Consider the following 71,245-nt stretch of genomic DNA (forward strand, 5'->3'; position numbering starts at 1 on the left):
ACTTCATGCCCATTTAAAACCCGGACCCAACTGGCCACCTATACGATCTCGCTCTGCCGTGTCGCCGGGCATGGACGGCATTGCTCCTGCCTCCGCCCCCGCCCCCGCCCCCGCTCCGGCTGGCCCCCCGTGGCAGCACGTCGGCAGGAGCCTCTCCGGCGCCGGCGCGACGGGCCTGACGGCCGCCGGCACGGTGCTCCTCTTCCTCTACCTCGCGGGGCGCTTCGTCTGGGTGTACAACAAGGAGGTGGCCGCCGCGAACGCGCCCAGCGCACGGGTCGACGCGGCCACCCCGGTCCGCGTCGTCGTCGTGGTCCCGCGGCCCCTCCGCGGCGCTGCGCCGCCGGTGTCGCAGCTCCCGGCGTTCGTGCGCGGCGAGGAGGGCCACCGGGGCGCGCCGGAGGAGTGCGCGGTGTGCCTCTCGGAGTTCGGGGAGCGGGAGGCCGGGCGGCGGCTGCCGGGGTGCGGCCACGGGTTCCACGAGGCGTGCATCGCGGCGTGGCTCCGGCTCAGCTCGACGTGTCCCCTCTGCCGCGCCGCCGTGGCCTCGCCCGGGTGAGTACAGACAAGGCGAGGAGGGGCGACGGCCGTGGTCCGCGTGGTCGATAACGTACGTGTGCATGTAGAAGAATTGTAGATGTAGGTAGACGTCGTCGAAGCCAGCTCGGGCGTTTGTCTCTGCTCGGCATATTCGCATATCCGGCCGCAGCGCTTTGCTCTGTCCTACTCACCCAAGGCACATATATTTCTCTTGCGTGACATGTGTATAGTTTTTTTTTTTTTTTTTTTGGCGGGGGGTGACATCTGTATAGTTGATCCATCAGTTGGTAGTCCTTACAGCACAGCACAGATATGACATGTACATTTGGTCGTTTTAGAAAAATGCAAGTGTATGGTTAGTTTGTGTTCCATTGTACTCACTACGATTGCAATGCTTTTTTTTTTGGACAAAGGGTATCATTAACATTAAGAGCAATGTGCATGAGTAATTTTACAATCGTTCATCTGCAGATTACCTAGCTTTAAAAGCGTTGGACATAGATCCTCTGAATGGAGACTATTGCTACAAGTCATACCTGGATGCAGACTTGTGAGAGCAAGATCTGCTGTAGACAAAGTTCATGTTGATGTGATAAACCTGAACTTGAAAGTTGTTGGTGACTTGAAAGAATTTAGCCAGATCGGGCTCGGCTAAGACGACAGGGGCCAAGTGCAAGGTGAACTAGGAAATGGTGTGTCATTCACTCATTCTCGTTGATACTGCGGCATCGGGGTGCTCAACATTGAAAAATTTGCATGTGCCTTGCGGTTAAGATGGCTGTGGTATGATTTGGAGGAGCCAAACAAACTATGGATGGGGCTTGGTAAAAACCCATGCACTGAGGACGACCTTAATTTCTTCTATGCCTCCCCCACGATCACTGCGGGGAATGGCACCAAACGCCAATTTGGGACTCACCTTGGTTGCTTGGGCGCAAACCTAAGGACATTGCCCCACTAATATTTGATGCCTCGAGGAGAAAGAACTGAAAAGTGCATGAGGCCCTAAAAGAGAATGCTTGGTTTCTAAAGTGCATGAGCCTATGCCAACTTTGCAAAAGAGAGCAAGAAATGAGCGCTCACCTTTTCTTCAAGTGTCGTTACACTATTAGGCTCTGGAGATTGATCATCGAGAAACAGGGTCTTGCACACACACTTAGAGGAGCCCGTCAAGGACTGGTGGGACAAGAGAACCGGCATGCAAAATCCTGATAAACGAGCTATGGCCTCCCGCACCATGCTCGTTTCTTGGACCGTTTGAAAAGAGAGAAACATTCGTTCTCCCGCACCATGGTCGTTTCTTGGACTGTTTGAAACAAGAGAAACGCTCGGGTCTTCCGCCACAAGTGTGCCTTTTTAGAGAAAAGGTGCCGGCCGAGCCCGAGAAGAGCTCGAACCTAGCCCAACTTTGAATTAACAAAGCCATCAACCGGCCAGGATTACAAAGGCACCATGATACAGATGAAATGCAAAGGAAAGCGGAAAGAAAGATACAAGGCACTAGGTGGAACAACACAATGGCAACAGCAGAAACACTGATGCCGACGCCCAGCACTACGCCTACACCAACTAGCCAACTAAGAACACGGAAGGAGGGCCACATTGAAGAAGCATCGAGCGCCGGCTGCATCCACAGGCCAAACATGGGCTACACTTGAGCTGTCTCCACCGTCGCAAAAGGCCACAACCCTTTCACCCAGGCTCGATGAGTGCCGCACCGGCGAACAGCAGAATAGCTATCACAAAGCCCAACTCAAGGTGTTCAGCTGCCGTAGGAGAAGCAGACGGAGCTGACCAGCGGACCACAGAGGACCAACCAGACGAGCACCAAGCCAGCAGTGGCAGCACGGAGCACGGGGCACGAGCAGGCGCACACCGATGGAGAAGACCGAAGAAGGCATCACTATGCACCGGGCAAAGCCGAGCAGGAAGTCGCAGGAAGACCAGGCCGTTCGCTGCTAATCCTTCTAAAAATGGTCCTTGATGTAATTAGCTTTGGGTCATTTCGGGTGCTAAGAAACTACGAAACATGGTATCGCGAGAGTAATTAGCATGTCGTGTATTTGAATGAGGCAAATCTTTTGCCTCTGTTTTAAAAAATGAATTCTTCCTGCAAGCTTTAGCCAGACTTGATTGCCAACATGGAATGTGATTTCCTAGTTATCTGAGCGGTTGTTTGTAGAGCAAGAGCTTCTGTTTGTAACGGTGATTTTCACTACTATTCCTGCTGCTGATACGTGAAGTGTTTGGAGAAGACCATGTATCTTGTGGGTTCAGCTGATCCTGCACTGTGTTGTTGTTCATCCACTTCACTCTGGTTTTGTTGTGAAGCGGAACCTGTTTTTGAAATCTCTTCTTGGTTTTGAGTAAGATCTTTGGTTTTAATGATGCCAGTTCTTGGCTTTGAGCAAGCAAGTGAAAAACAAATGCACGTCGTCTTCCTCCTGGTTAGCTACTCCCTCCGTTCCAAAATAACCCAACTTTGTAGTACAAAGTTGGGTCATCTATTTTGAAACGGATGGAGTATATGAGGAGTATTTACCTGCACGATGTTTGCTGATATGAGGAGTATTTACCTGCCCTCATGCCTGTTGGAAGAAGAATTCTCCAGGCCAACGTTTGAACTCTGGAAGCGATACCGTCTTCTTTCCAAATTTTGGTTCAGAAGAGTGCCCTCATGCCTGTTGGGAGTGCTTTTCTAAGAATTCTCCAGGCCAACGTTTGAACTCTGGAAGCTATACCGTCTTCTTTCCAAATTTTGGTTCAGAAGAGTGAAGGCAGCAAACTACTCTGAAGGCTGAAGCTGACCTTAGGTCGATGGGTTTTACATAGGTTAGTTTTGTACCACCATGGTGCGAAGTAGCAGAAAGCAAGGCGCAGCTGTGAACTAGTCGAGATAGGCGATGAGCCATGACCCGGAATGTACACACTTGCAGTTGCAAAAAGAAATTAACATCAAGCCAGCATATTTACATTCTCTGGCAAACTTTATTCAGTGGTACTGCTTCTATTTTACACGATTGTAGCGACCTATATTCTACACTCCACTCCTATCCTTACAGGAGCGTCAGTGCCGCGCGCGCGCGCCACGGTCACGCGAGCCAGACACGAACCAGCTTAGCTTCCCCAGGGCGCGGCGCCGCCGGCGCCATCGGCCCCCTCTCCGCCTTGCCGGGCCAGCATGGCGGCGAGCGCGCGGGAGTGCGGCCACGCGGGGTTGCCGCGCGAAGCCGCCTCGCGGAACATGGCCTCGGCCCGGGCCAGCGACGCGTCCGCGGTGTCCTCCACCATGGTCCCCGGCACGTCCTGCTCGAGCCGGTCCTCGGCGCCGCCGTCCGTGGCGCGCGTCACCGGCTTCCTCGTATCCGCGAACTCCACCTCGGCCAGCGGCGACGGCTTGTGCATCCGGTAGTACTCCCGGTCCTCCTCCCGCACCTTCCTCGCCGCCGCCTCCTCGTCCCCGGGCGTCGCGTCGCCGAGCGGGTCGCTGCCGGCGGGCTTGGAGGACCACCGGCGCCTCTGCGTGAACGTGGACCCTGCCGCCGGGTCCGCCAGCTCCTGCGACCCGAGCTTCCCCGAGGGGGTGAACGGCGGGACCCGCTCCTTCGCGGACGCCTCCGTCGGACGCGTCGCCTTCGCCGATGACGGGTGCTTGTCGTGGCCGCCCGAGGTGGCTTCCTCCGCGCCGGAGAACTTCGGGGGCCCCTCGGCGTAGTCGTCGCTCGGCGGGTCGCCAGAGTGCACGGCGGGATCGCCCGCGCCGCTGGCTTGAGACGACGCGGACAGCGCGCGGCCGTGCGCGCCTAGCAGGCTGCGCCGGGTCGCTGGCGAGCTCGAGGCGAAGAGACGGAGCGCTCGTGCTGTGGCCATCGTGCTCGTGTACTGTTTTTCTTCCCCCGTTTCGTTCCGTTGGTCATGGCGGCTCTGCGGCGGTGGTTCTTATAGCAGGATGCTCGCGCTGGGAGCGTCGAGAGAGTTGCCGGAGCAGGAGGACGAGGTGGGTGGGTGACAGTTCGACACGTGGCGAGTTCGTGAGGATCGAGAATGAGGTGGAAGACACGAGTCGGCTAGAGACCGACCGAGGAACTCTCCTGCTGGTCTAGAATGCACTGAACGGTTTGGACTTTGGGTCAGTTGGGCCCGTAAAGTGAGACCCTTTCGATTTTGGGCTCCTGGGCTTATATGGAGCCCTAAATTTTGCAAAATAAAAACGAACCTTTTAAGTTTGAAAATTACGAAAAAAATTGAAAACTGAAAAAACATACATATGTACAGAGGGATGTGTAGCACATTATAGGCTCAAATCCACGATAGGACTCCATGATTTTTGTTGTGTAAATTTGACCAGAGGCTATATATTTCATTTATGTAAATTTCCATAATGAAATGCGTTCGAGATACACAACAAAAATCATGGACTCCTATCGTGGATTTGAGCCTATAATGTGCAAGAAATTCATGATCTTTTTATAGATCATATCAAAATATATTTTAACATGAAACTTTATTAGCATGCAGTATACGTCCCTATCCCAGAAAAAAAGTGGCATACATCCGTATCTACATGTGTAAATTTTTTAAGCTTTTTTGAAACAAACTTGTTTTTATATTTTTAGTCATGATTTTTTTACATGCACTATAAATTCAGGAGGAAAATGTAGTATACATACATGTGAATCGTGCATGTGCTAGATTTCTACGATTTTTGTATGTGGCTCACATCAAAACTATTTAACTGTAGAACTTACTAAAATGTAGTATATATCCCTCTGTACATATGTATTTTTTTTTCAGTTTTTCTGGAACTAATTTTTTAAAATAAATATTTCACAACTATATAAAAGTCAAATGCAATAAATCATATACATTTTTAGCCTCATTTTCATATTATAATTCAAAATGTTCCTTACAATCACATTGAACTATATTGAACCAATTCCTGCTGCAACCACTGATGAATCATCTCGTGTAATTAAATTGGTGATCCCATTTTTAGCACATACTCCCTCCTTTCCGGTCTATAGGGCTCAATTCAAAAATCTCACCAACCAAGGTGGATGGTTAGTGGTGGAATATTTTTTGTAATTTGCAAAAGCACCCAATTAATGCTCTTGTTTCCTCAAAAAATTATGTTTATCAATGTATTAATTGCAATGCATGAATGCATAATGTACATGCATTGGTCAATTTTCTCTTAATACTTGCATGCAATTATTTAATGTACTTTGGAATCTGAACTTGTGATGGTGAACAACCAAACTGAGCCTTATAAAATGGAAAAACTAAGATTTTGAAAGAAGCCCTATAAACCGGAAAGGAGGGAGTACAAGGTTGCCACATAACTATCTTCATCACCATTTATTACTATTTCATCAATAAATAGCTTCACTGTAGCCAGAATGTCAATAGGCACTATAATAAGGACGCGGAATTTTGGGACATGCGGCCACGCGATGCCGCTATCCCAAGCGTCCGTGCGCGCATCGTGATTCCTAGTTAATATAGCCGCATTGCCAATACACGTCGCGTTAATAGTTTGTCCTTCGAATACATCGTGATATACATCATAGGAGCAGGCCGTACCGCATTTATGATTCATAGAAATACATGCAAGTCTGCGAACACTGCGCGTCACGGTTCTAGAGATGCCTTAATTCCTGTTGACGTGGGGCAGTCATCATTTAGCACCACCCTCTCTAGTCCCAGCCCTTTAGATCTTCTTCAAGCCGCGCCCTGTAGTAAAACAGAAGGAGGAAACGTAACAGAGCTACAAGAGAGGACATGGCTTCTGCACAAACGGTGCTCAACAGGTTGGTCAATACAAAAAATCCTTGATTCCGTCATTTTTTGTTTATTTCGGTACAAGCGTGCGAGCTGGGTGTCATGATGGGCTGCAGACTACACGAGAGCTGGGAATATTGATGGGCGCAGAGGAGCTGGGTCTCATTAAACGCTTGTCCACTTGTGATTTATGGACTGCCAGTGGCTGTGGTGCACACGTAAATGGCAATATTAATAACGTCCCTACTGTTTGGTGTATTTGGATCTGTTTTGCAGTGTGTCTCGATGGAGAGCCGGCTTGGGACCGGCGTTAAAATTCAAGTTGTATTTTTCATGAAGAATGAAGCCAACTGATTTTTTCGGTTACAAAATGATACATATAAGGATTTTCAGTTGTTAATCAGGAGTCCAAAACATGTGACGAAATTAAAATACCAAACTTTTCAAGTGAACAATGCTGGGTGGATAAAGTTGGTGTGATTATGCCAGAGTGCAAGCTTCCGGTGTAATTAACGGTTCACGACCTGCTCCTAATATCCGCTGGATAAATTAAAGCCATTAATCATTCGTGGGTGCCTTGATTGCTGGCAGGCATTTACAGTGTGAGTAATACTAAAACAGGCAGCCAATACGTACATTGATATGCATTGAGTAGCTTGGTCCAAACTTAAATTACTAGCTATTACTACATCAACGACCTTGGTGGAAAAAAAACATTACTGGCTGATGCATGGCTGGCTTGGATCCAGAAAAGGTTGAAATTGAAAGGTAAAAGAAGTAGACACTTGGTGAGCAGATCGGCAAGGCCTAACATGGTTATCTTCTTCAGCAAAGCTTGATTATCTTCGAGAATCTGAAAGGTAAACAAAGTAGACAGTTGACTGCGATATGAGAAGAACTGTATGTAGTTCCCACTTCCAGAACCTGCACCCCATTTTTTCAGCCTCGTCAGTGCACGAAATGGATTAAAAGATCGAATATGAACTCACAACATGGCGATCACACTTGTAGAAATTCCTCCCGGGATTGAGGACAGTGCCCGAAACGAACCAGAGCACTGAGAGTGATGAGAGGGAGGTGCAAACTATTGGACATGACGACTGACGTGAGATGAAGGTGGTGGAGAGCTAGCCTGGGACATGGATGAACACATGGTTGTGGAAGGGGTTGATTCGATGCTAGAGTGTGTGTGTGTGTGTGAGAGAGAGAGAGAGAGAGAGCATAGAGTAGAAGAAAATTGGGCAGGGGAAGAAGAAGGCCAGAGTGATTTAAAGAGGAGAAAAACGTGGTGCAAATAAGGAGAGGAGCATGCTGCAGATAACTGTTGTAATGAGTGAGTGGTTAATTGCATGTGTCAGATGCAACTGACGTGCTGCATGTGTCAGATGCAAATACACGCTATACTGAATGCTATATGGTGAGATGGAAATCATTATACAGCCCCCGGGTATTCAGTTTGCACGAATCACGCGGCAACATGCGGTGTGGATACCGACCTCGCGTGGCCGCATGTCCACTCGTGATTATTCGCTATAACAAGTATTCTATCAAACGTCTTATATTTGTTTACAGAGAGTAGTCACCATTCGTTTGCTGATAGGTCTAATACCGTTCATGTATGGCAAAAATGTTATCATAAATTCTAATTTTATTATAGGTAAATTTATTTTTATATAAATTCATATGAGATATTAGCTACTTCCCCCGATTCAAAATAAGTGTCGTAGTTTTGAACTAAGTTTATTTCAATCATAATTTAAAACCGCGCCACTTTTTGGGATCGGATGGAGTAAGAGGCACAAGAGCGAAGTATGATAAACATCTTATATCATGGGACAGAGGGAGTATAATATTACAATAACAATACAATTTTTATTTAATAAAAAACGAACGAATACTCACACGCACGCACGCACGCAAAAGAATCAATTTAGCAGCTGAACTGCTACAAGAGCACTTGTGTTTCACGATCAGAAGCCGGCGAATTTCGATTTCATGGCGCTGACTTCGTCTTCGCCCATGAGGAAGGTCTTGGTGAGCACCTCCATGGACATGGCCGGCTTGGCGGCGAAGAGCCCGAGGGTGGGCGTGACCAGGCCGGGCGACTGGGCGTCGAACATGGCCATGAACACGGCGTCCCCCTTGCCGACGTTGAGCTGGAAATGCTGCAGGCCGCGTGGCACCACGTAGAGCTCGTTCTTCTTCACCACCTTGGAGTAGAGCCGGTTGGCCGCGGACGTGAACCCGACCATGACCTCGCCCTCGAGCACCAGCACGAGCTCGGAGCCGCGCGGGTGCGAGTGCGGCGGGTTGAGCCCGCCCGGGGCGAGGTCGGTGCGCGTGATGGACAGCCCCAGCGTGTTGAGGCCCGGGAAGGCCGACACGGTGGCGCGCGTGGAGTTGACGCCGAAGGGGTTGGTGTCGGTGCGGGGCGCGGCGACCATGGCGTCGGAGAAGAAGTCGTCGTCCGCCACCGTCGACGGCGCCTTGCAGGGGAACCCGTCGACCGCCGTGGCGGCCTTCAGGTCGGCCACGCAGAAGTCCTGCAGCGGCGGCGGGTCCGAGAGCACGCGCGGCGCCGCCGCGACGAGGGCCGCCGCGATCAACAGCGCCTGGAGCATCATGGAGCGCGCCGATGCCATCGGTCAGTAGCTTACACGAGCTGCAACTGCTCTTCCCTGGTGTTTGGCTCCGTGGAATCGCAGTGTGCTGATCTTGGTGGTGCCATTGTCCGGCGGTTCGTTCGCTATAAATAGAGACCATATTGCGTTGCACGGGTGGAGTTGACGAGGATGACTGATTGTTGCCGGCGGTTTACTGGGTCCTAAAGTGCGTGCATGACAGACAGTGAGGAACCGATGATGACGCGCAGAAGGGGTTGTCGCTGTCGAGATCAGGGCACCATTTGGCCTCGGGTTGGGAGTCAGATTTCCGGCAGCGACGGGTTCTGGCGTTTGTGCGCCAAATAGCTGGACGCGCGCGCACCTCACTCACCTAGCTGCCAAAATGCCCATCCGCATCCATTTGCGGTGCTCTTCGGTTCAAGCTGCGGCGACCTCTGCTGCTTCCATTTGTGATGCGCTAGCTACAGGAACTGCGCTGTTCGGTAGTACAGCCCAACCAATTCCGACTTTGAGCTCGGCTATTCTTTTTAACACAGTACACACACGCAGAAGCTCATACATACGCACCTACACTCACCTCTATGAACACGCACGTACAACCTACACCTATGAGCATCTCTGAAAGACTTAGCCGATACATCATCTTGAGATTGACATCTTCCCACTGAACGCATTGTCAAAATAAGTTAATAGTGAACTATTCTGAATTGCCGCAATATCTCAGATACAACCCTGGATGCTGACTAGACAATTTGACTAGTCAAAATAAGTTAAAAAGACGGTTGAAATCGGTTCAGGATTGATTCTTGTCCAGTTCTGGAAGTTTGAGGTTGTGAAGTATGACAATTTTGACTTGTTTTGACTAGTCAAATGCCAGGGATGCTGACTAGGCATTTGACTACTAAAAAACAAGGTTAAATATGGTTCAGGGTTGATTCTTGTCTGGTTTTTTGAAAGTTCGAGTTTGTAAAGTAGACGGTTCTGAAGTTTTTTGTTGGATGTTGACTAAGCATTTGACTAGTAAAAGTATGCATGTGGTTGCAAAATAGTGCTAGTGAATGCTGACATGACACACTTGGTGAGGTGGAAGGCCGCATGTTGAGAGAATTAAATTTGGTGAGAATGAACTATTTAAGAATAGTAGATTCATGGTTGCAATATGAACTATTCTCTTCTTTTTTAGCTCGATAGTGTTATGTGTTTTTTTGTCAACTAGAGCCTGCGTGGTCCGAAGCTCCTCGCTCCGACTTCCCTGTAAATCGGTTTTCTCTTCTCTTGAGTGTTTTTTTATACTGATATAAGAAAAAAAATCTAATGCAAGATTAAAATAATGTTCATAATTTTATAAATTATACTGGATTTTGAAAAAAAACACATCGTTAAAAACATTGAAAATTTCCAAAATGTTCAAAAAATAAATGAAAACTTTTTGTATTTATAAATATTCAAAAGTGTAAACATTCAAGGTTGTAAAATAGAATATTTTAATTTGTTTTGACAAGTCAAATGCCAGGGATGGTGACTAGTTATTTGACTACTCAAAACAAGTCAATACAGGGTTGAAACCAGTTTGGGGTTGATTCTTGTCCGGTTTTGAAAGTTTGAGGTTGTGAAGTAGACAGTTTTAGAGTTTGGGTTGAATGTTGACTAGGCATTTGACTACTCAAAACAAGTCAAAAATGGTTGAAACAGCTAAGGATTGATCTTTGTCCGGTATTGGTAGTTTGAGGTTGTGAATTAGATGGTTTCAAAGTCAGTGTTGTATCTTAGAGTTGGGTGGTAATTCAGGGTTGTAATGTGAACTCTTCTTTCTTTCTTTACCTCGATGGTGTCATGTGTCTTGTGTTGTCAATTAGAACCTGTGTGGGCGGAGCTCCTTCCTCCGACTTCCCTATAAATCGGTTTTCTCTTCTCTCTGTATTATTGTAAAAAGACATTTATTCATTATTTTGACACAAGTCTTGCACAAACCGATGATATAGGGATGTAGCTAGTTAGGTCATCCCCACTGCGCTAGTGTCTAGATGGCAATCCTCCGGAGCAAAGAAGAGGCGGTTGTGTTGGAGGTCAAACGTGAAGCGTGTGTCCAACATCTGCCCCGCGCCGATCACTGACCTCTCAGCGTACGGCACGACGGTGAAACACGCATAGTGGGTATGCTGATGCGTCACTGCCAGGAACAGCAGCTCCGGCTTGATAAAGAGCACGGCCGATTCCGGGTCGAAGTGGAGCGTCACGCTCGGGAAGTGCGCGCGGATACTGTCCCACGCCCCGCGGAAGCACAGCTTGAGATTCTGCACCGGCCCGGGCGCGCGGTGCACCCCGCGGCTCTGCAGGTGCGCCACGACCTCGGCCGCCAGGATATGGTACGCGTCCGGGGCCAGCAAGGTGTGCGACGTCCCAACGTCGACGGTGCACCCGCCGCGGAGGGTGCGCGGGTCGCGTTCGAACATCGCCGGCGTGATCGCCGTGAGCCTTCGCCCGCCCAGGCTGATGCCGACGAGGTGGACGTAGTACATGCCCCCTCCTTGGGCGAGTTCCCCGTGCAGCAGCGCCGTGCTCCGTGCGTGCGGTTGGTCCGGGATGTCGGCGCCGAACCGGAGGAAGCCACGCCGGTGGAGGTGCTCGTGCTCCTTGCCGACGAGGCAGTAGGAGAAGCGCGAGGCGGCGAGGCCGCGGTCCGAGAGCTGCCGGATCAAGGAGGTCGGGTGCCTGTTGAGGCTCATGACGCCGGCCCAGACGCCGTGGTTGTCAAACTGGTGCGTGGAGTGCGCGCAGCCGAAGACAAGGCCGTCCACACCGCTGATGTGGCTCCCGGGGCCGCTACCGTCGAAGGCGAAGTTGTCGGTGCTCAGGAAGCCCTGCGCGCTTGAGCCGTGGTACTGGTACTTGACGTCGAAGATGCACCGGCCCCGGCTGCCGCGCTTGTATGGGGCCGTGCAGCGACGGTCTGTGGACGCAATGGCGTGGTAATGAGGGGAGACGGCGGTGTTGAAGATAGAGCCCTCCTGCTTCTTCTCCAGTATGCATGGTCGGCACCGTATCCACGTCAGGGGGCGGACGAGGTCCAGCGCGAGCTTGTAGAAGTGCTGGGTTTCGCCGCTGCCGACGCCGACGCGGACGCTGTAGACAGGCCCCGTCAATGGGATCATCTTGGGGCGTATGGACGTGATGTTCACGCCGCCCTCGGCATCACCTTCCGGCAGGAGCTCCTCGAGTACGCCGGCTTCAGTGCGGTAGTGGGGCACGAGGGGCAGGCTGAATCCAGCCGCACCGCTGCTGTTGGTGGCGCCGGCGGCGAGGCTCACCGGATTTAGCACGACAAAGAATAAGAACAACATGCAAGCGTATACGCTCGACATGGCTGAAATGTCTGGTTGGATTAGCACAATGATCCTTCGCTTGGATGCCGCATCTTATAGATAGACGTACATCAGAACATGTATCCTTCGTACTACATCAATACATGTATTAGATACACATCATCTAATGTCTCTGATTGAGCAAAACAATGATCTTTGGATTGGAGTAGTAGATAGATACACATCATTTAATGTCTATGATTTATCAGAACAATGATCCATGGCTTGGAGTAGATAGATATGCATCATTTTAATGTCTCTGGTTTATCAGAACAATGATCCTTGGCTTGGAGTAGTAGATAGATACGCATCATATATTGTATCTTGTTTATGAAAACAATGATCCTCCACTTGGAGTAGTGGATAGATACGCATCATTATCTCAGTAGGGATTTCTCCTTACTATTTTAATAGATTTATTAATAAAAAAGAGAAGTTTTTTTTGTGCCGGTAAAAGAGTTTTATTCCATTTGCATAGGTTACAATGAAGAGGCAAGAGTTCCTCAACACACGGTGGACCTCGTCCAAGCCATACAGTAGTAGTGCTCTCTGTACGACTATACAGAATAAAACAAAAAAAAAGGTCTAAGAAGATTACAATCAGCGAAAGACATTGGCCCAAGATCATATCCATCATATCCTTTGCGGTTGGCTGTGTGAATCAGAAGCAAAATATCTTGTTTGAACTTGGCTCCGCAAGAATAAAGGTTTGGCTGGATGCCCTTGAAGCACTGCTGTAAGGGGATCTCCAACGACAACAAATAAATTTCCTCCCGCGTCCGTTCGCGAATAAGGGGGATCGGTCCACGGACATGGATGTCGGAGGGCGCCATCCAATCGTACGAAATTCATTCAAACCGGCCGATATTCATCAGAGTTCAGATAAAAAAGAGCACAAACCATCCATACATACCATGCAAATTAAGTCTAGTACAACAATGCCTCTAATTTGACTAGATACCAGTTGTCGAGCAAGTTTCTCATGAACGGATCATGTCGTTCCGCACATACTCCTACTTCAGCTTCACCCAACAGCGTGTGCATGTAAATGGTTGTCCCTCTGTCCTGTGGTACATCACGGCAGCGCGTGCGGGCTACATACAATTTGTTGATCAATATTGAGTGAATGAATCAATCAATAAGTTGAGCAAGAGCATGTAAAATTTATGATCTCCAGGGTGGTGTCCGCCATGGAGGCCGTCGATAGGGAGCGGAGTGTACCTGGGTACAAACGGCTCCAGGATGAACAACTCAGTCGAGCGGGCACATCGTTGCTGGCTGCGGACGTCCGACAATGCCTTTGTGGCGGCATGAGACGTACAGAAGTGGCGGCGGAGGTGGAGGGGTGCGGATGCAAAGCAAGGGGGTGAAGGCCCGGAGTGGAAGAAAATGGAACCGAGAGGGGGGATTGGGAGGGCTGGGGGCGTCGGAGTCCTACGTATCGGGTGTCTGAACTCCCGCAAACCTCCCCCGACTTTGTCTCGGATTTGCTGAAGAAAACGCGTCTGGACCGCCCCGCAAACTAATACAGGACCGCTTTGGATGGCTTCCTCACCCGAACGGATACGGGCTGTTTGCGAGTCCACCTTGAAGATGCTCTGAGTACCCAACTCAATGATAACACTTGCTAAAATAGCAGGAAGCACTGCTGTATTGGAAGCAATACTCCAAACACTACTGCTTGCAAGCACTGCTCCGAGAAAACAAGGACACTACTGGTGTATTGGAAGAAAACTAGCACTACTACTGCAAGAAAACAACTTGCAAGAAACCTATAGATGCAAACACTACTCCAATCACTACAAGCAAGCAAGCTACTCCAGGAATTACACAAAAATTGCTCCAAAACAAACACTGCTAGTTGGTTGCAAGCAAGCAACCAGACACTGCAAGAAAACAAGAGCAGATACTGAACAATTTACTGCTACACAAACTCCAGGAACTACACGGAAAATTGCAGGGAGTACCAGGCGCAGTGCAAATTTAGGAGCAGAAGCTACTAGATCGACAGAAAAAGTACTCCAGCTGCTGGATCAAATTTAGGAGTAGGAGTACAAGCAAAATTACTACAGCTAGAGAAGCAAAGAGAGGACGGCGACGGAGCACATTTTTTTTTAGAAAAGGAGGTTAAACCTCCGGCCTCTGCATCAATCGATGCATGCAGCCATCTTTATTAATTATTTCACAAAGGTCTGACAAAAACATACATCAATCCACCCGAAGCCACCACTCACACCTACAAACTTGATAATGTGGAGTGCTCTCACTCCCATATCTAAAACCGGAGTCATCGCCGATCCATCCACATAACATATCGGGACCAACAGCCAGTGCAGCCTACCTAAAGCGCACACCACATGCATATGTTTTAGAAGCCGCCATCATCATCAGACCACTGATCCATCTTCAGGAGAGAGATCCGCATCATCCTTGCCAATCCGGACATCCGTCGACGCCACCACGGCGCCACCGCCCTGCGCTCGTCCATCCAGATGTGAAAACTCTGGAAGATCCGTCGTGCGTAGCACCTGCCAACCATGCATGACTCAACATGGCACCTGTCAGCTAGGCATGACTTGACAGCTCCACCGACGTGCAAGACGCTCCTCCTCCTGCCTCTGTCTTAGCGCTGCTCCATAAACGATGCTTCCAAGAGAGAAACGGCACTGTAGTACCGTCATCGTCCGATCTAGAAGACCAGATCCCAGGGTTTCCCCCGAAGCAACACGAGTGGGTCGACAACAGTTACACGACGATGCCTTCATCAAGGTAACGGTGCAAAACGCCGCCATCGCCCGCCAACGGCTCGGTTTTCACCGACAACTATGTCCCCCCGACTCGTAGCCGGGACTAGATGACGAATGTTGAGATCCGACCACCCAGCCGCAGACCGGCCACCTCTGACGGAAGAGATGACCACCATCGTTGGCTGCACTGGTCAGAACAGATCTAACCGGAGGTGCCGCCGACGCGACCACAAGGCCCTGCACGCCACCGCCGCTGATCCAAAGGCAGATGGGGCACCGCCGCTGCTGACCACAACGCCGCCGCCGCCCGAACAGGCCAGACTGCCGCGCCCACAACCCGCGCCGCCTCCAACGCCACCGTGCCACAGCCGTCACCGTCGCCAACACTGCCACCAGAACCGCCATTATGACGCCGGACGGCCGCCACACCGCCGTAGTCTAGATCTGGGCCGTCATGAACCAGATCGGCGCCGCCGCAGTCCAGATCGAGGTCACACCCTCGAGCCAGGGCGCCCCACGTCGCCCTATGACCCGCGAGAGGGAGGAGTGCCTCCGCCGCCGCCGTCGCACGCATAGGCTATGCCCGGCGCCGACCACCGGAGGGGAGGGAAGGAAGGAGCGGTGACCCGGCGGCTAGGGTTGGAGCCCCTCGGTCACCCGCGCGGCGGGCGACGAATGGGAGGGGAGGGGAGGCGACGGAGAGATCTCACGCCCCTGTTCCAGGTAACGGAGACAATAGCACTACTACATCTAATGAAGCAAAATTACCAGGCGCACGGAGCCATGGCACCGTGGCGTGTTGGGGTAGGGCCCGTGCTACCACGGTGGGTGCACCGTGAGGAAGACGAGGCCGTCTTCACTCTTCACGCTTCTCCGGCGCTCCGCTGCTACGGCGCCGTTCCACATCCAGTGCCGCTCTGTCGCCCAGATCGAGCGTCACGCAGATCCAGCGCTTGCGCACGCTATCAGCAAAGAAGTTAATGAAGTGTAGTTCTTAAGACATGGGCAGTAAAAACATTTAAAACTAGTGCCACACTATCACCAAAGTTGATGGCAGTTGGGTGAGTACCTAAAAAACCAGGCCAAGCTTTGTTAAGGCCGGCCCAAAACCTAGCCGCACTACCAGAATAACTGCTTGCGCCGACGGCCTCATCTATGCCGGCAGCCCCCGTCGGCATAGATGGACCTATGCCGACGGCCAAGGACAGGCCGTAGGCGTAGAAAAGCCATCGGCATACATCCATCTATGCCGACCCCAAAGTATGATCAAGTCTTCTAAAAACCACAGAACTGGCTCTTTGCGATGCACACTGATCTACCACAGAAGGAATTTGTACTGCTAGTAGTCACTCTCTGGGTTGTTTGGCGAGCAAGGAGGAAGGCCATTTACGAGGATATCTTCCAGAGTCCGATATCAACAAATCAGTTCATCCAATCTTATCTAGCAGTTGACCCAAAAGGATGCTCTGAGAACATTATTCTCGCTCGCGCCGCTCCCGCGAGCGGCCGGGCGAAACCCCAGCCCGTCGCCGCCGCCTCCCACACCTTCGCCTCCCCCTCCCTCGCCGCCGCCAGGGGACGGCGCCGGGCAAAGCCCATGCGTGCGTCGGCGGCGGCGGGGTCCTCCCCTCCCCACGAGGCGCGGGCGGCGCGGGACGTCCGGCTCCCGTGGTGGCGCGCATGGCCAGGTACGGCGTGCAGGCGAGTGGATCTGGCGTGGGGGCGGCCAGGTGAGGGCGGATCTGGCGCCGGAGAGGGCGTGGCGCGGCCTGCCGCGGAGGCGGCCAGGCGAGCGGATCTGGCGCCGGCGACGGCGCGTCCAGGGGCGAGCGGGCGTGGTGCACGGCCTGGCCCGGTGGCGGCCAGGCGAGGGCGCGCGCGGGCGTGGCCTGGCGCGGTGGCGGCCAGGCGAGGGCGCGTGGAGGTGCCTCAGATTCGGCGCGGGCTGGCGGGGCGGCGCCCCTCCGGCGTGTGACAGCCGGATCTGGTCAAACCTGGCCAGATCCGTGGTGGGTTTGACGCGCGCCGGCCCTGCGCGCTGGTCCTATGATGCTGGAGCAGGCGGCTCCGGCCGTGATAGATGCGGGATGCAGGGACTGATCTGGTCACTGTAGGCTCGCCGTGGGCGGGGTGGACCACGACTCCATGGCTTCTACGACTAGGTTCTGCGGCGGTGGCGGTGCGAGACTGCATGAACGAGCTTCTGTGGGCACGAGCGAAGGTGTGCGGCGATATGGACGAAAGTCCTGCACGACCAGAGGCCGGTGGCGATGGCGCCTGTGGGTGTCATTTTCCTCCTTGGAGGTGTCACCTGAGGTGTGTCGGCATCTTCCTCGTGCTCGGATGGTGGTTTGTCTCCGGGCGAAATCCTAGGTCCGGTGTTGGATCGGCGTGATGGCGGTGTGTTTGACGTCGTTCCTCTGTTGGGAGCATCATGTTTGGAGACACTTCCTGGAAGCTCTTTGTGGCGCTCCTCCGGTGCTCGCCGCTGTTCAAGGTGAAGCTCCAGGCGCAATGTACGACATCTTCGATGAGTCCAAGACCAAGACGAAGCTCTTCCTGGGATCGACCAAGTCCCGCCATCTACCCCCTGCTTCCTGGGTGGATGGTGCATTGGCGAGGGAAGTTGTAGTGGGAGCTGCTGCTGTCTTCGGAGGTGATCGGCGTTGTTCGAGACGCGGTGATGATGCTTAGCTTAGGACAGGTGCTTCGGTTGTGTAGTCATGTTGTTTGTGGTGGGTGTAGCTCTCTGCGGCTATTAGGGCCGCAGTTTTTTCTTTCTCTTTTTGATCTTCGGATCTTCACCATGTTGTTCTTCCGCTGCTTTCTGCTAAATCTGAATCAAGCCAGCAATTTGCTGGATCTTTCAAAAAAAAAAAAATCTTATCTAGCAGATCTTTATGCCCTTAACAAGCCAAGCAACAACACAGTAGGACAACCAATGGCCCGACCTACACATTGGATTCAGCCGCTTGACATGTTTCTTAATATCAATGTTGATGCCGCCGTCACACGTAACAGGGGCCGAGGAGTTGCAGCAGCTATTTGCCGCAATCAAGGAGTCTTCCAAGGGGCATCGGCCATTGTTTTCAAGGGTATAGCTGACCCTCCGACAGTTGAAGCCTTGGCGATCCGGGAGGCACTAGCACTCGTCGAAGACCTCAATCTTCAAAGCATTCATGTTGCTTCTGACTGCAAGGTTGTGGTGGATAATATCAAGCAGCGGCACTTGACTAGTTATGGAGCAATATTACATGAAATCACAGATCATAGTCACTCTTTCTTGAGATGTAATTTTGTTCACGAGTATAGGAGTTCGAATTTCGAGGCTTATAATTTAACGAAGCATGTTTTAAGTTTGGTGGTGTGCCGCCGTGTTTGATTAGGACACCCTGGTGATCTTTTTTTCGTGCCTGTAAACTTTGGTTCGAGTTAAATAAAGCTTTACGGGATTGTCTAAAAAGAAGTCTTCTAAAAAAATTAAGACTTTTGATTTTTATTTGTCTCCCTATTTGAGGCTATGTGTGTCAAATTACCGGACAACCGTACAGAGCGTCAGCGACGGGGCGTACCCATTTTCACGCTCACTGGAGCAATTTTCTTGCAGCACAGCTTTTGTTTTGTTAGCCTTTTTTCTCCGAGAAAACAATCACAAAATTTCATTACGGATATAAGAAAACAATGTAATGCAATATTAAAATAATGTTCATAAATTTATAAATTGTACTGGGTTCCTGAAAAAAACACATCATTTAGAAACATTTAAATTTTTCCAAAAAATAAACAAAAAGTTTTTGCATTTAGAAATATTCAAAGTTGTAAAGTAGAAGGTTTTAATTTGTTTTGGCTAGTCAAATGCTGGGGGTGCTGAATAGGTATTTGACTACTCAAAACAAGTCGAAACAGCTTTGAAATCGATTTGGGGTTGATTCTTGCCCGGTTTTGAAAGTTCGAGGTTGTAAAGTATTTAGTAAACGATTTTAGAGCTCGGGGCTGGATGTTGACTAGGCATTTGACTAGTCAAAACCAGTCAAAACAGGTTTAAACCGGTTTAGAGTTGATTCTTGTCCGGTTTTGGAAGTTCGAGGTTGTAACGTATATGGTTTTGACGTCGAGGTTGTATCTTAAACTTTGGTAGTAATTTAAGTTTGTAATACGAACCCTTCTCTTTTTTTTAGCCTGATGGTGTTATGTATTTGGGGGATTTGATATTTTGCCACCACTTACTTTGTAATTGATTTTTTGCCACCACTTACTTTGCACTTTGATCTTTTGCCACTTTATAACACAAAAACAATCTTTGTAAATGATGGATGAAATACATGCACAAATCAGAGGACAATTGTACCCTTATGCCTGTTTGACTGAAACAGGTCAGCCTGAACACAAATGGGCACGAGCAGCAGCAGCCACGGCCAAACACGGGCACGAGCAGCAGCAGAGGCCACGCACGGCCACGAGCAGCAGCAGCTGCTCTGCTGCCCCTCCACCCCTGCTGCTCCCCGGCGGCCCTAATGCCACGCACCGCATGAGCGGCGGCGGCGGCATCCACGCACGGCCACGAGCAGCAGCGGTGGCGGCGCCGCACGGCCACGCGGTGGCCGGCGGCAGAGCACAAGTGGGTGGAGCGGCGGCCATGCATGGCATGAGCAGCAGCGGCGGCGGCCTCGCACGACAACGAGCAGCAGATGCGGCGGCGGCGCACAGGCACGCGGTGGCCGGCGGCGGAGCACAAGTGCGTGGAGCGGTGGCCACGCACTGCACGAGCAGCGGCGGCGGCGGCCTCGCACGGCTACGAGCAGCAGATACGGCTGCGGCGCACGGGCACGCGGTGGCCGGTGGCGGAGCAAGAGCGTGAGGAGCGGCGGCGGCGACTCGTAACCCTAACCCTAGGCTGCCGGGGGCCGGGGCGGGAGAGAGACGACTCACCTTGGACCACCGGGAGCTCCGGGGAGTTGGCCGCCGCCCCGCCGTCTCTCTGTGAAAGCTGCGGACGAGAGAGGATGTGTCGCGAACGAGCTCCTCTCCTCCAGTTTCTGGTTTATCTCGTCGGCAGGGGTATTTTTTTCATTTTACGTGGGACCCATCTGACAGAGGGCAAAAGATCAAAGTGTAAAATAAGTGGTGGCAAAAAATCAATTACAAAGTAAGTAGTGGCAAAATATCAAAGTGCAAAGTAAATGGTGGAAAAAAATCAAATTTCCCGCTATGTATCTTGTGTTGTCAATTTAGAGCCTGTGCGGGCCGGAGCTCCTTGCTCCGACTTCCCCGATAAATCAGTTTTCTCTTCTTTCAAGTGTCTGCATCTGTACTATTGCAAAAAAACATTTATTCATTATTTCCACACAAGTGTTGCGCGAACCGATTATATAATGATGTAGCTAGCTAGCTAACTGCGCTAGTGTCTACTCCCTCCGTTCCTAAATACAAGTCTTTGTAGGATTTCACTAAGTGGACTACATACAGAGCAAAATGAATGAATCTACATTTAAAATGCATCTATATACGTCCGTACGTGGTTTATAGTGGAATCTCTATAAAGACTTATATTTAGGAACGGAGGGAGTAGATGGCAATCGTCTGGAGCAAAGAAGAGCCGGTTATATTGGAGGTCAAACGTGAACCGTGTGTCCAACATCTGCCCCGCGCCTATGACCGTCCTCTCTGCGTAAGGCATGACGATGAAGCAAGCGTAGTGCATACTAGCTTACCCCCGCATAGCGGCACGCCGCGCCCGTCGATACGGTGCGGTTGTATGGATTATGTTTCTTCTTTGTAATAAGTGTTGTCATTTTAGGATGCGAGATGATCACATGAAAAACTATGAATGTAGGGAAAAAAAGATGGGGGATGATGCATGTGAACAAACAGGGAAATACACGATGACACATCTCTAGTAAGGATGATTTATTTTGCTGAACATGGTGCGAGTCATTGCCAGATTAGATCATCTAGTGTAGCCTCCCATTGGATTAGCTCCTATGATGAAGTAGTAAAGAGAAGCAAATAGTCGGAATTATATATACACCGTATGTAGTTAATAATTTTTTCCTTTTTTCATACATTTTTTTACTATCACCGAGAAGTGATCGAGCCAAGCAGGTGGCCAATCTCGTGCACCGCCGCCGACTACTCCAGGGAAGCGATCGCGTCCAGCGACGCCAGGGACACGTCGCCGGCGGTCACCCATGCCTTTGAGGCGCCCAAGTGGAACCAGCTCGGCGGCGTGCCCGTCGGCCGTCAAACACCTCGCTGTCCCGTGGTGGACGTCGACAACCTCCACATGGTAGCGACAATGATGCAGTTTCACGCTCGGCGGAGTAGCAGCGACGGAGGCTGGACGCAGCTCCTCCCCGGCAAGCCCGGAGGTGCAGCGTGGGGAGATACCGCGGGAAGCCACACTCTGAACCTTGGAGCGTGGCTCCACAACTCGCGATGGTCGAGCTTGCTCCGTACTGCACGTCGAAGAAAGGAGGAGCCTAGGAGGGAGGGGCATGCCCAGCGAGGTGGTAAACGAAGCTCCTTTCCATCCCACACAAGAGAAGCGGAGAGAGGCTCGATGTTTTGCGCCGACACTATATCTCGGTGGTGCTTCGGTGGAGATGCGAAAGCGAGTGATGATCACGGAGAAGAGGAAGGAGAGATTTATAGATGCTTATGGCGATGGACGATTGAACCGGAATCTTCCGGAAAACACCTCGATCATCAAGGGCGGTAAGCCGCAGAGGCATCCAGAAGAAGAAGAGATAAGGAAGTAGAAGTAAGCGGTGAGGCAGATAAGAAAGCAACGAAAGCAGTGGATTGGACGGGATGCATGCAACGCACATGCAAGGAAGACAGAAGGAATGTCCCGTATCTGGCCTAGAATCGCGCCCGAGCGGTGCGGTGGCTGTCTTGGCCATATCCCTCTGTCGTTTTGTAATTGGATGTAGTTGCCCGTCCTTCTGCCTGCACATGTGCCTTGTAACTGGACTAGTTGCCCATCCCCCGATCACTGCTTCATCAGACTGTTATTGTTCCGATTGGTCTGCATGCATGTGGTGACTGATTTGCCCACGTTCCTTTGCTGAGCATCGATTTGCTTGTTTCTTGTCTATTCCCGACGACGAAAATAAAACTGGAAACCAACACACCGCATGGCCGACTTAATTACAACATAAACGGCTAGAAGCACACGGCGGTGAAGCAAGCACGTTCAAAAAAATTAGCCGATGCATATACGCCCACACATGCATTTGTACCACAGTACATCCCAAAAAAATGCACGCGTCAACAGCCCAAACCCCCGTAGGTTGCTTTCAAGATCAAACAATTATCTGAATCAAAATCGCTAAAGACACCCAAAGTGCACACGGAAAAATGCGAATCAGTTAACAAATTTTCATCGAAGGCCTACGGCCACCGCGCGATTCTACACGGTAATCTACCAAAATAATGCACGTCGCCATCCAACTGATCAAGAAGTCACTTTCACACAAATGGGTAAACCTGGAAGCAGAAACTTTTCGAGATACAGTGTTTTTGGTATGTTCGTGCGTCACCGCCACGAACAGCAGCTCCGGCTTGATATAGAGCACGGCTGATTCCGGGTTGAAGTGGAGCGTCATGCTCGGTAAGTGCGCGCGGATACTCTGCCACGTCCCGTGGAAGCAGAGTTTCAGCTTCTGCACCCCCGGCACAGTCGCGCGGTGCACCCCGCGGCTGTGCATGTGCGCCACGACCTCGGCCACCAGGACACGGTACGCGTCTGGAGTCAACAAGGTGTCCGCCGTCCCAATGTCGAGGATGCACCCGCCGTGGAGGCTGTGCGGGTTGCGTTCGAACATCGCCGGCGTGATCGCCGTGAGCCTTCGCCCGCCCAGGCTGATGCCGTCGAGGCGGACGTAGTACATGCCTCCTCCTTGGGCGAGTTCTCCGTGCAGCAGCTTTGTGCTCCGTGTGTGCGACTGGTCCGGGATGTCGGCGCCGAACCGGAGGAAGCCACGCTGGTTGTCGTGCTCCCTGCCAACGAGGCAATACGAGAAGCACGAGGCGGCGAGGCCGCGGTCCGAGAGCTGCCGGATGAAGGAGGTCGGGTGCCTGTTGAGGCTCATGACGCCGGCCCAGATGTCGTGGTTAATGAAGTTGTGCGTGGTGTGCGCGCAGCCGAAGACAAGGCCGCCCACACCGCTGATGGGGCTGCCGGGGCCGCTGCCGTCGAAGACAAAGTCGTCGGTGCTAAGGAGGCCGTGCGCTCTTGAGCGCTCGTACTGGAACTTGATTTCGAAGGTGCACCGGCCCTGCCCCTGGCCGGCGCGCTTGTGCGGAGCCGTGCAACGAGGATCTGTGGACGCAATGAAGTGGTAATGAGGGGAGACGGCAGTGTTGAAGACGGAGCCATCCTGCTTCTTCTCCGGTATGCATGGTTGGCACCTCATCCACGTTAGGGGGTGGACGAGATCGAGCGCGAGCTTGTAGAAGTGCTGGGTTTCGCCGCTGCCAATGCCGACACGGACACTGTATATGGCCCCCGAATATGGGATCATCTTGGGGCGTATGGACGTGATGTTCATGCCGCCCTCGGCATCACCTTCCAGCAGGAGCTCGTCAAGTACGCCTGCTGCAGTGCGGTAATGGGGCACGAGGGGCAGGCTGAATCCGGCCTCACCGCTGCTTCCGGCGGCACCAAGGGCGAGGATCACCGGATTTAGCACGGCAAGGAAGAAGGACAACGTGCAAGCGTATACACTGGACATGGCTAATGTCTGGTTGGATTAGCACAATGATCCTTGGCTTGGATGTCATGTCTTAAATAGATAGACTCCTCCCACTCATACTGTATCAGTACATGTAGGATATGCATCATTTAATCTCCTTCATCACAACAATGAGATCCTTCTCTTCGAGTTGGAGTAGTGGATATGCATCATTTATCTCAATCTCAGATGATGTGGATGTGAACTAAATGTATAATCATGAATTTGTGCAGCGAAGATACACATGGTTTCTTGTAGGGAACCAGGAAGGATTTCTCATTTTTTTTATAGATTTTCTTTTTTTGATAAACTCTTTTTTTATAGATTTTCAATAGAAGGATAATTTGATCATACAGGTAAAATAAAAGAAAGAATAAAACAAGGTCTAAAGAAAGTACAATCAATGAAAGGCATTGGTCCAAGATTCATATCCTTTGTGGTTAGCATAATGATCCTTGTTCGCTGCTTGGATATCATGATACATGTATCAGATACGCATCATTGGATGCCCTGTCTTAAATATATGGACTCCTGCTCGTACTACATCAATACATGTACCCGATACACATCATTTAATGTCCATGGTTTCATCACAACAATTAGATCATTCACTTGGAGTTGGAGTAGAGGATATGCATTATTTATCTCAAATGATGCGGATGTGAACTAGTGTTTCTCCCAGAATGTATAATCATGATTTTATGCGGCGAAGATATACTAAGTTTCTCCCAAAAAGCATATCATTGAAAACATTCAAATTTTCCAAAGTGTTCAAAAAATAAATGAAAAGTTTTTGTATTTAGAAATATTCAAAAGTGTAAACATTCAAGGTTGTAAAGTAGATGATTTTAATTTGTTTTGACAAGTCGAATGCCAGGGATGGTGATTAGTATTTGACTCAAAACAAGTCAATACATGGTTGAAACCAGTTTGGAGTTGATTCTTGTCCGGTTTTGCAAGTTTGAGGTTGTAAAGTAGACGGTTTTAGAGTTTGGGTTGGATGTTGACTAGGCATTTGAGTAGAGAAAACCAATCAAAAATGGTTGAAACCGGCTCAGGGTTGATTCTTGTCTGGTTTTAGAAGTTTGAGGTTGTAAAGTAGATGTTTTTGAAGTCGAAGTTGTATCTTAGACTTTGGTGGTAATTCATGGTTGTAATATGAAATCTTTTCCTCTTTTTTAGCTTGATGGTGCTTGTGTTTCGTGTTGTCAATTAGAGCCTATGTGGGCAGGAGCTCCTTGTTCCGACTTCCCTGTAAATCGGTTTTCTCTTCTCTTGAGAGTCTGCGTATGTACTATTGCAAAGAACATTTATTCATTACTTCCACACAAGTCTTGCACAAACTGATGATATAGGGACGCAGCTAGCTAGCTAGCTAACTGTATCTAGATGGCACTGCTCCGGAGCAAAGAAGAGACAGTTCTGTTGGAGGTCAAACGTGAAGCGTGTGTCCAGCATCTGCCTCGCGCCTATAACCATCCTCTCTGCGTACGGCACTACGGTAAAACACGCGTAGTGGGAATGCTTGTGCATCGATTCCACAAACATCAGCTCCAGAACCGACGAACATTTTCTTCGAAATTGTTTGGTGGAATAATTTTTCAAATTCATGAACATTTTTTTGATTTAACAAACATTTTTTAAAATGCATGATCATTTTTTGAATCAATAAACTATTTTATAAGTCATGAAAAGGTTTTGAAATTTTAGGATATTTTTCACTTCATGAACAATTTTTGAATTGGCGTTTTTTCAATTTCATTAACATTTTTAATACACGGACTTTTAAAAAAATCATGCAAAGTTTTAAATTTCCTAAACATTTGTTTTTAAAATTGAGAATATTTTTGAATATGCGAATATTTTCTGAATCCATAAACATTTATTAATTATTATACATTTTATTTCAAAATTTTCATCTTTGAAATTTCCGGAACTTTTTTGAAGTCCCAAATTATTTAAAGTAGAAAAACAAAGACGGAAAAGGAAAACAAAAATTAAAAAAAATGAAATTGAAGAAACAGGCCGCCCGGACATGGGCTGGTCCAAACAGACGCATTATGTCTTCTCCCAGCGCGCAGAGCGCAATATAGTAGGTTTTTACTATATGGGCCGGCCCAGACGGGGATTCATGTGTGAAACGTTTTTTATCACTTATAGGTGGCATCGACGGGTAATATTTTGCAACTTTAGGGGCAATTTTGATGATGTATCACCAGAAGCAATAGTCCCTTTATTATTAGATACAGATATAGATAGATTAAACCTCATATCCAAAAATCTGCCTACGTTTTTTAGTAGCTTCTCAATGAACTCCGTCTATCAGTACACATCCGGAATCTTATGAATTTGTAACCATATTGGCATATGCACAAATTCCACTTCTTCGGCTGGAATAAAACCATCATATGGATGGAGAAGGCAAACCCAATTTCTGACCTAAACATACCTTTGTTTTTGGTTGAAAGGCAATTCTTCGCCACTAAGGGCGTGTTTGGATTGCTGGGTCACACCTGTATCACACCTGACGTGCAAAATCCAACGTGTTTGGTATCCTGCGGCCTTCTCAGCCTGGCTTGTCAGATGCAAAAGAGGGCCTCTCAGCCAGGCTGAGGGAAACACGAGAATTGGGAGTATCCGGCAGCCAGCCTCGCGCATGGATCACCCTTTATTTTTTTATCTCTCCCACGCTTCAGATCCGATCAAGCACACCAACCAGCCATCGCCATCTGAGCCCCCTCGTCCGCTAACGATGCGAACTCCCTCGCCGGAGAGCGAATCTGCCGGCATTGCTCCACGCCCATGTTGTGGGCTCGCTGCCTTGCTTCGACATCGTTGGGTTCCGCCGCCGCCGAATTACGGCATCACCACGCGCACGCGCACCCGCCACCCATTGAGATGAAGAAGGGGGAGGGGAGCACCTGCACGTCACGAGCCACAACTGGCATCATGTTTCTCCCCCTTTTCACCTCGAGGCGAGCCACCGCCGCAAATCCAGTTGGGGTAAAATCTCTACTGCCGGCATCTCCTACCGGTTGTTGTCCCCCCTTCATTTTGTTGGTGTCACGGCCATCTACCCCATCTAAGTGGAATGGTCAGATTGGTGAGAATGTTTTTATTGTTTTGGTTCAGGTTTCAGTTCATTCTTGTTTTACTTGTTTGAGGTTATAAAGTAGATGGATTGAAGTCGAAGTTGTATCTTACACTTTGGTGGTAATTCATGGTTGTAATATGAACTCTTTTCCTCATATTTTGCTTGATGGTGTTTGTGTTTCGTGTTGTCGATTAGAGCCTGTGTGTGCCAGAGCTCCTTGCTATGACTTTCTTGTAAATCAGTTTTCTCTTCTCTTGAGCGTCCGTGTTTGTACTATTGCAAAAAACATTTATTCATTATTTCCACACAAGTCTTGCATGAACTGATAATATAGGGATGTAGCTAGGTAGCTAGTTAACTGTGCTAGTGTCTAGGTGGCAATCCTCCGGAGCAAAGAAGAGGCGGTTGTGTTGGAGGTCAAACGTGAAGCGCGTGTCCAACATCTGCCCCGCGCCTATCACCGTCCTCTCTGCGTATGCCGCGATGGCGAAACACGCGTAGTGGGTATGCTGATGCATCGTCTCCACAAACAGCAGCTCCGGCTTGATAAAGAGCGATGCCGATTCCGGGTAGAAGTGGAGCGTCACGCTCGGGAAGTGCACGCGGATACTGTCCCACGTCCCATGGAAGCAGAGCTTCTGCGCTGGGGGCAATATCGCGTGGTGCACCCCATGGCGCTGCATGTGCTTCACGACCTCGGCCGCCAGGACATGGTATGCGGGCGGGGCCATCAAGGTGTACGCTGTCCCGACGTCGAGGGTGCACCCACCGCGGAGGCTGTGCGGGTCGAACTTGAACGTCGCCGGCGTGATCGCCGTGAGCCTTCGCCCACCCAGGCTGACGCCAACGAGGTTGACGTAGTACATGCCTCTTCCCTTGGCGAGGTCCCAGTGCAGCAGCGCCGTGCTCCGTGCGTGCGACTGGTCCGGGATGTCTGCCCCGAACCTGAGGAAGCCACGCCGGTGGAGGTGCTCGTGCTGCTTGCCGACGAGGCAATAGGAGAAGCGCGAGCCGGCGAGGCCGCGGTCCGAGAGCTGCCGGATGAAGGAGGTCGGGTGCCTGTTGAGGCTCATGACGCCGGCCCAGACGTCGCGGTTATCGAACCCGTGCGTGCTGTGTGCGCAGCCGAAGACAAGGCCGCCGACGCTACTGATGGGGCTGCCGGGGCCGCTTCCGTCAAAGACGAAGTCGTCGCGGCCAAGGATGCCATGCGCGCTTGAGCCACCGTACTGGAACTCCACGTCGAAGATGCACCGGCCGTGGCCGGCGCGCCCGTACGGAGCCGTGCAGCGAGGGTCTGTGGACGCAACGTAGTGGTAATGAGGGGAGACGGCGGTGTTGAAGACGGAGCCGTCCTGCCTCTTCTCCGGTACGCAGGGCTGGCACTGCATCCACGTTAGTGGGCGAGCGAGGTCCAGCGCCAGCTTGTAGAAGTGCTGGGTTGCGCCGCTGCCGACGCCGACACGGACGCTGTAGAGGGGCCCCGAATATGGGATCATCTTGGGGCGTATGGACGTGATGTTCACGCCGCCCTCGGCATCACCTTCCGGCAGGAGCTCCTCGAGTACGCCGGCTGCAGTGCGGTAGTGGGGCACGAGGGGCAGGCTGAATCCGGCCGCACCGCTGCTTCTGGCGGCGCCGAGGGCAAGGCTCACCGGATTTAGCACGGCAACGAAGAAGCACAACGTGAAAGAGTATACACTGGACATGACTAATGTCTCTGGTTGCATTAGCACAATGATCCTTCTTTGCTTGGATGTCGTGTCTTAAATAGATAGACTTCTTCCACTCGTAATACATCAATACATGTACGATATGCATCATTTAATGTCTTTGATTTCATCACAACAATGAGATCCGTCTCTTGAAGTTGGAGTAGTGGATATGCATCATCTATCTCAATCTCAAATGATGCGGATGTGAACTAAATGTATAATCATTATTTTGCGCAGCGAAGATACAATAGTTTTGTATAGGGAGCCAGAAAAGATTTCTCATTAATGTATTTTTTTATAGATTTTCAATAAAAAAGAGAAGTACAATTAGTGAAAGGCATTGGCCAAAGATTTATATCCTTTGCAATTAGCACAATGATCCTTCTTTGCTTGGATGTCGTGTCTTAAATAGATAGACTCCTCCAACTCGTACTACATCAATACATTTATGAGATATGCATCATTTAATGTCTCTGGTTTCATTACAACAATGAGATCCTTTGCTTGGAGTTGGAGTAGTGTATATGCATCATTTATCTCAATCCCAAATGATGTGAATGTGAACTAAATGTATAATCATGATCTTACGCAGCGAAGATACACTGAGTTTTTTTTATAAGGAGCCAGAAAGGATTTCTCCTTAATGTATTTTGTATAGATTTTCAATAAAAAAGAGAAGTTCGTACAGGTAAATAAAAAATGAATAAAGCAAGGTCTAAGAGAAGTACAATTAGTGAAAGGCATTGGCCCAAGATTCATATCCTTTGCGGTTAGCACAATGATCCTTCTTCACTTGGATGTCGTGTCTTAGATAGATAGACTCCTCCAACTCGTACTACATCAATACATGTATGAGATATGCATCATTTAATGTCTCTGGTTTCATTAAAACAATGAGATCCTTTGCTTGGAGTTGGAGTAGTGGATATGCATCATTTATCTCAGATGATGCCGATGTGAACTATTGCTACGCCAAAATATATAACCATGATTTTGCGCAGAGAAGATACACCGAGTTTTTCATAGGGAACTAGAAGGAATTTCTCCGTACTATATTTTTTAATAGATTTTCAAGAAAGAAGAGAAGTTATACATGTAAAATAAAACAATTGATAAATCAAGTTCTAAGAAAAGGACAATCAATGAAAGGCATTGGTCCAAGATTCATATCCTTCATATCCTTTGCGGTTAGCACAATGATCCTTCTTCGCTTGGATGTCACGTCTTAAATAGATAGACTCCTCCCACTCCTACTACATCAATACATGTACCAGATACACGTCATTTAATGTCTTTGATTTCATCACAAGAATTATATTCGTCGCTTGGAGTTGGAGTAGTGGATATGAATCATTTATCTCAGATGATGCGGATATGAACTATTGCTTCTGCCAAAATGTACAATCATGATTTTGCACAACGAAGATACATAGAGTTTTTTTGTGGGGAACCAGAAGGGATTTCTCCTTACTTATTTTTTTTTATAGATTTTCAATAAAAAGAAGAAGTCCGTACACATAAAATAAAACAATGAATAAAACATGGTCTAAGAAAAGTACAACGAAAGGCATTGGCCCAAGAATGATATCCTTTCCGGTAGGCCTTATGAATCAGAAGCAAAATATATTGTCTAAAGTTTATTATGCAAGAATAGATGTTTGGTTGCATGCCCTTGTGGATGAAATAGTTCCTAGTGATCCAAATAGCCTAGGCAGTAGAGACAATGATTTCCATGGCAAATGGAACTTTGAGAGCAGATCTTAAGGATTGAATTTGGTCTTGAATGTGGCCTAACCCAGGTAACTATCCTTAACAAAGATATTGCCAACATACATAATCAAACAGACATTGGAATGGTTTTGGGTCCGGTTTCCCCTATTAACTGGACTAACTCTCTTCTTCTTTAATGCGATATGGGGCTCCCCGCCCTCAGACGAGGTTCGTAAAAAGGTGATCTGTTGATTCGGTTGTCGGGCCTCCACATAGCACAAATGTGTAATTAGGGAGGAAGAAGTATTTACTGGGGAGCAGCTCCCTTGTGTTCAATCTGTTGTATATGAGCAGCCAAAATCAATCTTTGTGTTTTTTCTGGCATCAGGACTTCCAAAGCTAATTGAGAGCGGCAACGGGGTCTTTTTCTCTAGTGATAGCCATATATAGGGAAGAGACAGAGTATTCCAAAGGAGATGAGCCACATTTCCATATATCATGATCGGTTTCTAGCTGAAAATCACCCTACATCAGCTCAAGGATGGTGAATTTCTAGAAAGCTTCCACAGATGGAGCAAAGGTGAAAAGGTTCAGGTCTATGATCATGATGCATGATCTGTTCGACAATGGTGTTTTCCTCAAGGGCAAAAGAGGCCAAATGGGACCATGAATCTTCCAGTTTGTTGCAAGTCCAATTATCGTTCTAGGAAAGGATAGAAGCATCATCTTGCACCTGACATGATGCCATATCTTTGAATTTAGGAAGCAGTTTTAAGCAGTCCATCTACCAGAAGGAGTAGTCTGCATTTTGAGCAAGTGAGGGCCATTCTGATAATAAGTATCCCAAACTAAATTGGCCTAGAGGATATTCTGCGTATTGAGGAACTTATAGATGTTTTCCATTAGGAGGGCATCATTCTGAGCTTCCAAATTCAAAATACGCAGGCCTCCTTGCTCCTTTGGCCTGCAAACCATTTCCCAAGATGCCAGGGGTGGATTTTTCTTTTCAAGATCTTTCCCTCTCCATAAATAATGCCTTCTATATTTTTTAATAGTACCTTTATATAATTTGAGGCAACTCATGATGAAAGTAGGGATAGAGGAGAGCACAACATTAACGATTAGGAGTCTACCCCCATATCCAAGGAATTCAACACATCCACTCAATCTTTGTTCACCTTTTTCAATCAGAGGGATAAAGTGATCCATCTTGGGTTTTGTGAGATCAAGATAAATTCCAAGGTATAGGAAAGGGGAGGAGCCCTGTTAATACTAAAGGAATGAATCATTTCAGAGTTGATGTTTATGGGCACCAAGAAAGATTTATAATATTTAACTTTCAGGCCAGATGCATATTAGCATATGAGTTAATAATTTCTTCCAGTAAATGCAACTCAGCATGACATGCTCTCATAATAACCAAAGTATCATCAACATATTGTATCATAGGAAAGTCCGGGCAAAATTTCTTAAGGGACGATCCAACTTTCCATAGCTCATTGCATCATTTATTAGATTTTGTAGGAAATCATAGGCAAATGACAAAGAAGAGAGGTGAGAGAGGGTCACCCTATCCTACTTCTCTTCTGCACTTGAAATTTTTCCCAGACACCATTTAATAGAACAACTAAGGAGGTAGTAGAGAAAATGTTCTTGACCCAAGTATACCCTTTGCCGCCAAGCCATTTATATTTGAGGACCCCCAAAATAAAATTGATCAATTTTATCCAAAGCCTTCTCAAAAGATACACGGAGTTCATCGATCGTTGCATCTCCATATCGATTCTCTTACTCATGCATTAATTAATTGACCGATCTAAAAAGAAAAGAAAATCAATTTTGTAAACACTGGAAAATTGTTGAAGTCTAAGTTTAGCCGCATTCCAACACCCTAATATCGGGCATTTTTGGCACTCACGTGTAAAATCCGTCTAGATGCGGTCCCCTACCCCAAGCAAATTTGATGATCATATAGGTAAGACCAGGGATAACCAGGAAAATAGAGCACGGGCAGTAGAAAAAGTTAATGAATTGTAATTCTTAAGACATGGGAAATAAAAACATTTTAAACCAGCGCCATGCTATCACCAAAGCTGATGGCAGTTGGGTGAGTACCTAATTAATGTGGATGATTTCGACACTAGGGAGCAAGAATGTTCTGTATTGGAGTTTAGAAAACAAACTAACACTTCTGAAATAATTGTAGTGTTGAACATAAACCCTTTTTAAATAAGAGAAAAGCATTTTTTTCGTCCCTCATTTGCAAAGTTCAGGTTTGATCCCTCAAATCTCAAATCAGACAACTTGCACAATTATGTCTTCAAACAGGACAACTTTAGTCCCTTGACCCAGCATTCTTAATGATTGAGCGTGGTTTTGAGCGGTCTTTCTCCATATGGCAATCTCTCTCTTTCCGTCATATTTCTCTTGTGAACGTTCTATCAAGAACTTGGTATGCAATGTCTGTCGCTGCAGCGACACACCTCCACCGTTCCTGGCAACGTCGTCCAATGTTCGTCGTTCATCGACACCTCCGCCGCTAACCGGCATGGTGCACCCGAATTTTAAGAAGTCAGTCAAATATTTTTTAAACTTCTTGGCAACATACATGGTCTAGCATAATACTCACGGTAAAAATTTTGGGACAAAATGACTTACGCCATATTCCAAGCAAAAACGCCATTATTCATGGTTTTTGTATCAGCACTTTTATTTTTTTTTTTATTTTTTTGCTCAGAATATGACATAGCTCATTTTGTTCCGAAACTTTAAAAATGCGTATTATGCTAGACTATGTTTGTCGCAAAAAAGTTTCACTTATTCTAAAAAAAATTGCTTAATCGGGTGCGCCTGCACACATGTTCCAAAAATCCGTACCACATGCCTAATTGACTAGGGAAGATGAAAGTTTGCAATATAGGTATAGCTAAAGTGGCTTGTGTTTCATAGTTTGATGTCTTAATAAAGATTTGCATGTGGTAGTGTTTATTTCATTACAGAATTGAACCAATACAGATCTTCTTTAGCTGATGCTCTCTGTTTATATGCAGGTTAGTTTGTCATCTACAAACCATATAGCAGTAGGGCAGTGGTCCACATAGGTTTGAAGTACTGATACATCAACAGTTGGTACTATTTCCTTGTGTTTGTTTATCACAGCAGTTCTAATTAAGCCCCTCAGAGAGCTACGGGTAGAATTTGGGTTGCCAGGCTCTGCACTGCTACTTTGTCTGTAATACACAACAAAACAACCTCCGACGCCAACAATCTGTTTATCCACAATTCTGATCCCCAACAATCACCACCGGCGCATAAGTCCGCTCCACCAAGCGCCAACAGAAACGTCAGCACTGCATAAATACAGGTGCCGCCTCCTTATCACAACATGGCAAATGCAGAACGAAATATTACATGATCAAATGAGAAGATTCTTTTCCATTTCCTATCTGTCTGAACAACCAAACTTCAAACAGTTGAGCATGACTCACCTTGATCGCGTGTTTCAATTCGAGGGAGAAAAACAAAAATCATCTGCTTGTCGTCAACGGAACAAGCTCTTCACTTGTGCCACTTGATGCTGCACCCGACACTACAGGAACAGAAACGAAACGTTGGAAAACTAACAAAGTGGATTAAAGACATATGAAAACATGCTAAGATTCTACTTTACCTAAACATACCTTGGTTTTTGGTCGAAAGGCAATTCTTGGCCACTAAGTGCACAGTCAATTGCACGGCTTAAATCTCTACAAGTTGCAAACGAATAAGAACACATGGTAACCTGGAGCGTTTGCACATCGATTCACAATATACCTTCCGGTGACTGGCACATTGTTACTGGGTCTTGAATCATCAAATTGCCCATGGTAAAAAAGTTCAAATGGTCTTCGCCCATCCTGGCACAAAGTTTAGACAGATAAGAAATAAGGAACGATGTGACACAAGAAAACAGAGACACTGAACATATAAGCATCATGAATTCATAGATTACGAGCATACGAGTCAATGTTGTTACCTTTTTGAACAAGTAGAACTCTGGTGTGCAGACTGCTCGAAAACCCTTAGCAACTTCTTGAGACTGCAAGGTGCAATAGTAAGCATAGAGTTGGAGAGATCACAGGGACTGCATCAGGAAGCACATACAGTGGGCAGACCTCATCATACAAATAAGGAAAAGGGTATTTAAACAATTTTGCCTCCTCCGCCATGTACTCGGGGCCATCCTGCAGAATCACAAGATTAATTTGTGTTCAAATGGGAAAACCTGACAAGTTGCATCAACCATAATGGAATAATATGTATTGATACAGAAGCAGCACAATACATAAGTCTAACGAGCAAAGAACAAAAGGCATCTCCCATTTACTAAATTCCTCCAGTTACCTATCATTCATTTTATTAGCTAGATGGATAAGGTTCAGTCATAAATTAAGTAAAATATGAATTTTCTGAGAAGACATTTTTAAGTTCGCAGGAAGAAATTCCCTGGTTAAGAAGTACATAGAAAGGAACTAAAAGCTATTCATGCTTATTGGTTGTAAGTAAAGCATAACCTGGGGATGTGTCACAATTGAATTTGAGGATATGGCGACAGAAGCAAGTCCTTTCTGCATTGCATTATATTTGTATCCATGTCAATTTGAAGCTACAAGCACAAATCAAAGAGAAATTCTCATCTGGTCTTGCAATGTTCTTACCTCCATATAGAATGAAGTGAGCTTTGCAATATCTTTTTTCAGATGTTTTACAAATGGACAGTGATTGCATATGAACATAACCTGAAAGAAAGACAAAGTCGAGAATTACTCTCTTGAACGGACTTGTGTTAAACACCTTCAAGAATTACAGTTATGTTTGCACAACTGAGTAGATATATGACACTCCATATTTCTCCAGGGACACATGAGTTGGCTGAACACCTAGCCTTTAGGGCAGTCTACTGAACCATTTCGTACTTAAAAGACCAATTTCCGAATTGTTACACTTTCCGTGGATTTTTTTTTTGTTTTTTCCCTCGTTTTAGATACCTATTGTAAAGGTTAGAAATTAATTCTTGGAGTCTAAACTATTCACGGCGAAATTTCTGGAAAAACAGCGCTTAAGAAACATGTGACTGCAGTGGAGTGGTAAAAGCTAGAAAAACAGATGGCTATCTTCACAAGCATTTTAAGGAACAATATATGTATGCATGCCTAATAAATCAACTTGCTTCAAGACCTACTAATTCAACTTTTTTCCAACCATCAGTTCAGCAATATACTTGCATAGCTCATTGATCCATAAACACCCCAGCATCATCATCAACATATCAGGGAACACATTTATGTCATGTCATACAGCAGCAACTTGAGTAAATATACCAATTTGAGATGGTGACTCAATAAACATACAGGAAAAAAGTTGGATATACCGTTGTCACTAAACATCTATCGAACCCCACCAGTCAATGATCAGAAAGTTTCCCAAAAAAATTTAACGCTCTTACTGAAATTGCCGGATGCGCATATTCACTGCCCTAGTCTAACTGAGGGTAACAGCGAATGCTGAACAGAAAGCATGCACGCTAACTTTTTCAGTCATTAAAGCAAAAAATGCATCTATGTATAGCACCGACTAACCAAGAGATTCACTGACCAGCAAAGCAGGGCTACCCTCGAAGTCATCCAGTGTCCAGATTTTCCCCGTTAGGGGCTCCGGGAGCTGCACAATCACGAACAAGAAACCATAAGGAACAACACGGCAGCAACATGAGGCTTCAACCTTGATTAAAACATGGGTTAGAGATTAAAAAGCAAGAGCGACCTCGAATTGGGGAGCGCGGAAGCCCACGGAGACGCCGGTGGACTCCAGCCTGGCTGCGCGCACCCGGAGACGCGTACTGGGGCGGCCTCCCCTGCTCGCCGCCGGCGAGACAAGGGGCCTATACGCGCGGCTGTGGCGGGCGAGAGCCGGGCATGGGCGGGAAGAGGAAATTGCAGAGGAGGAAAGCAGGGAGGCGCGCGCTCCGGCGGCGCACGCGGCGACCAGGGACATGGCGCGCTCTGCTCTTCCGTTCCCTTCTCTGCTGCTGCTAACCTGTGTGGCTGCCACTGTCCGAAATCCTGGCTATTCTGTTCGGCGTATCTCCCGATTCCGTAGATGGGCTTAAGAAAGTAGTCCAGTTTGGCGAAGAAATGGCCCAAAGAAAGTAGTCTAGTTTCCGGACCAGTTGAAGGAAAGAACATTTACCCCTAAAAAAACTCCAAAAAAAGTTGAAGAAAGCACATATGTCTTGTACGATTTCTCAAAAAAAAAAGGCCTGCATAAACCGTCCCCAAAAACAGAACAAGATTAAAATCATGCCCTCAAGGTCCTAATCCACACATTTGTCATCATGCGGTACTGGCACAGGACGGTCGCTGAACGGCGGGTCGACGCGAGTGTAGAGGTGGTTGGTTTGCCGGACAATTTTGAGCGGCGAGACAACTAGGCGACAGAGACGAGGGAAACAACAACTATTTGAGCGTAGGATAACGGAGACGAGCGGAGATACAACAACAGGGATGAGCCGGGTTGCTCGGGGCTAGGAGGAGGAGACAATTGAGGGACGACATCGTGCGCGGTTGGGATCGATGTTGGTGGTCCACGTACCCTGATGATCTCCTCGTCATTGTGCACCACATGGCAGAGGAACATCCAGCCATCTTCTCTGAACCACTTGAACCTCTAGTTATCATACCACTGGTACTGAAAAAACCATCATTCACACTTATTTAAGACCTTTAAACCTCTGACCACCTAGACCTCTAGTAGAAACTAAAAGACCGAATTACAAAAAATAACCCTCTCTATCCTTCTTAAAACCTTGGGGAATCCTTATTTCCACCCTATGGCCTTCCTCACAACTCAAAGCATAAGAATATTGGACCCACTCATGCACCTTCACCCCCCTTATGCATGACAGGACGTGCAGGTGTGTTTTGGCCAACGGGGAAGTAAGGGTACTTTCTACCATTGTGTATAGGGAAAAGGGACATGTGTTGGCTAGCTATGCTTTCGCTAGCGTATTTTTGTTGATAATAGGGGTATATTCCCCCAAAAAGGTAAGAATTCAGTTCGGCGGAAGGGTACAAAGGTTAAAAAAAGTACATCCTCAACGAGTTGATACATTCTCTTAGGGCATCTTCAAGGGAGACCTGTAAAACACCGGTATATGTTCGGCCGGACACATTTGTTCACTTTTGAAATCCAACGGGGACCTGTATCAGTCTGTGAAGCTATCCGGATGTCTAAATTTCGGTATTTTGGAGACAAAAGTAGGGAAGCTTTGCCGGAGTACGGACATGCAATTGACCAATCACATGCATGGTTTCTCTCTTCTCTCTCTTATCCCATCGGCACATGCATGGTCCCCCTCATCTTTCTCTCTCTCCTCTCCCAACCCACAAATATTTCACTACATGCATGGTCCACATCTACTTTTTCTCCTCCCAACCGGATACTTTGCAATTAGTGTTGGATTGCTCTCTCCTGTATCATGTCCGCGGACCACGTCCGGACATAAAAACGGACATATACCGGAGAAATTTACAGGTCAGCGTTGGAGATGCCCTTACATACTCTTAGATTTAGATCCTCTTGGCGTATCAAGGTTGTGGGGGATGTTAGGGGCCTGCCAATAAGGGTGTGTGTTGCTGGGTTGGCTGCTTTTTTTGGTTTTCAGAAGGTATTACTTAGTTTTTTGTTTTACTTTATTTACTGTGTTTCTCAAGGCTTTAGTACTTTTTCTTTTGTTTTTCCTTCTTTTTTGTTTTCGTGATTATTTTTTACCATTTATTTATTGTTTTGTTTTTATTTTTTTCTTTCTCTTCTTTCTTTTTTTCACCTGCTAAGCATGAATTTATTAAAAATGAGCATTTAAAATGCCTATGAAGATTTTTTTTAAAAATTCTTGAACATTTCAAAAATTTATGAATATATGTGTATGTACTAAAACTCTAAGCTCCCTGAGAAAGAAGATGCTCGAGGTTGTAATGGGCCATGAGGCAAATGCTAAAAATAATATAATCTAAGCCCTCCTAAAAACTCTTCCTTCAAGAACTAATCCAAGGCCAGGGGAGCCTCCCCCCCCACCCCCACCCGCCTCAGCCTCAAGATAGCTCTGGCACTGCTAAGTTCACCAGAGAAGCCAACACTGCTGCTCTCCCATCCGACTTTGTGTCTATCGAGGGTGAGCGTGGGCACCAACCCAAGGTCATTGCCCTTATCAACTTTTGCTGCGGTGCTCGTCGGTGAACAGGTGGCCACGCAGTGTTCAACAATAGCGCTTAGCGGCAGGTGTGGGGTCAATTCCGACACGGTTAACGCCTAGCCCCAACATGCAAAACCAAAACAAGGTAGCCAATCATAACAGCCCATCGACTGAAAAAAAATTCTAACTCAATAGGTGAAAACGGCACGGCGAAGCGCGCTTATCCCTCTAGTTAAGATACTAAGCTCCCGACATTTTTAGCCTTGTGATGCATAGGGGTCTGTGAGGGATGCTATGGGTCCCATCTATAAGGGTGTGTGTCATTCTGCCGCATGGTTTTGGGAAGGTATTGTTTGGTTTTTGCTTTCTTTATTTTCTGTGTTTCGGCAGTTTTTAATAGTTTTTTTTTTTGGTTTATTTCTGGGTTTTAATTTTTCTATTTGTTTCTATTTTTTACATTTTTTTTATTGTTTCATTTTATTTTCACGTCCTAATTCATGAATACATTTATTAAAGTCATGAACATTTTTAGAATTCATGAACATTTTTTAAGTTCATGATCATTTTAAAATTTACAAACCTTTTGCAAATCTGCGAACTTTGTTGGGAATCCGTGAATATATCTTCGCGAAGAGTTTTATTAATTCTCAACATTTCAAAATTCAATATTCATTAGCATACATGAACCTTGATAACCCACAAGTATAGGGGATCGCAACAGTTTTCGAGGGTAGAGTATTCAACCCAAATTTATAGATTCGACACAAGGGGAGCCAAAGAATATTTGAAGGTATTAGCAACTGAGTTGTCAATTCAACCACACTTGGAGATTAATTATCTACAGCAAAGTGATCAGTAGCAAAGTAGTATGATAATTTTGATAGTAGTAACAGCAGCAACGGTAACAGTAACAGTGATAGCAGTAATTTTATAGCAAGTGTAACAGTAACGATAGCAGTAGTAACTTAGCAAGAACAATATAAGATAAATTCGTGGGCATTGGATCGGTGACTTGTTGGATGATATTCATCATGAGACAGTTATAACCTAGGGAGATACGGCACCAGCTCCAGTTCGTCAATATAATGTAGGCATGTATTCCGTAAATAGTCATACTTGCTTATGGAAAGAACTTGCATGACATCTGTTGTCCTACCCTCCCGTGGCAGCGGGGTCCATATTGGAAACTAAGGGATATTAAGGCTTCCTTTTAATAGAGAACCGGAACAAAGCATTAACACATAGTGAATACATGAACTCCTCAAACTATGGTCATCACCGGGAGTGGTCCCGACTATTGTCACTCTGGGGTTGCCGGATCATAACACGTAGTAGGTGACTATAATTTGCAAGATCGGATCTAAAACATGGATATAATTGTGATAACATAAACGGTTCAAATCTGAGTTCATGGCACCCGGGCCCAAAGTGACAAGCGTTAAGCATAGCAAAGTCATAGCAACATCAATCTAAGAACATAGTGGATACTACGGATCAAGCCCTAACAAAACTAACTCAATTACATGATGAATCTCATCCAACTCCTCACCGACCAGCAAGCCTACGAAGGAATTACTCACTCCCGGTGGGGAGCATCATAGAATTGGCGATGGAGAAGGGTCGGTGATGATGAAAAACGAAGATCCCCCTCTCCGGAGCCCCAAACGGACTCCAGATCTGGCCTCCCGATGAAGAACAGGAGGTGACGGCGGCTCCGTCTCGTGGATCAAGATAATTCTTTCTCCCTGATTTTTTCTGGAAAAATAGGATTTTACAGCATCGGTTTCAGAGTCTGCGGGGCCACCAGGTGGGGACAACCCACTTGGGCGCGCCAAGAGAGGGGGGCACGCCCTGGTGGGTTGTGCCCACCCAGGTGCCCCTCTCTGGCAGGTCTTGGCTCGAGAAATTCTTTTTTATTGTATAAAAATTCCTCGCAAAGTTTCATTCCATTCCGAGAACTTTTATTTCTGAACAAAAACAACACCATGGTAGTTCTGCTGAAAACAACGTCAGTCTGGGGTTAGTTTCATTCAAATCATGCAAATTAGAGTCCAAAACAAGAGGAAAAGCGTTAGGAAAAGTAGATACGTTGGAGACGTATCAACTCCCCCAAGCTTAAACCTTTGCTTGTCCTCAAGCAATTCAGTTGATAAACAGAAAGTGAAAAAAGAAAAACTTTTACGAACTCTTTTGCTCTTGTTTGCAAAAATAGGCTTAAACATCACCCAGGTTTTTAGCCAACATTATAACTAACCATGCCGATAATAAGTCTTATAGAATATATTAACTCATATCAATGGCATAGTCAGCTAGCGAGCAGTAATAAGGTATCTCAAACAGCAACACGTTGTCAAAATAATCATGATGTAATATGACAATAGTGGTATCTCGCTAGCCCTTTCTGAGACTGCAAAACATAAATGCAGAGCACCTCCAAAGTTCAAGCAGCGACTAAACATTAGTAATTCATGGTAGAAAAGATCCAGTCATGATGCACCCAACATTAGCTATACACAATGCATAATTCATGACAACTGTGCTCTCAGGTTCTGGCGCTTGTTTTAGAAGGTGATGACACAACATAGAAATAAATAGATAGTCCCTTTACAGAGGGAAGCAGTGATTTACAGAGGTGCCAGTGCTCAAGTTTTAAAACAGAGATAAATGATATTTTGAGACATGCACCATTCTCATTTACTTCACGACCATCAGTTATCAATATCTTCCATGCTAAGCACGCTAGTGGCGGTTCCCAAGCGATCAATGTAAAGGTTTTGAGTCCATTGGGAGTTTTTGTTTGATTATTTGAGAGATTAACTTTTTTTCAGTTTGCAATTTGGGACTAGGCATCCCTATTACCGCCCTTTTCTCGTGCGATGACGAGTGAATAAACACTCGACCTGAGAATAACCCGTTTAGCATGGAAGATACCGACCACCTCCTATCTTTCCATGAATGATCCAGGCACACAAAAGGGATATTTTTTTAGAAGTTTTTAGAGGTGGCACATGCAAATTTACTTAGGACGGCAAGGTAATACCGCATATAGGTAGGTATGGTGGACTCATCTGGAATAACTTTGGGTTTAAGGTTTTTGATGTACAAGCAGAATTCCCACTTAGTACAGGCAAAGGCTAGCAATTAGATTGAGAAGCGGCCAGCTAGAGAGCAACAACGGTCATAACCATGCATTATGCATAAGTAACATTGGACACTAGCATGAGTAGAATATGAACACCATGAACATAAATATCATAGAGGCTATGTTGGTTTTGATTCAACTACATGCATGAACATGTGCCAAGTCAAGCTACTCGAACATTCAGGGGAGGATACCATATCATCATACTACATCACAATCATTTTAACGCTGTATTGATATCCAAGATAAATCATTATCCACTCCTAGCTACTTATGCATGGCATGAGAAACTATAATCTCTAATTGTCATTGCAAACATGTTTAATCATAATGGGCTGAATCATGGATACTAGATTAAACATATTTACACAAACAGAACAAGTCGAGTTCATACCAGTTTCTCTCTGCCACGGCCAGTTCATCGAATATCGTTATTATTGCCTTTCACTTGCACGACCGAATGATATGAAAATAATAATAGTGCAAGAATGTCGTGGACTAAGCTGGAATCTGCAAAACATTTTATTCAACAGGAGAAGACAAGGTAAAATGGGCTCTTTATTAGATTAACATTTATTCATATGAGAGCCACTCAACATTTTCGTCGTGGTCTTCTCCTCGGTAAGACTTGAATAAAAAAGAAAATAAAAGAAATTCAGAGAAACACACTGAAATATTTTTGGAGTTTTTGGTTTTCTTGAACAAGCAAATAAAAGGGAAAAGCAAAATCGAGAAAAACTATTTACACGGGAAAGCTCCCAACAAGCCAAAGAAGAACAAGGAAATCTTTTTGGGTTTCCTTTTTAGTGCTACTACTAAGCATGCATAGAAAGTAAACTACTACAACTAATTTTTTTGGTTTTTCTAAAGGTTTTCAAACACACAAGAAGAAAGCAAGAAAATAAATCTAAGCATGGATGATACAATGAAAAAGTGTGAACACCGACAAATGGAATGATATATGTGAATATGAATGTAATGTCGGTGAGAAACACGTACTCCCCCAAGCTTAGGCTTTTGGCCTAGCTTGGTAGTCGATCAGTAGCCTGGATGGTAATAGGGATCCTGAGGAGCAGGCATCCACTCATCCCATTGCTGAGGCTCCTCCTCTGCCTCTATAGCAGCCTGAGTGTTCCAGTAGACGATGATGTCCGCAGGCATAATCCTATATCCGCCCTGGCAAAAAAATCAAACAAAGCAGGTCCAGGCAATGGAATAATATCACGAGTTTTAATGCTAAAGACCAGGTTATAAGGAATGGGGATGTTAGGATAATCTCGTGCAAGAAAATGATGTTGTTCCATGGCTGCACGGTCTAGGTAAACCTTGGTCAGAGGATAATCATGATGGCGTATCTCAACATTAAAGTGAGCCGCCAAATGGATAGCAAAAATCCCACCCTGTATTTCACCCTGGGATTTATTAAGATGGAGGCGACGAGACACAATAGCTCCCAAGCTATGAGTGTTGTCGCCCTCCAGTGCCTGTCGTAAAACAGCAAAATCTGGTGCGCTGAGCGCACCTACTCTCTTTCTAGCAAGCAAACACTTAGCAACAAATAAAGCAAAATAATGTACGGCAGAAAAGTGTATGCTAGCAGCAGTGGTAGCTGACACCCCTCTCTCATCCCCCACTATCAAAGTGCGATAAAAGTCCTCAAACCCAGCCGGCCTAGGCTTAGCTAAACTCCCATCAGAAGGGATCAGGCAAATGTCACCGAATTCAGTAAGTGGTATCTGATGGTTTTCAACATATAAATCAAAGCTCATTTCAGGAGGATTATTCCTAGGCAGGAAAGTAAAACTTTGAACAAAGATGTTTGTGAGGATTTGATACTGTTCACACTCATCTGTGATGAAGTCAGTGAGGCCGGCATTAGCAGCATATAGTGTGAACTCCTGAAGAATTCCAGTCTCTTCCATGAACTGAGTGTGCGGCCATTCGCACGGCCGCACCTCCGCCAACCTCCGAGGGTGGAGATCACTGTCAGAAGACTCCCCAATAACACCCTTGGAGTTCTTCTTAGAATCAAACTTCCTAAAGATATTCATGATTTTCCTATGAACAAAAATCTGAAATTTTAGCCCACAAATTTTTCTCAACAAAACTTCACAAAATTGATAGCAACTAATCATAGGGATACATAGAGGCCAAAGCAAGCATTCAAACTACTTAGAACTCTAAGAATTTAACATGCAAGCTCATCTACAGCAGCACCAAGAGTAGCTAATTATTCAAAATATAAACCACTAAAACAAAAACTAATTGGACAAACAGTGGAGTCACATACCAAGCAACAATCCCCGAAACAGTTTCGAAAACGGAGCTTTGAGCAAAGAGATCGAAATCCGCGGGTTTGAGGGCAAGAACACGGGAAAGAGAGCAATGGAGATTTTTTTCTGGAGGTAAGTGATGATGTGGGATGAAGAGGTAAGTGAGGGGGCCCACGTGGGGACCACAACCCACCAGGGCGCATCCAGGTGGGTTGTGCCCACCTGGTGCACCTCCCTCTGATATTATTTGCACCAGAAATTCAGAAATATTCAGAAAAAATAGTATTAAATTTTCATACCATTCTGAGAACTTTTATTTTTGGGTCATTTTCTTATTGCACGGGAAATTCAGAAAACAGACAAAACATGGCATTTTATTTTATTTAACTAATAAAATGAGAGAACAAAAAGTAAGGACAGAAGGTAGTGCTTACTAAATTCATCAACTTCATACCGCTCAAAAATGATTTATTAATAAGGTTGATCAGGTCTTATTAACAACCACTTTCAATTAGCATGAAACCGAAGAACTTTCGTAAATCACTAAGTTACCTCAATGGGGATATGAATGTCCCCAACAATAAGAATTTCATATTTTTTGGCAGTAGGTAGAGGTATTTGAAAACTTCCAATAGTGATTGTCGGAGATTTTTCAATAACATTTAATACCATTCACTTGGAATTGTTTCTTCGGAAAGTGCACCATATGCTCATTACCATTAATATGAAAAGTAACCTTGCTTTTATTGCAATCAATAACAGCCCCTGCAGTATTCAAGAAGGGTCTACCAAGGATAATCGACATGTTGTCGTCCTCGGTCATCTCAAGTATAACAAAGTCAGTCAAAATAGTAACATTAGCAACAACAACGGGCACATCCTCACAAATACCGATAGGTATGGCAGTTGATTTGTCAGCCATTTGCAAAGATATTTCAGTAGGTGTGAGTTTATTCAAGTCAAGTCTTCTATATAAAGATAAAGGCATAACACTAACACCAGCTTGTAAATCACACAAAGCAGTTTTCACATAATTCTTTTTGATAGAGCAAGGTATAGTTATTCCCGGATATCCAAGTTTTTTAGGTTCTCCATCTTTAAAAGTATAATTAGCAAATTATGCACCTTTTATTCACCTGCCAATTCAGCACAAGAGTCTGGAATTATTTGCAAATTCAATGGCTTGCTGGCCTGTCTCCTTCTGAGTGTCTCATTGCTGCCAGGAAGAGTTTTGGTCAGCCTTTTTTCAAGGAGGCTGTTCATCTTGCTGCTTGGAATGTCTGGTTATTGAGGAATGGAAGAATCTTCAGAAATGAGAGACATACCTTCGCAGCATGGAGGAGAAATTTTATCCATGATATAACTTTGCTCTCCCACAGATTTAAGCCTAGTTTAAAACCTTTGCTGCTGCATTGGATTAATTCTTTGCCCTAACTGGCTGTTTGTTTTACTTTGCCCACTTTGTAAATTTGTACATAGGGCCATAGGTAAGTAGCCTGATTCTTTAGGTGAGTAGCCTTTTCTTACCAGAACCTTTTGTACTTTGTTTGTTTGCTTGAGTTTTAATAAAGTACTGTGGGGCTGTTGCCTCACAGTCTCCAGTAAAAAAAAGTATAATTAGCAAGCATAGTGGAGATTTCAGCTTCTGGTATTTTTCTCTTATTAGTGATGATTTCTTTCATATACTTTGCATAGGGAGGCATTTTCAAGATATCAGTCAAGCGAGTACGCAAAAAGACTGGTCTCAGCATTTCAGCAAAGAGTTCAAATTCTTCATAATCATTCTTTTTAGTTGACTTGGGTGGAAAATGTTGGAAATATGCCCTAGAGGCAATAATAAAATGGTTATTATTATATTTCTTTGTTCATGATAATTGTCTATTGTTCATGCTATAATTGTGTTATCCGGAAATCGTAATACATGTGTGAATACATAGACCACAACATGTCCCTAGCAAGCCTCTAGTTGACTAGCTCGTTGATCAACAGATAGTCATGGTTTCCTGACTATGGACATTGGATGTCTTGATAACGGGATCACATCATTAGGAGAATGATATGGACAAGACCCAATCCTAAGCATAGTACAAAGATCGTGTAGTTCGTTTGCTAGAGCTTTTCCAATGTCAAGTATCATTTCCTTAGACCATGAGATCGTGTAACTCCCGGATACCGTAGGAGTGCTTTGGGTGTACCAAACGTCACAACGTAACTGGGTGACTATAAAGGTACACTACAGGTATCTCTGAAAGTGTCTGTTGGGTTGACACAGACCGAGACTGGGATTTGTCACTCCGTATGACGGAGAGGTATCACTGGGCCCACTCGGTAATGCATCATCATAATGAGCTCAAAGTGACCAAGTGGTTGGTCACGGGATCATGCATTACGTGACGAGTAAAGTGACTTGCCGGTAACGAGATTGAACGAGGTATTGGGATACCGACGATCGAATCTCGGGCAAGTAACGTACCGATTGACAAAGGGAATTGTATACGGGATTGATTGAATCCTCGACATCGTGGTTCATCCGACGAGATCATCAAGGAACATGTGGGAGCCAACATGGGTATCCAGATCCCGCTGTTGGTTATTGACCGGAGAGTCGTCTCGGTCATGTCTGCATGTCTCCCGAACCCGTAGGGTCTACACACTTAAGGTTCGGTGACGCTAGGGTTGTAGAGATATTAGTATGCGGAAACCCGAAAGTTGTTCGGAGTCCCGGATGAGATCCCGGACGTCATGTGGAGTTCCGGAATGGTCCGGAGGTGAAGAATTATATATAGGAAGTCCAGTTTCGGCCACCGGGAAAGTTTCGCGGGTCACCGGTATTGTACCGGGACCACCGGAAGGGTCCCGGGGGTCCACCGGGTGGGGCCACCTGTCCCGAAGGGCCCCATGGGCTGAAGTGGGGAGGGGAACCAGCCACTAGTGGGCTGGTGCGACCCCCTTGGGCCTCCCCTGCGCCTAGGGTTGGAAACCCTGGGGGTGGGGGGGCGCCCCACGTGGCTTGGGGGGCAAGCCACCCCCTTGGCCGCCGCCCCCCCTCAGATGGGATCTCCAGGGGGCCGGCGCCCCCCAGGACCCCTATATATAGTGGGGGGGGGGGGGAGGGAGGGCAGCAGTACCACAGCCCCTGGCGCCTCCCTCTCCCTCCCGTGACACCTCTCCCTCCCGCTTGCGCTTGGCGAAGCCCTGCCGGGATCCCCGCTACTTCCACCACCACGCCGTCGTGCTGCTGGATCTCCATCAACCTCTCCTTCCCCCTTGCTGGATCAAGAAGGAGGAGATGTCGCTGCTCCGTACGTGTGTTGAACGTGGAGGTGCCGTCCGTTCGGCGCTCGGTCATCGGTGATTTGGATCACGACGAGTACGACTCCATCAACCCCGTTCACTTGAACGCTTCCGCTCGTGATCTACAAGGGTATGTAGATGCACTCCTTCCTTCTCGTTGCTAGTAAACTCCATAGATGGATCTTCGTGATGCGTAGAAAATTTTAAATTTCTGCTATGATCCCCAACAATGGCATCATGAGCCAGGCCTATGCGTAGTTTCTATGCACGAGTAGAACACAAAGCAGTTGTGGGCGTAGATGTTGTCAATTTTTCTTGCCACTACTATTCTTATCTTGTTTCGGCGGTATTGTGGGATGAAGCGGCCCGGACCGACCTTACCCGTACGCTTACGTGAGACAGGTTCCACCGACTGACATGCACTAGTTGCATAAGGTGGCTAGCGGGTGTCTGTCTCTCCCACTTTAGTCAGAACGGATTCGATGAAAAGGGTCCTTATGAAGGGTAAATAGAAATTGGCATATCACATTGTGGTTTTACGTAGGTAAGAAACGTTCTTGCTAGAAACCTATAGAAGCCACGTAAAAACTTGCAACAACAATTAGAGGACGTCTAACTTGTTTTTGCAGCATATGCCTTGTGATGTGATATGGCCAAAAGGATGTGATGAATGAGATATATGTGATGTATGAGATTGATCATGTTCTTGTAATAGGAATCACGACTTGCATGTCGATGAGTATGACAACCGGCAGGAGCCATAGGAGTTGTCTTTATTCTTTGTATGACCTGCGTGTCATTGAATAACGCCATGTAAATTACTTTACTTTATTGCTAAACACGTTAGCCATAGAAGTAGAAGTAATCGTTGGGGTGACAACTTCATGAAGACACGATGATGGAGATCATGGTGTCATGCCGGTGACGAAGATGAAGATCAAAGGAGCAAAATGATATTGGCCATATCATGTCACTATTTGATTGCATGTGATGTTTATCATGTTTTACATCTTATTTGCTTTGAACGACGGTAGTAAGTAAGATGATCCCTTATAATAATTTCAAGAAAGTGTTCCCCCTAACTGTGCACCGTTGCGAAGGTTCGTTGTTTCGAAGCACCACGTGATGATCGGGTGTGATAGATTCTAACGTTCACATACAACGGGTGTTGACGAGCCTAGCATGTACAGACATGGCCTCGGAACACACGCAATACACTTAGGTTGACTTGACGAGCCTAGCATGTACAGGCATGGCCTCGGAACACGGAAGACCGAAAGGTCAAGCATGAGTCGTATAGAAGATACGATCAACATGAAGATGTTCACCGATGTTGACTAGTCCGTCTCACGTGATGATCGGACACGGCCTAGTTAACTCGGATCATGTTTCACTTAGATGACTAGAGGGATGTCTATCTGAGTGGGAGTTCATTGAATAATTTGATTAGATGAACTTAATTATCATGAACTTAGTCTAAAATCTTTACAATATGTCTTGTAGATCAAATGGCCCACGTTGGCCTCAACTTCAACGCGTTCCTAGAGAAAACCAAGCTGAAAGATGATGGCAGCAACTATACGGACTGGGTTCGGAACCTGAGGATCATCCTCATAGCTGCCAAGAAAGATTATGTCCTAGAAGCACCGCTAGGTGAAGCACCCATCCCAGAGAACCAAGACGTTATGAACGCTTGGCAGTCACGTGCTGATGATTACTCCCTCGTTCAGTGCGGCATGCTTTACTACTTAGAACCGGGGCTCCAAAAGCGTTTTGAGCAACACGGAGCATATGAGATGTTCGAAGAGCTGAAAATGGTTTTCCAAGCTCATGCCCGGGTCGAGAGATATGAAGTCTCCGACAAGTTCTTTAGTTGTAAGATGGAGGAAAACAGTTCTGTCAGTGAGCACATACTCAGAATGTCTGGGTTACACAACCGCTTGACTCAGCTGGGAGTTAATCTCCCGGATGACGCGGTCATTGACAGAATCCTTCAGTCGCTTCCACCGAGCTACAAGAGCTTTGTGATGAACTTCAATATGCAGGGGATGGAAAAGACCATTCCTGAGGTATATTCAATGCTGAAATCAGCGGAGGTGGAGATCAGAAAGGAACATCAAGTGTTGATGGTGAATAAAACCACTAAGTTCAAGAAAGGCAAGGGTAAGAAGAACTTCAAGAAGGACGGCAAGGGAGTTGCCGCGCCCGGTAAGGCAGTTGCCGGGAAGAAGCCAAAGAATGGACCGAAGCCTGAGACTGAGTGCTTTTATTGCAAGGGAAGTGGTCACTGGAAGCAGAACTGCCCCAAATACTTAGCGGACAAGAAGGCTGGCAACACCAAAGGTATATGTGATATGCATGTAATTGATGTGTACCTTACCAGTACTCGTAGTAGCTCCTGGGTATTTGATACCGGTGCGCTTGCTCATATTTGTAACTCAAAACAGGAGCTGCGGAATAAACGGAGACTGGCGAAGGACGAGGTGACGATGCGCGTCGGGAATGGTTCCAAGGTCGATGTGATCGCCGTTGGCACGCTACCTCTGCATGTACCTACGGGATTAGTTTTAAACCTCAATAATTGTTATTTAGTGCCAGCTTTGAGCATGAACATTGTATCAGGATCTCGTTTAATGCGAGATGGCTACTCATTTAAATCCGAGAATAATGGTTGTTCTATTTATATGAGAGATATGTTTTATGGTCATGCCTCGCTGGTCAATGGTTTATTCTTAATGAATCTCGAACGTGATGTTACACATATTCATAGTGTGAATACCAAAAGATGTAAAGTTGATAACGATAGTCCCACATACTTGTGGCACTGCCGCCTTGGTCACATTGGTGTCAAGCGCATGAAGAAGCTCCATGCATATGGACTTTTGGAGTCTCTTGATTACGAATCATTTGACACGTGCGAACCATGCCTCATGGGTAAGATGACCAAGACTCCGTTCTCCGAAACAATGGAGCGAGCAACCAACTTATTGGAAATCATACATACCGATGTGTGCGGTCCAATGAGTGTTGAGGCTCGCGGTGGCTATCGTTATGTTCTCACTCTTACTGATGACTTGAGTTGATATGGGTATGTCTACCTAATGAAACACAAGTCTGAGACCTTTGAAAAGTTCAAGGAATTTCAGAGTGAGGTTGAGAATCAACGTGACAGGAAAATAAAGTTCTTACGATCAGATCGTGGAGGAGAATATTTGAGTCACGAATTTGGCACACACTTAAGGAAATGTGGAATAGTTTCACAACTCACGCCGCCTGGAACACCTCAGCGAAATGGTGTGTCCGAACGTCGTAATCGCACTCTATTGGATATGGTGCGATCTATGATGTCTCTTACCGATCTACCGCTCTCATTTTGGGGCTATGCTTTAGAGACTGCCGCATTCACTTTAAATAGGGCTCCGTCAAAATCCATTGAGACGACACCGTATGAATTATGGTTTGGGAAGAAACCTAAGCTGTCGTTTCTAAAAGTTTGGGGATGTGATGCTTATGTCAAGAAACTTCAACCTGAAAAGCTCGAACCCAAGTCGGAGAAATGCGTCTTCATAGGATACCCCAAGGAAACCATTGGGTATACCTTCTACCTCAGATCCGAAGGCAAGATCTTTGTTGCCAAGAACGGGTCCTTTCTGGAGAAAGAGTTTCTCTCGAAAGAAGTGAGTGGGAGGAAAGTGGAACTTGATGAGGTGATAGTCACCCCTTCCGAACCGGAAAGTAGCGCAGCGCGGGAAGATGTTCCTGTGGTGCCTGCTCCGACTAGGGAGGAAGTTAATGATGATGATCATGAAGCTTTAGATCAAATTACTGCTGAACTTCGTAGGTCCACAAGGACACGTTCCGCACCAGAGTGGTATGGCAACCCTGTCATGGAAATCATGTTGTTAGACAACGGTGAACCTTCGAACTATGAAGAGGCGATGGCGGGCCCAGATTCCGACGAATGGCTAGAAGCCATGAAATCCGAGATAGGATCCATGTATGAAAACGAAGTATGGACTTTGACTGACTTGCCCGATGATCGGCGAGCCATAGAAAATAAATGGATCTTTAAGAAGAAGACAGACACGGATGGTAATGTGACCATCTATAAGGCTCGACTTGTCGCTAAGGGTTATCGACAAGTTCAAGGGGTTGACTACGATGAGACTTTCTCACCCATAGCGAAGCTGAAGTCCGTCCGAATCATGTTAGCAATTGCCGCATTCTATGATTATGAGATATGGCAAATGGACGTCAAAACGGCATTCCTTAACGGCTTTCTTAAGGAAGAATTGTATATGATGCAGCCGGAAGGTTTTGTCGATCCTAAGAATGCTAACAATGTATGCAAGCTCCAGCGCTCCATCTATGGGCTGGTGCAAGCATCTCGGAGTTGGAACATTCAATTTGATGAGATGATCAAAGCGTTTGGGTTTACACAGACTTATGGAGAAGCCTGTGTTTACAAGAAAGTGAGTGGGAGCTCTGTAGCATTTCTCATATTATATGTGGATGACATACTATTGATGGGAAATGATATAGAATTCTTGGAAAGTATAAAGGCCTATTTGAATAAGTGTTTTTCAATGAAGGACCTTGGAGAAGCTGCTTATATATTAGGCATCAAGATCTCTAGAGATAGATCAAGACGCCTCATTGGTCTTTCACAGAGTACGTACCTTGACAAGATATTGAAGAAGTTCAATATGGATCAGTCCAAGAAGGGGTTCTTGCCTGTATTGCAAGGTGTGCAATTGAGCACGGCTCAATGCCCGACCACGGCAGAAGATAGAGAAAAGATGAGTGTCATCCCCTATGCCTCGGCCATAGGGTCTATTATGTATGCCATGCTGTGTACCAGACCTGATGTAAACCTTGCCGTAAGTTTGGTAGGAAGGTACCAAAGTAATCCCGGCATGGAACACTGGAGAGCGGTCAAGAATATCCTAAAGTACCTGAAAAGGACTAAGGATATGTTTCTCGTATATGGAGGTGACGAAGAGCTCGTCGTAAAGGGTTACGTCGATGCTAGCTTCGACACAGATCTGGATGACTCTAAGTCACAAACCGGATACGTGTATATTTTGAATGGAGGGGCAGTAAGCTGCTGCAGTTGCAAGCAAAGCATCGTGGCGGTATCTACATGTGAAGCGGAGTACATGGCGGCCTCAGAGGCAGCACAGGAAGCAATCTGGGTAAAGGAGTTCATTACCGACCTAGGGGTGATTCCCAATGCGTCGGGCCCGATGACTCTCTTCTGTGACAACACTGGAGCTATTGCCCTTGCCAAGGAGCCCAGGTTTCACAGGAAGACCAGGCATATCAAGCGTCGATTCAACTCCATTCGTGAAAGTGTTCAAAATGGAGACATAGATATTTGTAAAGTACATACGGATCTGAATTTAGCAAATCCGTTGACTAAACCTCTCCCTAGAGCAAAACATGATCAACACCAGAACTCTATGGGTGTTCGATTCATCACAATGTAACTAGATTATTGACTCTAGTGCAAGTGGGAGACTGTTGGAAGTATGCCCTAGAGGCAATAATAAAATGGTTATTATTATATTTCTTTGTTCATGATAATTGTCTATTGTTCATGCTATAATTATGTTATCCGGAAATCGTAATACATGTGTGAATACATAGACCACAACGTGTCCCTAGTAAGCCTCTAGTTGACTAGCTCGTTGATCAACAGATAGTCATGGTTTCCTGACTATGGACATTGGATGTCATTGATAACGGGATCACATCATTAGGAGAATGATGTGATGGACAAGACCCAATCCTAAGCATAGCACAAAGATCGTGTAGTTCGTTTGCTAGAGCTTTTCCAATGTCAAGTATCATTTCCTTAGACCATGAGATCGTGTAACTCCCGGATACCGTAGGAGTGCTTTGGGTTTACCAAACATCACAACGTAACTGGGTGACTATAAAGGTACACTACAGGTATCTCTGAAAGTGTCTGTTGGGTTGACACGGATCGAGACTGGGATTTGTCACTCCGTATGACGGAGAGGTATCTCTGGGCCCACTCGGTAATGCATCATCATAATGAGCTCAAAGTGACCAAGTGGTTGGTCACAGGATCATGCATTACGGTACGAGTAAAGTGACTTGCCGGTAACGAGATTGAACGAGGTATTGGGATACCGACGATCGAATCTCGGGCAAGTAATGTACCGATTGACAAAGGGAATTGTATACTGGATTGATTGAATCCTCGACATCATGGTTCATCCGATGAGATCATTGAGGAACATGTGGGAGCCAACATGGGTATCCAGATCCCGCTGTTGGTTATTGACCGGAGAGTCGTCTCGGTCATGTCTGCATGTCTCCCGAACCCGTAGGGTCTACACACTTAAGGTTCGGTGACGCTAGGGTTGTAGAGATATTAGTATGCGGAAACCCGAAAGTTGTTCGGAGTCCCGGATGAGATCCCGGACGTCATGAGGAGTTCCGGAATGGTCCGGAGGTGAAGAATTATATATAGGAAGTCCAGTTTCGGCCACCGGGAAAGTTTTGGGGTTACCGGTATTGTACCGGGACCACCGGATGGGTCCCGGGGGTCCACCGGGTGGGGCCACCTGTCCCGGAGGGCCCCATGGGCTGAAGTGGGCAGGGGAACCAGCCACTGGTGGGCTGGTGCGCCCCCCGGGCCTCCCCTGCGCCTAGGGTTGGAAACCCTGGGGGTGGGGGGGCGCCCCACTTGGCTTGGGGGGCAAGCCACCCCCTTGGCCGCCGCCCCCCCTCAGATGGGATCTCCAGGGGGCCGGCGCCCCCCAGGACCCCTATATATAGTGGGGGGGGGGGGAGGGAGGGCAGCAGTACCACAGCCCCTGGCGCCTCCCTCTCATTCCCATGACACCTCTCCCTCCCGCTTGCGCTTGGCGAAGCCCTGCCGGGATCCCCGCTACTTCCACCACCACGCCGTCGTGCTGCTGGATCTCCATCAACCTCTCCTTACCCCTTGCTGGATCAAGAAGGAGGAGACGTCGCTGCTCCATACGTGTGTTGAACGCGGAGGTGCCGTCCGTTCGGCGCTCGGTCATCGGTGATTTGGATCACGACGAGTTCGACTCCATCAACCCCGTTCACTTGAACGCTTCCGCTCGCGATCTACAAGGGTATGTAGATGCAGTCCTTCCTTCTCGTTGCTAGTAAACTCCATAGATGGATCTTGGTGATGCGTAGAAAATTTTAAATTTCTGCTACGACCCCCAACAGAAAAGGCATAGGTTTTTGAACCCACTGTCCTCTTTCTTTACCATGTTTTCTAATGAAGTCTCTTTTATCATACCTTTTATTCTTGGGCTGTGGGTTATCAAGATCAACAGGTGGTTCTATCTCAACATCATTATCTGGTTCTTTTTCATTATTTGGTTGAGTATCTTCATGAACATCAGCATTATCTTTTTCATTATCACTAGGTGGATGTTCATTACCAGATTGAGTTTCAGCATCAGGGATAGAAGTTTCATTTTCATTATCAGGAGGTTTTTCTACTTAGGTTCACTAGAAGCATGCAAAGTCCTATCATTTTTCTTCTTATTTTTCTTTTTAGAAGGACTAGGTGCACTAGTGTTATTTCTTTGTGAGTCTTGTTCAATTATTTTTGGGTGTCCCTCAGGATAAAGTGGTTCCTGAGTCATTTTACCTCCTCTAGTTGCAACTCTCACTGGTGCGCGTCGGTCCTAAACAAATGGTTTAAAACCTCATTCCGCGACGACATTTGGAACCATCGCCAAGTGAGTGTGGGCGATAGGGGGGCCCTTCCTTCACGACCCAGAAACCGTCGGGGATATGCCCTCCTGGTACACACGCTCAACAAAATGAGGTTGTGTGCGACCGGCCAGCGCTCAAATACGGAAATACGTACAGTAGAGCTAAAAAATACAATTATATGGCTAAATTGTTTCCGGTCGCAAGTACATCCCACATAGTCAGTCCCCGCTAAACTTTTCCATTCGTATGTACATCCCACACAGTCGCTCCAAGGAAAACGTTCCCGTTCACAGGTACATCACACACAATTTTTCTAATTAAATCGTTTGCATTATTGAATGTATCACACACGGTCCGTAGAAGAAACTATGTGGCAAAGGCTGTCCATGACACACAGTTTTTATGTGGTAACGTTTGCGCAAGGTGACCTAATGCAAACAGTTTTCAAGAAAAGTCGTGTGTGATTGTTCATTGATCCAACACGGTTTATTCCTAGAAACTGTGTGCGTTGCCTGAGGTCATCGCCCACGGTATTTTTTCAATAACCGTTTGCAATAGCAAAACCCAATTAGCAGGCTAATTCGCCATTAGCAGGCTAATTGCCCTATTATTAATAATCCATTTATTAATCTAATTGGCATTCATATTAAGCACACAATATATTTCATTTCCTTATTAAGGAAGTAGAATTTCATAATTGAAATACATCAGAGTACAACATGATATAGCTTCAGCACTTAGCTACCCCATTACACAACTGCACCAGCACCAAGTTCCACATGCAACATGTAGAACCTTTCGAAATTAGCATCATAGATGGTATATAGACAGATGCATCTCATGTGGGAAACTGCTGAAGCGGAAGGCGAATATTGAGCCTTCATTCATGTTGAAGGTCTTTGCAACTTTAGGCCAGTGCCTGTGGATGATTGACCGTCCGTCCTTCATCCTCTTCAGGAACACTTCAATATTGAACCGTGGGTGTTGTATGAAAACCTTCCTCGCCTCCTGACCATAGAGGTGGTTTGAGAGGTAATCATGAGTGAACTGCTTTGGAAAGGCCTGAAAACAAGGATGTGCATAAATATCTTCTCTATATTGGAAATGTGGCAAAGGAATAAAAAAAGGCAAGGTATAATAGTTAGTACCATCTTGTAGTGAACTGATGTCTTCTTCATTGTGCAGACAAAGATCTTGTTGTTTTTTGTTGCTAATTTCTTTATCCTAACAATCTTTCTGAGTTTCTTGATTTGATTGATATCATGGACAACTCATTTCCCCATATGCAAAAAGGGTCGAACAGTGGGTCAAAACCTCTGACACCAGGACCTACATGTGCAAGACCAAATTGTTAAAAACCAAAATATTAGAATGGTTCCTACAATTGCACAATAATGTGCTATTAGAGAACGGACCATGCACGTGCTAACCTCGATTGTAAACCTCAGTGCTTCCCATTGTTTCCCTGCAACACATATAAGGTGGTTACTCATCAGATTAAGTAAGGGTTCGCATGCTATCAGTAAAATATGTTGATGAAAAATAAGCATATTGCATATTCATCAGATTAATTCAAGTCACACGGAAAACCCATTTATCCAAACCAAGCATAATTAAGAACTAGGAAATATAGCACTTGTATATGTTTCTCATGTATTAAGTGCAGCCAAATTCGATTTATTCCTCACATGGTATACAATAAACATTCGAACAAGGATGAACGAATGAATTCCATAGTAAATCATCACACTTCCATTAAGGTGAGAAGCCACTTGATAAAAGGATTGATGAATAAAATAAAAAGGTACGACTGGAACAAATAAGTGGTAAGGATTACCCAATCACAAACCACATATCTGCGGGAAGAAATGCTAAGAGCTACTTGAATCCCACCTATAAACTCCCGAAACTTTCTGGTTATGCAATCTGGTGTTGGGGATACAGGGGACACAAAATATATCACCCAAACTAGCAATCCCTAGATCCAGCTGTATCCATCCGTCAACACATAACCAAGAAACCTTCGAAAATCGTGTACCTCAACCTTCGAAAAGCATCCGTTATACGAGTTATGGCAATACTCCCGAACTCCCACCCCAGTACTGGGTGGCGTCGAGGTGATCTCACCAACAACTGCATAAAAGAGATTTTCGATGTCGGCGAAACTCAGGTATTCCAGAACTGCAACGATAAAATTGTGACGACAACACCTCGGAGCTCAACTCCCCGGGACACTGCCACAACCCCTAAATGTCAGGAGGCACCAAGAACAATGCTGTCGTCACAAAACCATCGGAACGATTCCAAGATACCCGCGTGATCCTAAAAACAATTTTTTAGTGAATTTTGAGGAGAGAAGAGTCAAAACTTCTACGTCAGGAGGCCTGACCAGAGCGACGAAGGGACCGAGGAGTAAAAAGAATCCTACTCTCTGATATATATAATCCTAAGACTCAAAACATTTTTGTTCTAGACTCAACAACGCCAGCGATTCGATCAAGCAGGGGGCTCCTAAGTCGGGGATGGCTTTGATTACCAACTTGTAACGCCCACGATGCGGCTATATCTCCCACGTGTCGAGGCACGACTTAGAGGCATAACCGCATTGTAGGAATTGTCGCAAGAAGGGTCATCTTCACATAATCCCATGTAATGAACAAGAATGGGATAACGAGAGTTGGCTTACAATCGCCACTTCACACAATACATGATATTAATTCATACATCATCCAAAATCCACACATAGACCGACTACGGTCAAATCCAAATGAAAATAAGATAACCCCAAATGCTAGATCCCCGATCGTCCCAACTGGGCTCCACTACTGATCATCAGGAAACGAAACATAGTAACGACCACGTTCCTCGTTGAACTCCCACTTGAGCTCGGTTGCGTCATCTGCACTGGTATCGTCGGCACCTGCAACTGTTTTGGTAGAATCTGTGAGTCACGAGGACTCAGCAATCTCACACCCGCGAGATCAAGACTATTTAAGCTTATCGGAAAGGATGGTGTAATGAGGTGGAGCTGCAGCAGGCACTAAGCATATATGGTGGCTAACATACGCAAATGAGAGCGAGAAGAGAAACAACGCAACGGTCGCGAAGCTAGAAATGATCAAGAAGTGATCCTGAAACTACTTACATCCATTCATAACCCAAAACGCGTTCACTTCCCGGACTCCGCCGAGAAGAGACCATCACGGCTACACACACGGTTGATGTATTTTAGTTGGGTCAAGTGTCAAGTTCTCTACAACCGGACATTAACAAATTCCCATCTTCCTCATAACTGCGGGCACGGCTTTCGAAAGATAAAACCCTGCAGGGGTGTCCCAACTTAGCCCATTATAAGCTCTCACGGTCAACGAAGGATAAACCTTCTCCCGGGAAGACCCGATCAGTCTCGGAATCCCGGTTTACAAGACATTTCGACAATGGTAAAACAAGACCAGCAAAGCCGCCCGATGTGCCGACAAATCCCGATAGGAGCTGCACATATCTTGTTCTCAAGGCACGACGGATGAGACATCCTACGAGTAAAACCAGGCCTCAAGTTTCCCCGAGGTGGCCCCGCAGTCTACTCGGTTCGGACCAACACTCGAAGGAGCACTGGCCGGGGGGGGGGGGGAGTTAAAATAAAGATGACCCTCGGGCTCGCGAAAACCCAAGGGAAAAAGGCTTAGGTGGCAAATGGTAAAACCAAGGTTGGGCCTTGCTGGAGGAGTTTTATTCAAGGCGAACTGTCAAGGGGGTCCCATAAATCACCCAACCGCGTAAGGAACGCAAACTCAAGGAACATAATCCCGGTATGACGGAAACTAGGGCGGCAAGAGTGGAAAAAAACACCAAGCATAAGGCCGAGCCTTCCACCCTTTACCCAATATATAGGTGCATTAATTAAATAAGAGATATTGTGATATGCCAAAATATCCATGTTCCAACATGGAACCAACTTCAACTTCACTTGCAACTAGCAACGCTATAAGAAGGGCTGAGCAAAAGTGGTAACTTAGCCAAACAACGGTTTGTTAGGAAAGGATGGTTAGAGGCTTGACATGGCAATATGGGAGGCATGATATAGCAAGTGGTAGGTAGCGCAGCATAGCAATAGAACGAACAACTAGCAAAGCAAAGATAGAAGTGATTTCGAGGGTATGGTCATCTTGCCTGCAAGGTTCTCAGAGTTGTCGAAAGCTTGATCCTCGTAAGCGTACTCAACAGGTTTCTCGTTCACGAACTCGTCTCCCAGCTCTACCCACAACAAAAACACAAGCAATGGAACCACAATCAATCACGGGAAATGCACAAGCAACATGATGCAATACATGCATGATATGCGAGATATGATATGCGATGCATATGCGTGCTCTGGAAGAAAAAGGATTAACAAGGCAGTAACTTGGCAAACCAAGTATTCCACTGGAAAGATGAGATGATTTCAGTCGAAATCGATATAAAGATCACCGGAAACGGATGCACGGTTTGCAAATGGCAAGCAAAACAAGAATGACACGAATCTGCGATTAACAGCATGATAGCACTTAGAATACATCAAGTAACTAAGCTACCGCACCCCAACATAGCAACAAAGCATATGAAAGTAATATACAGGAGATGCTTGACAAAATATGAACACTGAGCTACGGCTAGATCACACAATAACAGGTTCAAACAAGCATGGCAAAAGTGCAAAAGATATCAGGTTCAGACTTGGTGAAATTACTGGACATGGCATAAACAGCATCAGGTAGCAATGTTCAGAGCAAGCAATGAACATGCTACAGGAACTTAACATAGCAAAACAAGGCATGGCATGAATCTACTAGATGCATATAACAAAAGTCCCTTGCTGACCATGAGCCAAAAAGGATCAGAAGATATGATGGCACCCATGTAAACATAGCAAGTTTTGTTAACAGGTTCCAGACTTGGCAGAAAACATAGCATGGCAGTAAACAGAATTATTTAGGCATCTTGGTGAGCTTGATTCAATCATCAAAAAGCAATGCATGACAAAACAAGCATACCTACAGCAAGATGGCATGTTTATGAAGCTATCCATGGCAAGAGCAAATACATAGCATGTATGGATCAACTACAACAACCTTGGCAAAATTGAATATCATGTTAACAATCTGCCAGGAACATTTTATAGCAAAAGTAGAGTAAGATTCAGACATGCTAGGGCACTCCATAATTGCAAACAGGGGCATGGATGGATAGAGCACAACTATATCTACAAAACATCCTTACTGAACATGCCCAAAATAGGCATGGATCTCTCTGTAGCCACATGGATACATGGCAACAAAATAACAGCAGTCACAGACTTGGCAAAATTCCAAGTCCCTGAAAACAGAAACATCACGAAGCCTAGTTTGCATGCTTGTGCTAGTCACCACATAGATCACAAAAATACATGGAATACACCTATGTAAAGATGGCATGGCATAGATCAAAACACCTGTAGAGCTCATGCCCATAAGATGCACACATTAAATGCAACAAAAATAACAAAACACCAAGTTCTGTTAAGTAACAGCAGTAAACATCATATAGCACTCTTGCATCAGAGATTTGGGCATCAAGATGAACTCAAACGAGCATGGCACAATGGAACAAAATGAAGAGCATCTCGTGACGAACATTTTGACATATCATGCACGCAAAACGGATCTACTGTTATGGAGTTATGGTAGGTCAAAGTATGCACAAGAATGCAAATATCTCGGGACTTGGAGAAAATCGAGGGGGAAGAAGTCAACCTTCGGACCCAGATCCCGGGTTTGGGCGCTCGGATCGAGGACGGCCGGGGTGGCCGCCGGAGTTGGAGGACGGGGCGGCGTCGGGGCACGCCGGCACGGGACGGCGCGGGTCCCGCGACCGGGCGTGGCGGCGAGGGAGAGAGGTGGCGGTGGATGCCGGTGGCGGGGCGCGGCGACCGGCGTCGGCGACGGGGCGGAGGCGGCGGCCGGCGTCGGTGACGGGGCGCGCTGCTCCGGCAGCGGCGGCGATGGAGGGCGGAGCGGCGCGGGAGAGACGGGCCACGGGGCCGGACGCGGGCTTGGCGGGCCGGGGCGGCGCGGGTGGCCGGGGTGCCACGTGTCGCGCCCTGGTTGGCCGCGGACGGCGGCGGCTTTCGTCCGGCGCCGGGCGGACGTGTCCGGCGCGCGAAGGGAGCGGGGCTAGGTTTTTGGGACCCGGATTTCAGAGGGGGAACACATATTTATAGGTAGAGGGAGCTAGGAGACTCCAAATGGAGTGCGGTTTTCGCCCACACGATCGTGATCGAACGACCGAGAGTATGGAGGTGACTTAGATGGGTTGTTGGGATGTTTGGAGGGGGTTTTTGCTGCAACACACAAAAGGACTTTGCGGTTACCCGGTTAACCGTTGGAGTATCAAACGACCTTTCAAATGGAACGAAACTTGACAGGTGGTCTACCGGTGGTATACCAAGGCCACTTGACAAACCTCGGTCCATTCCGAGAACGTTTAACACCGGCTCACGAAAAGATACAAGAGGGGTGAGCCGGTGCATCTGGGAGTGCCGGATTGCAAAACGGACAACGGGGAAAAAGCTCGGATGCATGAGACGAACACGTATGCAATGAGATGCGCATGATGACATGATATGAGATGCATGACATGAACAAAATGCAAAACGAAAAACAAAACCCGACCATGAAGGGAATATCATAGCACATAGCCGAAAATGGCAAGAGTTGGAGTTACAAATATGGAAAGTTACATCCGGGGTGTTACAATCGCGACCTCATCCGCGCGTGCGGCAGCGATTTGCTTCTCCGCTGCCAAATGCTCCTTGAGATCCTGGCTATGCTGCGTGCACCATGGCTTAGGCCGACGCTTATTTGGTGGAGGGGTCGGTGATTTGGGTGTAAGGTGCCGCGCTCGCGCCGGCGGTCGGGGCATGTGGGATGTGGAAGGAGGAGGAGGATGGGGGTCGGGTGTGGATTACCTGCCTGGATAGACGAGGCCGAACAGCGTGAAGGAGGGTCACCGACGAGGAGGCAGCGCTGCAAGCAAGGAGTGAAGGTTTCAACTTGGAAAGGAAGGCGGAAAGAGGGCGAAATGTGTCTTTTGGTAAGGGGGAGGGGCGGGGAGGTAGATATTTCCGCGGAAGCCGAAAATTTGGAATCGCTTCAGCCAAAAAACTAGCGCGGAAAGTGTCATCAGACACGGTCCCTTATTCAGAACTAGGTACGATATGTGGACATCACAAACGATTCAGATAGCTTCACCCGTGCGTGATGAGTTTGAACGTCAAAAGTTTTGGTTCGAATTTCCATGGTTACAGTGGTCATCCACATCATTGCATAATTTGGGTACACAAAGGAGACTACAGCACACCCACACTTCTAAATCGAGCAAGTTCAGCAATTAAACAGAGCTAGATGACCTAAACATTACTCTAACAAATTAAAGACCGACGCTCTTAATTAAACAAAACAAAGGGTACTACTACGGCTGGTGCTTGTCGATCTCCGCTGCTGCCTCCATGTCTAGCTCGCTCCCAACGGTCTCCTGGGGAAGGGGCTCCATGGCATCCATCGCACCTTACTCGGCAAGCATCTTGCCATCCGCGTCCGCCATCTCTTTGGAAAAGGCCGCCACGAGCTGGACATGGGAGGACGTGATCTGGGCTTGGATTGGCTTCGTCGTTGCAAGGTATGCGGCGGAGGAACGGACGGCTGCTCGAATGCTCTCGGCGATTGCCAGCTCTTTGGCCGTGGGTTGCCGACCGTTGTCGGAGAAGCTTCGTTCGATTTGAGCTGTGACCGCCAGGAGCTGGGTGTGGGCGGCCTTGACATGGTCGTGGGCGGCCTCCATCAGGGCTAAGGCCGCCGCTGCGGAACGGACAGCTGTTGTGCCGCTCTCGCCAGTTGCTATCCCCGAGGCAGATGTTGCTGCCGCCACCTGAGAAGCAACAACGGCCGTTTGGGCTGCCTTTGCCGCCCGGTCGCAGATTGCGGCCGCGCTCATGCACCTTGTTAACACGCGCATGGCGGCTGCGGCCGCACTCTCGCCGGAATGGGCCACCGAAGTTGCCCTCATGATGTGGGTCCATGTGCCCATCATTCACCGGCGACGATTGAACAGTGAAATGATATTTGGGGAGCGAGCTAGTGTGCTTGAGACGCCAGCTATGGACTGTAGCCGGCGCACCTTCTCGTGTAAGCCATAGGCGTACTATACACCGACGGTGCTCCAGGATATTTTGTGCTGCATCTCACACGGTTGCTGATAATAAACTGTGTGCGATCTACTTGATTTTTCATCTTGATTTGAATTACACAATGGGGTCACAGCGGCAATGGACGGTGTTTGAATTGCTAGACCTTTTATCTGGAGTGAACATGCAACTATATGTGTGTCGTAAAAAAAACTATTAAAAAAACTATATGTGTGTCGTAAAAGAACTGGAATTATTCAGGGTTCGTTTGAACATTGTATACATTAAATTGGTTTTCTAGCTATTTCAGGCGCACAATTCAAAATAAACTACATGAACATGCTCCAATGCATATAAATTGGTTGAAAAATCAAATTTGTGTCCTTGGGTGCATGCTTAGGTCCCATGCAAGAAATGGGAATGAATTCAAACACCAGGGCACCGTTGATTGCCGGCAAAGCATTGAGATGCCTGGTTTTTAAATTCTAGTAAATCCAAAACTCGTCTGAAATTCATGAAAATTGGCATGCTATCATGGAGCGGCATCAACATGACGTGGTAAAATTTTTGTCCCATTTGGGGCAGGTTTGGCTATATGCTTCTCACAAACCGAAGCTTCTCACAACAAGCATGATGGTTTTCGGTAGGGAACGTCCCACCTTTGGGGACGAAACGACATCCATTGCCTCTTATTGCTTTCAAATTTTTTTCTCATGTCAACATAGAACAACAGGAGTGTTGTGTGAATTTTTGTGATTTTTCGGGGTTCGTTTGGACATTTTTATGCATTAACTGAGTTTTCAATGCATTTATGTGCATAATTCAAATTTGAACTACATGCACATACTCCAGTGCATATAAATTGGTTGAAAAATCAAATATGTGTCCTTGGGTGCATGCTTAGGTCCCATGCAAGAAATGGGAATGAATTTCAAACACCAGGGCACCGTTGATTGCCGGCAAAACATTGAGATGCATGGTTTTTAAATTCTAGTAAATCCAAAACTCGTCTGAAATTCATGAAACTTGGCATGCTATCATGGAGCGGCATCAACATGCCGTGGTAAATTTTTTGTCCCATTTGGGGCAGGTTTGGGTATATGCTTCTCACAAACCAGAGCTTCTCACAACAAGCATGATGGTTTTCAGTAGGGAACGTCCCACCTTTGGGGACGAAACAATACCCATTGCCTCTTATTGCTTTCATTTTTTTTCTCGTGTCAACATAGAACAAGAGGAGTGTTGTGTGAATTTTTGTGAATTTTCGGGGTTCATTTGGACATTTTTATGCATTAACTGAGTTTTCAATGCATTTATGTGCACAATCCAAATTTGAACTACATGCACATGCTCCAGTGCATATAAATTGGTTAAAAAAATCAAATCTGTGTCCTTGGGTGCATGCTTAGGTCCCATGCAAGAAATGGGAATGAATTTCAAACACCAGGGCACCATTGATTGCCGGCAAAACATTGAGATGCATGGTTTTTAAATTCTAGTAAATCCAAAACTCGTCTGAAATTCATGAAACTTCGCATGCTATCATGGAGCGGCATCAACATGTCGTGGTAAAATTTTGTCCCATTTGGGGCAGGTTTGGGTGTATGCTTCTCACAAACCGGAGCTTCTCACAACAAAAATGATGGTTTCGGTAGGGAACGTCCCACCTTTGGGGACGAAACGATATCCATTGCCTCTTATTGCTTCCAAATTTTTTCTCGTGTCAACATAGAACAACAGGAGTGTTGTGTGAATTTTTGTGATTTGTCAGGGTTCGTTTGGACATTTTTATGTGTTAACTGAGTTTTCAATGCATTTATGTGCATAATTCAAATTTGAACTACATGCACATGCTCCAGTGCATATAAATTGGTTGAAAAATCAAATATGTGTCCTTGGGTGCATGCTTAGGTCCCATTCAAGAAATGGTAATGAATTTCAAACACCAGGGCACCGTTGATTGCCAGCAAAACATTGAGATGCTTGGTTTTTAAATTCTAGTAAATCCAAAACTCGTCTGAAATTCATGAAACTTCGCATGCTATCATGGAGCGGCATCAACATGCTGTGGAATTTTTCGTGTCCATTTTGAGAGAAGGTGCACTCGAATAATGACAGCCAACAAAGGCATTTTGAAAAAATAGCTGCCACTTTAATATCTCAAACGTTTGTATAATTCAAATTGTATGCGTTCTGTTAAACATTCACGTGACGCCACGTGTCTTGGTTTTCATGGCTGTAGGAGGTGCCGTGCAGACAGCTGCTTGACCTTGACTGAACGGGAGGCGTGCGAGCACGCGCGGGCTGACCGAGAGGCGTGCAAGCTGTCCTCGAATGTGCAGGCTCACTGGGAAGCATGCGAGCTATACGCTGCGCAAGCTCACTGGGAAGCGAGCCCTTTGACTTCCATGGCCTTTCTTGCATCCTCTCCATTAATGGCGCCCAAGCCGCAATTTAATTCTTTTTTTAAATATAAAACACTCATCGCAAACGTTTTAGTTAGAACACACGTATGCAAACCGACAGCTTTCCCAGGAAGCCAAGAGAAAATGTGCCGAGCAGGATTTCTGCAGCTCTTGATTGCAAACGTCTTAGATAGAACACTCGTATGCAAAGTGAGAGCAGCACAAGATTTGTGCCTCCCTTCAACGCAAACGGTTGTTTTGGATGACCCGTGTGCAACCACGTACAAACAATTTGGTAAGATTTGCATATGTCATATTGGGTATGTTGCCATTTATCAAATTGGAAAGATTTACATTTGTTGATCTAGTAACGTTGCCATTTGTCAATCCTTGTAACACTACGATTTGTCAAAATATGCAGCTAGAAATCACTAGCACTATCTAATTTTTGTAACTAAAATCCAGTAATTAAGCATAGATTTCATTCATAGATTAAGCAGTCGTTCTTAATTTGTACAAACAGTTCAACTCGACAGCTGAACCGACCAAACTTTTCCCCAATTGTTGCCAACCACGTACTGAAATAGCTAGTTCAACTATATATACTAGCTAATTGTAAGTATGTTCTACAGTTCCACCACATCTATAGTCAGATGAACTGAACAATCCGGCCGCCTCTCCTCTGCCGAGCGCGCTTAGTAAGAGGCGGAGGAGGAGGAGCCTACCGACGAGCTGGGCAACCGCAATACGGTGCCTGCCGTTGTTGCAGCTTCAGCGACGCTCACCTCGGACGCTCTTTGCCGCTCCAGACGACCCCTCTCGAAGCGGTGGTTCTCCTCGTAGATCTCCTGATTCCTCGCCTCTGAGGCGGTGTGTGCCGCGGCCACGGCGGCAGCAAGGCTCTTTGCGCGCTCGACGAGGCGCGCCTCCTCCTCCCGCAGGAACTCGGTGTAGCGCGGAAGGTCGCTGACGCACGTGCGGGCATCCACCTCCGCCTCCCTCCTTTGGGTGGCGGTGGCAGAGCGGGTGATGACCCCGGCGGTCGACGGTGGGCTGGCGGCCACGGCGGCCACGACTACCACCTCCCGCCTTCGGGCCGCGATGGCGGAGCGGGTGATGGTCATAGTGGCCGGTAGTGGGGTGGCGGCCACGACGGCCACCTCCCGCCTTTGGGCCGCGGCGGCGGAGCTGGCGATGGCCCTGGCTTTCGACGGTGGTGTGTCGGCAACGGCGGCCGACAACAGCTGCCGACGGGCAGTGGCGGCGGAGCGTCTGGTGGGTGTTCCGCGCACAACCAACAAGGACGCCACACGCACTACACTACATCGGGGACTGCGTCGCCGCCGCGGTGTAGCCTCCCAGCTGGAGCTGTCCTTTGATGACGGTGGAGTGGCTGAGTGACGACGACGGACCGGTGCCATTGGCGATTGTGGGAGAAGTAGAGGAGATAAGCTATAGGGAGGGAGGGGAAAATACGACGCAGGACTCGCCGGCTGTGAGGGTTTTTATAGCAGGCCGGTAAGCATTGGGATTTTGGGGGATTTCACCGAGTCGGGCGGGAAGCTTGCGCGGGAACCTGCGAGGTTGCGCGGGAATGTGCTCACCGACGATTCATTGGCACCACCGTTTGGCCAAAACAACGCCCCTGCACGCTGCGCAAGCTTGCGCTGTAAGCCATCTGCGGCAGCGGGGTACCAAGACGTGCGAGAGGAGGACGAAAGGCCACGTACACATACGGTTAATAAAAAAACGTTTGCGATTTAATTACCTACTATACCACCGTCCTGGTTTATAAGTACGATTTAACTAATAAAATACGAATGCATGTCGCCAAAGATTATATAGTTGGATTTGTATTTGAACATAGTTTCCAATTATATAATTTTTAAAACAGGCATTAAAATTTTGTTGGTTAAATTTGAGGGCAAAGTATGGCACATAATATAAAGGATACTATAGACTAGACGGAGGTGGTAGCACACGGCCGCTCTTGATACGTCTCCAACGTATCTATAATTTTTGATTGTTTCATGCTATTATATTATCTGTTTTGGATGTTTATGGGCTTTATTATGCACTTTTATATTATTTTTGGGACTAACCTATTAACCCAGAGCCAGTGCCAGTTTCTGTTTTCCCCTTGTTTCAGTGTTTCGCAGAAAAGGAATTTCAAATGGAGTCCAAACGGAATGAAACCTTCGGGAAAGTTATTTTTGGAACGGAAGCAATCCAGGGGACTTGGAGTGCACGTCAGGGAATCAATGAGGAAGGCACGAGGCAGGGGGTGCGCCCACCCCCTGGGCGCGCCCTCCACCCTCATGGGCCCTCGTGGCTCCCCTGACGTATTTCTTCTTCCTATATACACCAATATACCCTAAAACCTTCGGGGAACAGAATAGATCAGGAGTTCCACCGCCGCAAGCCTCTGTAGCCACGAAAAACCAATTGGGGCCCTGTTCCGGCACCCTGCCGGAGGGGGGATCCCTCACCGATGGCCATCTTCATCATCCCGATGCTCTCCATGACGAGGATGGAGTAGTTCACCCTCGGGGCTGAGGGTATCTACTAGTAGCTATGTGTTTGATCTCTCTCTCTCTCGTGTTCTTGATTCGGCACGATCTTGATGTATCGCAAGCTTTGCTATTATAGTTGGATCTTATGATGTTTCTCCCCCTCTACTCTCTTGTAATGGATTGAGTTTTCCCTTTGAAGTTATCTTATCGGATTGTGTCTTTAAGGATTTCAGAACACTTGATGTATGTCTTGCGTGGGATGCCCGTGGTGACAATGGGGTATTCTATTGATTCACTTGATGTATGTTTTGGTGATCAACTTGCGGGTTCCGTGACCTTGGGAATCTATGCATAGGGGTTGGCACACGTTTTCGTCTTGACTCTTCAGTAGAAACTTTGGGGCACTCTTTGAAGTTCTTTGTGTTGGTTGAATAGATGAATCTGAGATTGTGTGATGCATATCATATAATCATACCCACGGATACTTGAGGAGACATTGGAGTATCTAGATGACATTAGGGTTTTGGTTGATTTGTGTCTTAAGGAGTTATTCTAGTACGAACACTATGATAGATCGAACGGAAAGAATAACTTCGTGTTATTTTACTACGGACTCTTGAATAGATCGATCAGAAAGGATAACTTTGAGGTGGTTTTGTACCCTACAATAATCTCTTCGTTTGTTCTCCGCTATTAGTGAATTTGGAGTGACTCTTTGTTGCATGTTGAGTATAGTTATATGATCCAATTATGTTATTATTGTTGAGAGAACTTGCACTAGTGAAAGTATGAACCCTAGGCCTTGTTTCAACGCATTGCAATACCGTTTACGCTCACTTTCATCATTAGTTACCTTGCTGTTTTTATATTTTCAGATTACAAAAACCTATATCTACCATCCATATTGCACTTGTATCACCATCTCTTCGCCGAAATAGTGCACCTATACAATTTACCATGGTATTGGGTGTGTTGGGGACACAAGAGACTCTTTGTTATTTGGTTGCAGGGTTGTTTGAGAGAGACCATCTTCCTCCTACGCCTCCCACGGATTGATAAACCTTAGGTCATCCACTTGAGGGAAATTTGCTACTGTCCTACAAACCTCTGCACTCTGAGGCCCAACAACCTCTATAATAAGAAGGTTGTGTAGTAGACATCAAGCTCTTTTATGGCGCCGTTGCCGGGGAGGCTAGGTAAGCGGCACTCACACCCCGTCAACTAAGCTCTTTTCTGGCGCCGTTGCCGGGGAGGTGAGTGCTTGAAGGTATATCTTTAGATCTTGCAATCGAATCTTTTAGTTTCTTGTTTTATCACTAGTTTAGTTTATAAAAGAAAGCTACAAAAAATTGGAATTAAGGTTGCCTCATATGCTTCATCTTTTTAATGTCTTCCGTGAAAATAAGGATTCCAATAATTGTGCTCAATTGCTAGAGGAAGAATGCATTAAAATGTTTGGAACTAAATTTTTGAATGATGAGCATGATTGCAATGTTGTTAGTATGAATTCCTTGTATACCCATGATGCTAATGATATGCAAAGCCACAAGTTTGGGGATGCTATGTTTGATGAAGATGATATGATTAATCCTCCAAGTTTTGATGAGCAAATTTACTATGATAAAAGCATTCCTCCTATTTATGATGATTATTGTGATGACACATATGCTATAAAGAATAAAGATAACCATGAAACTTTTCATCATGATTTTAATTTTCAATTGGATTATGCTTCACATGATAGTTATTTTGTTGAGTTTGCTCCCACTACTATTGATGAGAATAAATTTGCTTATGTGGAGAGTAGTAAAATTTCTATGCAAGTAGATCATGAAAAGAATGCTTTATGTGATGGTTATATTGTTGAATTCATTCATGATGCTACTGAAAATTATTATGAGAGAGGATCATATGCTTCTACAAATTGCAATAATATCAAGTTTCCTCTCTATGTGTTGAAAATCTTGAAGTTATGCTTGTTTTACCTTCCTATGCAAGTTGATTCTTGTTTCCATAAGTTGTTTGCTCACAAAATCCCTATGCATAGTAAGTGGGTTAGACTTAAATGTGCTAGTCATATTATTCATGATGCTCTCTTTATGTTTCAATTCTTATCTTTTACGCGAGCATCATTGAAATCATCATGCCTAGCTAGGGGCGTTAAACGATAGCGCTTGTTGGGAGACAACCCAATTTTATTTTAGTTTCTTGCTTTTTGGTTCTGTTTAGGAATAAATAATCCATATAGCTTATGTTTATATGTGGTTTTGTGTTTTAATTAGTGTTTGTGCCAAGTAAGACCTATAGGATCTTCTTGGATGATAGTTATTTTATCTTGCTGAAAATTCCAGAAACTTTCTGTTCATGAAAACAATTGTTTAAAATCACCAGAACGTGATAAAATATTGATTCCAATTGCTGCTGATCAATAAACTAATTGTCTAGGTCGTCCTATTTTGGCTGTTTTTTTGGAGTTCCAGAAGTTTGCGTTAGTTACAGATTACTACAGACTGCTCTGTTTTTGACAGATTCTGTTTTTCGTGTGTTGTTTGCTAATTTTGATGAATCTATGGCTAGTAAAGTAGTTTATAAACCATAGAGAAGTTGGAATACAGTAGGTTTAACACCAATATAAATAAATAATGAGTTCATTACAGTACCTTGAAGTGGTCTTTTGTTTTCTTTCGCTAACGGAGCTCACGAGATTTTCTGCTGAGTTTTGTGTTGTGAAGTTTTCAAGTTTTGGGTAAAAGATTTGATGGATAATGGAACAAGGAGTGGCAAGAGCCTAAGCTTGGGGATGCCCATGGCACCCCCAAGATAATCTAAGGACACCTAAAAGCCAAAGCTTGGGGATGCCCCGGAAGGCATCCCCTCTTTCGTCTACTTCCATCGGTAACTTTACTTGGAGCTATATTTTTATTCACCACATGATATGTGTTTTGCTTGGAGCGTCTTGTATGATTTGAGTCTTTGCTTTTTATTTTACCACAATCATATTTGCTGTACACACCTTTTGAGAGAGACACACATGATTCAGAAATTATTAGAATACTCTATGTGCTTTACTTATATCTTTTGAGTTATATAGTTTTTGCTCTAGTACTTCACTTATATCTTTTAGAGCACGGTGGTGGATTTATTTTATA

General features: G+C 46.4%; 6 protein-coding genes across 7 annotated transcripts; all 6 read right to left on the reverse strand.

The window, feature by feature from the left end:
• Positions 1 to 3,476: 3,476 nt before the first annotated feature.
• LOC123048719 (uncharacterized) lies at positions 3,477 to 4,461 on the reverse strand. Its single transcript, XM_044471761.1, has one exon. The coding sequence runs from the start codon at positions 4,408 to 4,410 to the stop codon at positions 3,658 to 3,660; it is 753 nt and encodes a 250-aa protein (XP_044327696.1). The 5' UTR covers positions 4,411 to 4,461; the 3' UTR covers positions 3,477 to 3,657.
• Positions 4,462 to 8,142: 3,681 nt separating this feature from the next.
• On the reverse strand, positions 8,143 to 9,027 carry LOC123048720 (germin-like protein 1-2). The gene has a single exon (XM_044471762.1). It carries the CDS (start codon positions 8,961 to 8,963, stop codon positions 8,292 to 8,294), a length of 672 nt encoding a protein of 223 aa, XP_044327697.1. The 5' UTR covers positions 8,964 to 9,027; the 3' UTR covers positions 8,143 to 8,291.
• Positions 9,028 to 10,865: 1,838 nt separating this feature from the next.
• LOC123048721 (protein ASPARTIC PROTEASE IN GUARD CELL 1) lies at positions 10,866 to 12,446 on the reverse strand. Its single transcript, XM_044471763.1, has one exon. It carries the CDS (start codon positions 12,305 to 12,307, stop codon positions 10,940 to 10,942), a length of 1,368 nt encoding a protein of 455 aa, XP_044327698.1. The 5' UTR covers positions 12,308 to 12,446; the 3' UTR covers positions 10,866 to 10,939.
• A 9,779-nt stretch (positions 12,447 to 22,225) lies between these two features.
• LOC123048722 (protein ASPARTIC PROTEASE IN GUARD CELL 1-like) lies at positions 22,226 to 23,789 on the reverse strand. Its single transcript, XM_044471764.1, has one exon. It carries the CDS (start codon positions 23,787 to 23,789, stop codon positions 22,425 to 22,427), a length of 1,365 nt encoding a protein of 454 aa, XP_044327699.1. The 3' UTR covers positions 22,226 to 22,424.
• A 3,375-nt stretch (positions 23,790 to 27,164) lies between these two features.
• LOC123048723 (aspartyl protease family protein 2) lies at positions 27,165 to 28,778 on the reverse strand. The gene has a single exon (XM_044471765.1). The coding sequence runs from the start codon at positions 28,611 to 28,613 to the stop codon at positions 27,234 to 27,236; it is 1,380 nt and encodes a 459-aa protein (XP_044327700.1). The 5' UTR covers positions 28,614 to 28,778; the 3' UTR covers positions 27,165 to 27,233.
• A 4,531-nt stretch (positions 28,779 to 33,309) lies between these two features.
• On the reverse strand, positions 33,310 to 36,440 carry LOC123051573 (uncharacterized). 2 transcript variants are annotated; one of them, XM_044474485.1, is made up of 10 exons: positions 36,111 to 36,440; positions 35,943 to 36,008; positions 35,006 to 35,086; positions 34,862 to 34,915; positions 34,463 to 34,531; positions 34,324 to 34,386; positions 34,122 to 34,204; positions 33,989 to 34,054; positions 33,797 to 33,897; positions 33,310 to 33,682 (listed from the first exon to the last, which is right to left on the reverse strand). In XM_044474485.1, the coding sequence occupies exons 1-9, from the start codon at positions 36,339 to 36,341 to the stop codon at positions 33,867 to 33,869; spliced, it is 744 nt and encodes a 247-aa protein (XP_044330420.1). In that variant the 5' UTR covers positions 36,342 to 36,440; the 3' UTR covers positions 33,310 to 33,682; positions 33,797 to 33,866. The 2 variants fall into 2 exon arrangements, with proteins under 2 accessions (XP_044330420.1, XP_044330419.1); XM_044474484.1 differs by having other exon boundaries at positions 33,310 to 33,658; positions 36,111 to 36,439.
• Between the last annotated feature and the right edge of the window lie 34,805 nt (positions 36,441 to 71,245).

Source organism: Triticum aestivum, chromosome 2D (genome assembly GCF_018294505.1).
Source record: "Triticum aestivum cultivar Chinese Spring chromosome 2D, IWGSC CS RefSeq v2.1, whole genome shotgun sequence".
Lineage (NCBI taxonomy): Eukaryota > Viridiplantae > Streptophyta > Magnoliopsida > Poales > Poaceae > Triticum > Triticum aestivum.

What these genes read in the sequence shown, in the direction of transcription:
- LOC123048719 (XM_044471761.1), bottom strand. Translation starts at nt 4,410, where the DNA reads ATGGCCACAGCACGAGCGCTCCGTCTCTTCGCCTCGAGCTCGCCAGCG.
- LOC123048720 (XM_044471762.1), bottom strand. Translation starts at nt 8,963, where the DNA reads ATGGCATCGGCGCGCTCCATGATGCTCCAGGCGCTGTTGATCGCGGCG.
- LOC123048721 (XM_044471763.1), bottom strand. Translation starts at nt 12,307, where the DNA reads ATGTCGAGCGTATACGCTTGCATGTTGTTCTTATTCTTTGTCGTGCTA.
- LOC123048722 (XM_044471764.1), bottom strand. Translation starts at nt 23,789, where the DNA reads ATGTCCAGTGTATACGCTTGCACGTTGTCCTTCTTCCTTGCCGTGCTA.
- LOC123048723 (XM_044471765.1), bottom strand. Translation starts at nt 28,613, where the DNA reads ATGCAACCAGAGACATTAGTCATGTCCAGTGTATACTCTTTCACGTTG.
- LOC123051573 (XM_044474485.1), bottom strand. Translation starts at nt 36,341, where the DNA reads ATGTCCCTGGTCGCCGCGTGCGCCGCCGGAGCGCGCGCCTCCCTGCTT. An exon ending in AGTTCTACTTGTTCAAAAAG is followed by an intron (nt 34,205 to 34,323) that starts GTAACAACATTG and finishes ACTTTGTGCCAG; the next exon opens with GATGGGCGAAGACCATTTGA. An exon ending in CCTTTCGACCAAAAACCAAG is followed by an intron (nt 33,898 to 33,988) that starts GTATGTTTAGGT and finishes CTGTTCCTGTAG; the next exon opens with TGTCGGGTGCAGCATCAAGT.